This window comes from Nelumbo nucifera, chromosome 1 (assembly GCF_055504915.1).
Source record: "Nelumbo nucifera cultivar China Antique chromosome 1, China Antique-T2T, whole genome shotgun sequence".
NCBI lineage: Eukaryota > Viridiplantae > Streptophyta > Magnoliopsida > Proteales > Nelumbonaceae > Nelumbo > Nelumbo nucifera.
In genome coordinates, this window is record NC_142649.1 from 129,404,781 (window position 1) to 129,476,869 (window position 72,089).

Genomic DNA, 72,089 nt, shown 5'->3' on the forward strand with positions numbered 1-72,089 from the left:
TTGGTTAACTCAAACCGATTGACCTTTTGTGAAAATCGATCCACTCAAGTTGTACCGGTTTGGGTCAGTTTTCACAAAAAGTTAGTCAGCTCAAAAGATTTAAACTAAAAACTTTAATTTAATTTTAAATATTACAATGCAATTATTAAAAAAATAAATTTAAAAATTAGATTTATGAAATAAAACATTTTAGACTAAGAAATATGGAAAATTCCTCACTTTTTCATATTAAAATTTATATTTAAAATATAAAATATTAATATATATCCATGGTTAGGTTGTTCAATTTTGGTCGGTTTACAAATGGCCAAAGTGAAACTGATCCAACTTGGTTGAATCGAAAAATTTTTGAACCAAAGCAGACCTAAAATACTAGAAAACCGACCAATTCGGGTCGAGTTGATCAGGTTGGTCGGTTTCATAAGTTTGATAATAAACCTAACTGAAATTAATTATTGTTATTTTGTATTATAAGAAATTTATTAAAAGTAGTATATAAAATATGAATAATTATTAATTATTTAAAAAGTTGAAAATATAAAAACAATTGTATACTCTTATGTGTTTCTATTAGGGTCATTTACTAGAACACACCTTATTGTTTTATATTTACTTAAACCTACCTTATAGTTTTCATTTTACTAAAACTCCCATATATTTTACAACTTACTTAGTCAACCTTTCATTAAGGATTGTTTGTTTGCCATTAGGCCCATGATTTTTTATTTCAAAAATACCCTTAACACTTTTTTATACAGAAAACAAAATTGGCCAAATATAGCCATTAAAGTGGTTGCCCGTGTCTTATTAAGGGCAAGAATGGTATTTTTATTTTGTTTTCTTTTGATTAAATTTATTTAAATGAACATTAGTGTCAACACTGTCATTTTCCACTATCATCTAATGGAAGATTGATTAAATCCGTTGCAAATTATAAGTGGTGTTTTAGTAAGATGCCAATTATATAGTAGGTCTTAGTAAATCCATGAAACGATAAGGGTGTTTTAGTAAATGACCCTTTCTATTATTTATGTTTTTCCAGATTATCAATTTCAAGGTTTTTTCAAATATTTAATAATATCTAATAGCTTTAAATAAATAAAATTCAAATAACAAAAAAGTTTAATTATTTTATAGATTATTTAAATATTTATCATAAGTAGATTTTAAATAGTTAAAATAATGGAATTATGTAATAAATTAAAAAATTTCATCAAAGTAGAAAAATAAGTATAACTTATTATAATATATTACAAAATTAATAATGAAATTATGTAATGATAGTATAAATTATGATTTTATAGATAATTCAATTCAATAAATAATTAATATTTTACATATTATTTAAGTATTTAAATAACTAAATATTTTAAATAACGAAATATTTAATATAATTAGATTTTAAATAGTTAAAATAAAGAAATTAAGTTAAAAATTAAAACAAAAAAAATCTGAAAAGTAGAAAGCCGAGGATCTTAGAGGTGTTTTGTGAGACCCACGGCAGCCCAACTATATAAGGGCATTAACCCCTGAGACCCAGGTACGCACTATTTGTGCTTAATAGCTCTCTTGCATTCACGTATTAGCTCGCTTACACAACTAGCCACTGACTTAAGCATCGCAGTGACCACGTCGGGTTAACCACCCCGGGTTCTTTGTGCTTTCTCTTCTTCCAGCTCGACTCGCCAGCCAAGCAACCGACGTCCGAGCTATCATCCAAATAGGATCTCCAGATCATGGACCATCAATTGGCTTCGTCTGTGGGAACATGACAGGAAAGTCAACCTTTTAGTATCCCTTCAATGGCATCAACCAATAACACCGGAAAGAGCATCAAGATTACCGTCTCTGGGTGGGCAGGAACAGACTTCCAGTAATCAGGAGTTCCCCACGGTATGCATCGGCCAGTTTACTATTCCCCTCACTATCTCGAGGGTTCCAACACTATAGAGTCAGCAGCAGTTCTACACCCAGCCATTGCACACCCCTACCTCAGGTGAGCACTAGCAAGTGCACTAGCCGATCAAGTAATATACTGATGAGTAGAGTATTGTTCCCACAGGGATTAATCCAACAACTACTAGTACTGAATCAACTTTTTGTTATCTGACAATCCGAAAGGTTAAGCAAGGAAAAACCTAACTCCTAATTAGCATATTATCCTAAGTGTTCTCGGATCAAACCGCCTTAAATAATGAGAGGAAGTGCTTCACGAAAATATTAGCAGAACCGGTTCAGCGATTATACCATTAAGCTATCCAACCGAAGTTGAATTCAGTCATGGGTTGGCTAATTCCTAATTGTATGAGCAACCTCTTTCGAGCATAGCCCACTCTATCTATGAGCAACAATTCCTATATTTCTATCAAGAGTTTAATCACCATAGATGCATTAAGGACAAAGAGTTCAAAGGAAATCAATTCTTGTTGAATGAATGCCAAACAAATCATGCATATTATCTCTAAGATACATTCAATCTGTTTTCTTGATCATTTGATCTGATTGCCTAAACCCTTTCTCAAGCAATTCAAGTAATCCAAGAAACAAGAATAATTCGGCCAAAACTACTCTTATAATCGAAAACCCTAATCAATTAACATCCATCACGGTTCACATAATAGAAAGAAAGAAAGATTCAACAAAGAAAAACCATTAAACCCTAATTGAATGTAGGTTATTGAATTCGCAGAATCAAAGAAGAAGACAACTTAGGATTTCTGCATTAATCTTCGATCTCCTCTTCAATTCGCATTCAGCAGCCTTGTGATCCTCTTCCTAGCACTTTCCTCTTCGTTCTTGTGTCAAGGGGTCGAACCCTAATTTTCTCTCTTTCTTTTTCTTTTGTACTTTTCTTTTCAGCCTTTTGTTTAGAGTCCTCCTCCTTTTTAATTCTGCTAAAGTCCTCCCCTTGGTGCCATATCACCATGTATTATGTTCTCTTAACTCTAAACTATCCCAAATTCCCAATTTCCTGAAATTCAGCTCAATTAGTGTAAAAAACATTAAGAATCATCATCTAAACCATATATAAAGCAATAAAAATAATGTGTAGCATGTGCACACATCAGGTTCCTCCTGGGGTTGGGACTCAGTTCGACAAACAGTACCAACAGTACCATTTCTACCAATAGTACTAGTAGCAGTTTCCACCTCTATAGAACCAGAAGTAGAATCAAAACATCCCTTCGAGCCGAAATCAAAACCATTAATAGCAGAACATGCTCCGATCTCCTCCCCGGGGTGCGGGGACATTCTATGTCCCAGCCCCTCCTCAAGACCGAACCCCACCTCGGGACCAAGTAGCAAGTCAGCGCACACCGCCACCTTCCCAAGTGGAAAACCAAAAGGATCGGCCCTAGGACAGCCGCCAGAGAAAGACCGACCAACAACAGCGTTCGCAACGTGAAAATTGTGAGCCTCAAGTCAGCAGGTTTAACACAGAGTGCCTACAAGTTCCTAACCTCGACCCCACTGTGCAGCTCACTACGACTTAGAAGAGAGTCCGTCATGTTGAGTTCTCATGGAATCTCAGGTTCAACCCTCCAAAAACAATGAAGAAGTTCCTCGAGGATGCTGGTAAGTTCATCCAGCCGAACGAAGCCCACGGGTCCCAGTTGGATGTCCAACAAGGCGAGAAGAGAAAAAGAGAAGATGAAGGCACCAGTAGCAGCAAGCACTGGAATCGAAAGAGTAAGTCGTCGAAGCGAAGCAAGTCTCCACACAAGCGGAGCAAGTCACCAAGGAATTCTCCACCTCGGGGTTCTAGGTCAGGTCAACGATCTTGGACCCCTCCAATCCAGAGGTCTACCTACACCCCCTCAATGCAAAATGGGTTGAGATTCCGATGGCAATCAAGGATACCGACTACGTCAAGTGGTCTCCTAGGATTTGAGGAGACCCGACAATGAGAAACTTGAATGTCTACTGCCATTTCCACCGTGACATCGGACCTAGCATGAAAGATTGCCAAAATCTCAAGGACGAGATTGAAGAGTTGATTCGTAGTGGATACCTAAAGAAGTTTATCAAGCATGAGGACAGGGAAGCGGTAGACCAATAGGCCGACTAGCGAAAAGAAACCCCTAAACTGAGCAGGAGGTGTTAGATAGTGTATGCACTTAGCACCAATCAAATTGATGTACATTATGTCATTTATTGTAAATGAATAAAGTGCATAATTGATTCATGTGATTTGATGTGTTTCTGTGCAATACCCTTAAAATGGACACATATGAGACTCGTGTTAGTTTAGAATCTTCACAGCCGTTGGATAGATCTAGGGAGATTTATCCTGCCAAGGCTGACACTGATGCCGCCAAGTTGATTGGGGTGGCAGGTCTCAACTGCCAGGGTGAGACCTGAGGTACATGTAGTGTGGATTTTCTTGAAACCCTGAACAGGACCAAATTCTAGTATTGCCCTAGACTCGATTGTGGTACTGCACTAGGTGTCAGATTGGGTTGTCTTTGATATGCCAATCAATAAGATCCTTAGAGGGGGTCAAAACCTAGGTATGTTGGGACAATCTGAGAATTCATCTGAGTGGATGATCATAGTGACAGGATCAGCCCCTTTGTCAGACAAAGTGAATGATTGGGGATGCACTCTATCTGATGGAAACCTAAACTGTCGGTAGTTGATTTCAAACGTTGAAATTTGTTTTTACAAATATATATATATATATATATATATATATATATATATATATATATATATATATAAACCACACAGCAGTAGTGGGTCCATCGTTGCAGGGCAAAGCACAGCAGTAGGGAAGACTTCAATTCGGGAGATCAAGCATGAAGATGAAAACCCACCAAAAAGACCTCGAGTAGAGGAAGCAATTTACTTCACCAAGGACAATGTGTGCAGGATAATGCCCTTGTAGTCAAGCTTGTGATCAACGACTTCGAGCACACATTCTTAGTGGTTGCGACTCCATCCCCCTACAATGCTATTTTAGGTCAACCCATTTGTGAGCGTCGAAAAAACTATCTCACTTTCCACTTGGGCTGGAAATGGAGTCTCCACCCATCAAATACGGAATTGTAGGTGATGGGACCTCCGGGATACAGACCAGAAAGCACTTTTGACTTGTTAGTGACTTCAAAGCCCGAAGCACTGGCTAACCAATCCGGGTAAGACTCGGATGGGAGAGGGAAGGGATTAGGTACCCCTCTCCCGGGTCCAATAGGTGGGGACCACAAGGAATTTGAAACAAGGGCAACACAAATACAAATAAGTATCCAATAACGCTAAACAAATAAAAAAGAGCATCCAAAGAGAACTCATCTTTATTATATATTTATTTATTTTATTTTCTTATATTTTTATATTTTATTTTTTAATCCCCTATGAATCTTCGATTCAGCTATTGTTTTTTTTTCTCCTCTTTTATTTATTTATTCTACTTCTTGAGCTAATTCTCAGTGACAGTGGAGTTATTTCTCCAAATCTGATTTTGTTATATAACAAATCAAAATAGCTATCCCTAACTCGAGAGTTTGAATAAAACAAACTTTTAATAAAACAGAGCATTAAATCAATCACCCATAAGTAGAGTGATGCACTTAAAACTACACTAGCAAGTGCACTAGCCGATCAAGTAATATAATGATGAGTAAATTAAGTGTCGTTCCCACGAGGATTAATCCAACAACTACTTGTACTAAATTTACCTTATGTTATCTGATAATCCGAAAATTGATTAATTAATTCCTAATTACCTATCTATACTAATTGCTCTCGAATTAAATCACCCTAACTAAATGGAGAAACTACTCACGATAAGTCAATTGATCTTAAAATCAATTCCGTAACTATCTTATTAAAATACCCAACTAACATTAATTCCAATTATGGTTTGGCGATTTCCCTATTGTCATGAACAGTCTCTTTCGAGCACATGCTAATCTATCTAACATGTAATAACCCCTATATCTCTATCAAGGGTTTAATTAATGTAGATGAATTAATAGAAAAAATCAAATGACATCAGCTCTTACTAAATATATTCCAAACGAATCATGTAAATTATCTCTAAGATGCATTCAATTCATTCCCTTGATTAATTATTCCAATTACCTAAACTCTTTCTCAAGCAATCTAGGTAATTTCATGAAATAAGAGCAACTTGGCCAAAATCACTCTTAATATTACGAACTCTAATCAAGGAATCCCAATAATTGAATAAACATCAATTGAATTAAATTAAAAGAGTAATTACATAACTGAAATAAAATCAATCTTTATCTTAATTGAAGAAGGAATAAAAACTAAATAAAAAAAACCTAACTAAACACGGGTTCCCGAAATCGTTGAATTAAAGAAGAAGACAACCTAAAAATCCTTGCATTGAAGTCCCGATCTTCTCTCCAATTCTCCTTCGGAAGTTTAATAATCCTCCTCCAAGCGCTTCTCCTGGGGTTTTTGTGAAAAGAAAAATCCCATTTCTTTTTTCCTTCCCCTTGCTTTTATACCCTTTCTTGCATCTTTAGAGTCCTAATTTTACCCGAATTCTGCCAATTTAGTCGCACACAGCTGTGTTGAATTAACACACGGCCGTGTCTTCTTCATATTTTCGCACAGTGGAGCCTCCCAGATAGCACACGGTTGTGTCTTTTTTCTACTCAGGTAGAAGTGCTTCCTTGATAAGACATGGCCATGTCTTATTGCTCCATCACCCCAAAATTATTCAAAACTCCCATTTTCTTAAAATTTAGCACATTTAGGGTAAGAACCATTAAAATTTATCCATAAAAACTATATATGAGATAATAAAAAGTGTATAAAATACATACACATCAAATACCCCCACACTTAAGCTTTTGCTTGTCCTCAAGCAAAGATAATAATCATAAATTAATCATTCCCCCAAATTAATCCTATCTATTTTATGAATTCTGAGATGAAAATGTGTTAAGTAATCGGAAATCATACATAAACATTCTAATTCATTCCCATGACAATCCACTCTCACCACATACACAAGGATGAAGGAAGAAAAACATGAAATTCTTCATGTTCTAACTCTCAATTCCATTAAGTATATAATAGCTCCTTGACTTAATTTCATGAATCACCATCACATCGAGCTTGATCTTAGGTTCTGTTAATGCACTAAAAATAATTTCCAACTATATTTTTGTCCCCTTGAACCTCAACCGTCACCACATATCTTTTTTTTTTTTTTTTGAAGGGTTGTGAGTGCATTTTATGCTCCATCTCACAATGGTTAGAGGTAGATATAACATTACTCATATTCCAAGTTGCTAGTTTTACTACTCAACTTGAAATAGTGGCATTGAGACGGAACTCATATCATGAACTGCTAGTTTTACTATTCAATTCATGACAGCGGAGTAGTTCAGACTTTGTCCAAGGACAATTTTGCTTCCTTACTATTCTAAGATGTTCACCAAAATGCTCGAGTGTCCATTAAAACTTCAATCAAGTACAACTATACACATGAATAGAATTAATGTTGGCCATGATAAAAATCATATTTAACTTCTTAATCCTCATGTATTATGATAAAATTGAATAAGTCACAAAAACAAATCATAACATTTATGAATATTTTTCCCTCAAACTTCATCAAATTCTCTCTCATGAATTCACTTCATAGACAACAATTAATTCTGAGGAACTTACCAATTTGTGCGGCCTATCAATACTTATCAATGTTTTCAAACATGCATGCAAGTGCATAATCATATCCTCCACCCACACTTATTATGAATATTGTCCTCAATGTTCATATCAATAATGCACAAAGACAATATATGGGAAGTGTAGAAAGAAGGAACTCAAGAATCTGAAGAAGGTGAATTGAGAGATCTTCCCTGAATAGCTTTGTGATATATGAATTGTGCTCTTTGTCATGTACAATTTAACTGCTAAGAACCAAAAAGAAACTAGGAGAAGAGAATTAAAAACAAACTAGTACACATGTGTTTTTTTTTTTTCTTAACTACTCAAAAATTTCACCTAGTATTAAAGTTTAGAAATCTCTACCTAAAAATGAGCATCCTTGTAAAAACAAAATGTAAGAAATCAATGAAAGTAGAAAACAAAAAAAAATCAATGAAATAATAATAATGAAGAAGAAATAAAGAGAATAAAAATAAAAAATAAAAACTATTTATTGACATTGGGTTGCCTCCCAATAAGCGCTTGTTTTCTGTCTAAAGCTCAACATCCCGGTGTGATCAATGATCATCAAGGTATACAGTTGATGGGGTAGGCAATGCTCCATCAACTATATATGGTTTTAGGCACTGACCGTCGACTTTAAACGTGCCTTGTTCTAGGTGCGTGACCTCTATAGCTCCGTGAGGAAAGATTTGTGATATAGTGAATGGTCTGGACCACCTCGATTTCAGCTTACCTGGGAACAAACGAAGGCGTGAATTATATAAGAGTACTTGCTGACCTACTTGAAAATCACGCCTCTATAGATTCTTGTCATGCCATCGTTTGGTTCGTTCCTTATATATCTTGGCATTCTCATAAGCTGCAAATCTGAATTCATCCATCCCATTGAGTTGCATTCGTCGCGTTTTACCTGCGGCCTGCAAATCAAAGTGCAATAACTTCATGGACCAATATGCTTTATGCCTAATTTCAATGGGTAAATGACATGGTTTGCCAAAAACTAACCTATATGGGGACATGCCAATAGGTGTTTTGTATGCGGTTCGATATGCCCATAATGCATTATCTAACTTAACATACCAATCTTTTCTTGAAGAGTCTATTGTTTTCTCCAAAATTCTTTTTAATTCCCTATTAGCTAATTCGACTTGGCCGCTAGCTTGAGGGTGATATGGGGTAGCTAATTTATGTGTGACACCATACTTTTGCATCAAACACTCAAATTGAGTATTACAAAAATGAGTCCCCCTATCACTAATTATAGCGCGTGGTGTGCCAAATTGAGTGAATATCTTTTTAAGGAATTGGACTACTCTCCTAGAATCATTTGTGGGTAGGGCCATAGCTTCCACCCATCTAGACACATAGTCGACAACAACTAGGATGTATTTATTTCCAAAAGAATTTGGGAATGGTCCCATAAAATCAATACCTCATACATCAAAGATTTCACATATTAATATGTTGGTAAAAGGCATTTCATTGTGTCTAGAGAAATTACATGTTCTGTGGCATTGGTCACATGCGGACACATACCTATGGGCATCCTTGAATAAATTGGGCCAATACAAACCTGATTGTAGCACTTTGGTTGCTGTGCGGTTGGCTCCAAAATGGCCTCCCGCTTCTCGGTCATGGCAACATCTGAGCATGGACTCCATCTCGTCGTCAGGAACACATCTCCAAATGATCTGATCTGCACAAATCTTATACAAAAAGGGGTCCTCCCACAAATAATGTTTCACATCAGAGAAGAATTTATTCTTTTGTTGATATGAAAGATTATGAGGAAGAACATTTCCAGTGAGAAAATTGGCAAAATCAGCATACCAAGGCAATGTATCTACCTGAATTGAATAGAGCTACTCATTAGGAAATTCATCTCAAAGGGCGCTCGTGGTCTTCCCTCCCAAATCTGAATCCTCTAAACGGGAGAGATGGTCTGCAGCAAGGTTCTCAGTGCCCTTTTTATCACAGATTTCGACATCGAACTCTTGAAGCAACAAGATCCACCTGATTAGCCTTGGCTTTGCATCATTCTTTTCAAGTAAATGTCTAAGAGCTGAGTGATCTGTATAAACAACTTTGGACAAGATTAGATAAGAGCAAAATTTATCAACAGCAAAAATTACCACTAATAGCTCCTTTTTCGTCGTGGTGTAATTCTGTTGAGCTTCATTCAAGGTCCTGCTAGCATAGTAAATGGGCTGAAAATTCCTGTTCACTCTCTGTCCTAAAACAACTCCAACCACTGAATCACTCGCATCACACATCAACTCAAAGGGAAGTGTTCAATCCGGTGCTACTATGATCAGTGCATGAGTCAACTTATCTTTCAAGATATTGTATGCTTCTAAGCACTCTTTTGTAAAATCGAAAGGTACATCTTTCTGTAGTAGATTGGACAGAGGCTTAGCTATCTTAGAGAAATCCTTAATGAATCTTCTATAGAATCCTGTGTGCCCCAAGAAGCTTCTCACGGACTGGACAGATGTTGATGGTGGTAATTTCTCAATTGTCTCCACCTTAGCTCTATCAACCTTGATCCCTTTTTGTGAGACTTTGTGTCCCAATACAATACCTTCTTGCACCATGAAATGACATTTTTCCCAATTTAGCACTAGATGAGTTTCTTTGCAACGCTTGAGTACTTTTTCCAAGTTATATAGGCATGCATCAAAGGAAGAACCAAAAATTGAAAAGTCATCCATGAAAATCTCCATAAACTTCTCCACCATATCAGAAAATATACTCATCATACACATCTGAAATGTTGCTGGAGAATCCAAACGACATCCTCCTATAGGCAAAGGTGCTATAAGGACAGGTGAAGGTGGTCTTCTCTTGATCTTTGGGTGAAATCGGAATTTGATTGTAGCCCGAGTATTCATCTAGAAAACAGTAGAACTCATGACCATCTAGTCTTTCTAACATCTGATCGATGAAAGGTAGAGGAAAGTGATCATTGCATGTGGTGTCATTTAGTTTTCTGTAATCAATGCACACTTGCCATCCGGTAACCGTCCTAGTCGGTATGAGCTCATTCTTCTCATTAGGCACTACAGTCATGCCTCATTTCTTTGGTACTACTTGGAAAGGGCTTACCCATGAGCTATTTGAGATTGGGTAGATAATACATGCATCTAATAGTTTGATAATCTCCGCCTTCACCACATATTTCATGTTCAGATTAAGACGTCTTTGGGGTTGAACTGTGGGCTTGTATCCATCCTCCATCAGAATCTTATGAGTTTATATGGATAGATTGATGCCCTTAATGTCTGCTATCTTCCAAGCTAGAGTTGTCTTGTGTTCCCCTAGCACCCGTAACAATTTTTCTTTCTGCAAGGGAGTCAAGGCTGATGAGATAATCACCGGTAAAGATGAAGGTGCTTCTAAAAAGGCATACTCTAGATGTAGTGGGAGTTGTTTTAGCTCAAGGGTGGACGGATTTTCAATCGAATACTTGCTTTTTGAATTTGAGGGTCTGTCCAAGCTCTCCAATTTGATGAACCTCTTTCCCTGAAACTGAGGATTAGCGTTTAAGTATGCTAACAGGCTCTGAATTTCTTCATCATCTTCAATTATTGTTTCCCCTTCTTGTATGCATAACTCAAGGGGATCGGCTGACCTATTGACTTGAAAACACTCACCAACAACATAGTCAATAGCATCTATCATATAACATGAATCATCACTAGATGGTACATGTCTCATAGCATCAGACATCTTAAAAATTACTTCCTCATCTTAAATTCTAAGGATTAATTGTCCTTTTTGGGCATCTATCATTGCCTTTCTTGTAGCTAGGAAGGGTAACCCTAGAATAAGTTGGACCTCAACGTCCTCCTCCATATCTAATACTATGAAATCCACGGGAAAAATAAATTTATCAACCTTAACAATGACATCTTCTATAATTCCCCTAGGATGCTTGATAGACATATCAGCTAATTGCAATGCAACTCTAGTAGGTTGGGGCTCACCTAGCCCTAATTTCTTAAAAACAGAATAGGGCAACAAATTTATACTAGCTCCTAAATCACACAATGCCTTATTGATCTTTAAACTACCTATAGTGCAAGGAATAGTAAAACCCCCTGGATCTTTTAGTTTCTAAGGCAGCTTGTTGAGAAGGATTGTTGAACATTATTCATTCAATGCAACTGTAGCCACTTCTCCCAATTCCCTTTTGTTTGCCAAGATTTCCTTAAAGAACTTTGCATAATGCGGCATTTGGGCTAAGGCGTCTGCAAAAGGAATGTTAGTATGTAAACTTTTAAAAATTTCAAGAAACTTACCAAATTCCTTTTCCATTTTGTGTCGCTTAAGCCAATCAGGAAATGGTACTTGTGGCTTTTGACTTTTTTCCTCCCTTGAATCCGACTGCTCTTCCTCATTCTTTTCAGTTTCTAGAGTGGCATCCATCTTACCTCCTTCTTTTGTTTTTTATTCCACCTTCTTCAGCTCCTTACCATTTCTCAAGGTAATAGCTTGCACTTGCTCCCTTGGATTTGCCTCTGTATTGCTAGGCAAAGCACCTTGGACTTTAGTGGATATCATTTGTGCTAACTGCCCTACTTGAGTTTCTAAATTCTTAATCGATGCCTCTTGATTCTGAAATCTTGTTTCCGCACTCGATATGAATTTAGTCATCAGTTGTGGAGGGGGTTTCACCACATTTTGATATGACCATGAAATATTACGGTGATTCCTCCATCCGGAGTTAAAGGCACGAAGGTAGGGGTTATCTTATTGTCTCGAAAATTTCCCTACGAAATCCACTTGCTTATAGAGCTCATGAATTGATTTCCAACTTGGCACTCAGTACTGACATGACCTCCCCAACACCATTCACAGGCACTGCTTGAACTTGCATGGTTGTAAGCTGCATGTCATCTATCTTCTTGCTAAGAGCTCTCATTTGTGCAGATAATATTGTACAAGTGTCTACATTGTGAATGCCAGCTTGCTTCTTAACTTGAGCCCTCTCGGAGTGCCATTGATCATTATTTGCAACCATCTCTTCAATAAGTGCATGAGCAACCTCAGGTGTCTTGTTGTTAATGGATCCTCTAGTTGTCGCATCCATGATGGTCTTATTTGCCTCAGTTAGTCCATTGTAGAATGTTTGAACCTAGAGCCAAACAAGAAGTCCATGATGTGGGACCTTCCTCAATAGTTCCTTGTAGCGCTCCCATGACTTATATAATGATTCCCCATCTTGCTGAGTGAAAGTTGTGATGTCATTCCACATATTTGCAGTCTTGGATGGAGGAAAATACTTGGCTAGGAAGCGACTGGCCATTTCATCCCAAGTTGAGATCGATCCAGCTGGTAGAGAGTTGAGCCAAGTCTTAGCCTTGTCCTTCAAAGAAAAAGGAAACAATCTAAGTCTCACAGCATCATCACTAACTCCGTTATGCTTGAAGGTGTCACATATCTCCAAGAAGTCAGCGATGTGAGTGTTCGGGTCCTCATTAGCCAATCCACAGAATTGAACAGTGTTCTTAATCATCTGGATGATTGTCGATTTGATTTCAAAGTTATTGGCAGCTATAGCCGGTCTCTCTATGCTCGAGGCTGCACCAGTGAGAGTTGGCTTGGCATAGTCCATCATAGTCCTTTGCTCGGCCATCTTCGTTCTTTTAGCTTTCCCTTGCTTCAAGGCTCTAAGACGACGGTGAAGAGTTCTGTCAATCTTCGGATCGTAGACGATGCTCTCATTCCCACTGTTGCGTGTCATATACTGAACAAGTCAAAGTCGTAAAAATACTATAACGCACAACATAAAAATATACTAAATACTATTAGATTAACAACAGTAAATTATTCCTAATATTGTTATGATAATCCTTGGCAACGGCGCAAAAAACTTGATGCACTTAAAACTATACTAGCAAGTGCACTAGCCGATCAAGTAATATAATGATGAGTAAATTAAGTGTCGTTCCCACGAGGATTAATCCAACAACTACTTGTACTAAATTTACCTTATGTTATCTGATAATCTGAAAATTGATTAATTAATTCCTAATTATCTATCTATACTAATTGCTCTCGAATTAAATCACCCTAACTAAATAGAGAAATTACTCACGATAACTCAATTGATCTTAAAATCAATTCCGTAACTTATCTTATTAAAATACCCAACTGATATTAATTCCAATTATGGTTTGGCAATTTCCCTATTGTCATGAAAAGTCTCATTCGAGCACATGCCAATCCATCTAACATGTAATAACCCCTATATCTCTATCAAGTGTTTAATTTATGTAGATGCATTAATGGCAAAAATCAAATGACATCAGCTCTTACTAAATGTATGCCAAACAAATCATGTAAATTATCTCTAAGATACATTCAATTCGTTCCCTTGATTAATTATTCCAATTACCTAAACTCTTTCTCAAGCAATCTAGGTAATCTCATGAAATAAGAGCAACTTGGCCAAAATCACTCTTAATATTACGAACCCTAATCAAGGAATCCCAATAATTGAATAAACATCAATTGAATTAAATTAAAAGAGTAATTACATAATTGAAATAAAATCAATCTTTATCTTAATTGAAGAAGAAATAAAAACTAACTAAACATGGGTTCCCGAAATCGTTGAATTATAGAAGACAACCTAAAAATCATTGCGTTGAAGTCCCGATCTTCTCTCCAATTCTCCTTCGGAAGCCTAATAATCCTCCTCCAAGCGCTTCTCATGGGGTTTTTGTGAAAAGAAAAATCCCTTCTTTTTTCCTTTCCCCTTGCTTTTATACCCTTTTTTTGCAGTTTTAAAGTCCTAATTTTACCCGAATTCTGCCAATTTAGTCGCACACGGCTACGTCGAATTAACACATGGCCGTGTCCTCTTCATATTTTCGCATAGTGGAACCTCCCAGATAGCACACGGCTGTGTCAAGAGGGTGTGTCTTTTTCCTACTCAGGCAGAAGTGCTTCCTTGATAAGATATGGCCATGTCTTATTGCTCCATCACCCCAAAGCTGTTCCAAAGTCCCATTTTCCTAAAATTCAGTACATTTTAGGGTAAGAACCATTAAAATTTATCCATAAAAACTATATGAGACAATAAAAAATGTGTAAAATACATATATCGATCTCAAATCACAGCAATAGCAATGATCAACATGAAGATAGCAAAAACAGAACGATAGAGCCATTATTATCAACATCACAAAATAAAATAAAATAAAATAAGGAATAACTAAATTAAATCTATTCGAAACCCTTAGGCGGTAATTAATCCTATTACCGTCCCTAAAACTCGGTTACAGAGGTTGCGTTGTCCACTCCGGCACCGGCTAAAATTCACGGAAAAGGGCTTAACAGAACTTCACCATCATCCCCAATTATCGTCAGTCAAATGCAACATTAGTGAGAAAACTAAAATTGAAATCTAAAGAAAAAAATGCAGAATAAATTAGAAGTTACCTGAGATGGGTTTTCGGCCTGATTCATCACGAGAACAGAGAATTTCGGCTGAGATTACGATTTGAAGTAGAATGTTATAGCGGAGAAATGTGTATCAACGCCGAGAGGATTCTCCATTGGACGGGAATGACCTAGGTGGACTGCAGTCATGGGGTTGGTGGAAACGAGACCTCTGTCTGAGTGTGAGTCTTGCCGACAAATTGAGAATGTAAGCTCGGATTAAAGAAACCTCAGTCAACTAATATGAATGCCCTTTGTCGATTCCGATCGATCAATGATGCATTTCGGTTAACTCTGGTGAGTGCCGCTACTGATCTTGGTTCAGGCAAGGAAGAGAGCGGAGGACGATGGATGATCTGAGAGAATGATGGGAGGAGAGAAAAAGCATAAAGCAGAAATGGGGAGCTGGGCAGATCCACCACCGCTGCAAGTTGCAGCGGCAGTGACAAAACAGAGAGACAGAGAAAAAAATGGTGGAAGAGGGGAAGAAGAAGAAGAAGAATATCAGAAATAAAATAGAGAGAGAGGGAGAGACTGGGGATGAAGTAAACTCGCCGCTGCTGCTCTGGTTCGCCGCGGATCGCCATATCTCTCGTTCTCTATTCTTTTGCGGATGGGGAAGAAGGAGACCAGTTGCTCCTCAACTCGATTTTGGCAGTTCGGTGTTGGAAGAGGAAGAAGAAGACAGAGGGAGGAAAGAGGGTGAGAGGAAGTGGGAGAGAAGAGGGTTCGCCGCCGCTGGTTTCGTTCGAACAGGGGGAGAGAAGAGAACAGTTCATTTGGGCAAACGTGGACTTTAGATTGTACATATATGGGGGTAGGGGCATTTTCGTAATTTTGGAGAACTCGAGGGGTATTTTTGTAAGTTTGGAAAATCTGGTCAAACCGGGTCAGAGGGCGGTCAAATTGGAGTTCTTGATGGATGGCTTAGATTTTGGGTAAAATATGGAGGGTTGAGATGGGTCTGGCCACAGAGTGGGTTGGTGTTAATGGGTTAGCAAGATTGATCAAAATGGAATCTTTTAAGATGGAAGGGTAAATGTGGATATTTATGGCTAGAATTTGGCAAGGTGGGGGTTCCGGGGACTCTTGGTTGATTAGCAGGGTCAGATTGGCCAAACTGGGCCCGGATCAGGCAGATCTGGAAAGGGATTGATTTGGCTAATCTGGAGCTTCAAAATGGAATCTATGTTCGATGAAGGAGTAAGCGAAGGTGTTTTGGGATGCAATTTTACAGGTGGGTATTTGGAGGTATCCACGATCTGATGATGAAGTCTGATCAGTCTTAGAGGGTCAAGATCGTAAGAATTTGGGTCAATGAGATGTTTCGAAGTGGAATCTTGGTTTGATGGAGGGACAAATGAGAGAAGCTAGGGTTGAAACTTCATGGGTGTCCAGAGTCTAAAGGTGTGGTCTGATCAGTTCAGGTGTGTCAAGATCAAGGTAATCTAGGTAATGAGTGTTTAGGTTAATGAGGGAGATCAAAATGGAATCTTTGTTTGATAAGGGAGTAAATAGGGGGATCTTGAGTTGAAATTTTATGGGTAGGTGTTTTGGGAGATCTTGGTCTGATGGTTGTGTTAGATCTAGTGGTTAAGGTGTAAGTAGGGGTCGATTGGGGCCATCGGATTGGTATCATACAGGTTTAACAGTGGATTTGAGGGATCTTGGGGTGAAACTTGGGTTTTCTGGGTTTTTGAGTGACACCATCGGATGCTCAGATGGCGGCCTGAGCAAAAATGGGATGCTGACACCATCTTACATGCCCTACGTGCGGTGGTGTCGACTTACTACTTGTCTATGAAATTTCCGACGAGCTACGGAGTAGTAGTACAAGGCAACCAGTTGGAGTCACGTAAGTGTTACGTAGCCGCACTAAAGGGTAGGGCAAAGTTGGCAAACAACATCGAACTAGAACCACCCCCGAGCACACGGAAGAGCGAGCTGCCCCAATGGAAGAGACAATCCAGGTCTCGGTCTTCGATGTCGAGCCAACGAAGACCCTCCAGATCGGCGCTCTGCTAAGCGAACCGCTTCGATCACAACTATTAAGTTTCTTACTTAGTAATTTAAATGTTTTTGCTTGGTCCGCGACAGAGATCCCTTAGTTAGACCAGTTAGACAAAGAAAAAGGAACCTCGCATCGGAGTGGTGAAGGGTAGTTGATGAGGAGGTCGGGAATCTCCTCGCAGCAGATTTCGTTAAAGAGGTCCAATACCCGAGTTGGATGGCCAACCCGGTGCTCGTAAAGAAAGCCAATGGAAAGTAGCGCATGTGCGTCGCCTACACTGACCTCAATAGAGCCTGCCCGAATGATTGCTTCCCTCTTCCTAGAATAGATCACTTGGTAGACGCGACCTCGGGGCAAGAGTTGTTGATCTTCATGGATGCCTACTTCGGTTACAATCAAATTAAGATGGACTTAACTGAGTAGGAGAAGACTACATTTGTAACCGAACTACGGCTGTACTGTTATAAAGTAATGCCCTTCAGACTGAAAATGTTGGAGCAACCTTCAAGTGCCTTGTAAATAAGATTTTTGAACCCTTGATTAGAAATAAAGTTGAATTTTACGTAGATGACATGGTCGTGAAGACCCAGTTTTTAAATTCTTTGCTTGATGATTTAAACTCTGTTTTCCAAATTCTAAAAAAGTTTACCATGAAGCTTAACCCGAACAAATGTGTCTTCAGGGTAACGTCGGCCAAATTCCTTAGCTATATAGTGAACTGACGTGACATCGAGGCCAATCTGGATAAAATAAAGGCTATACTGAATATGAGACTACCCCAAAAAATAAAAGAAGTACAAAGGTTAACCGGTCGGGTAAACACCCAAAACGGGTTTTTGTCTAAATTGGTGGGTCAGTGCCTACCCTTCTTCAAAGCAATTAAAAAGAATGAGGACTTCAAATGACCCGAAGAGTGCCAGCTCACATTTGATGAGTTGAAGAAATACCTAATACACCGATTTTAACGTGACCTGAAGTAGGAGCGATCTGAGGCTATACCTCTCTACGAGTGACAAGGTGGTCAGCTCGGTACTGATCAGAGAAGTAGACCGGGTCCAACGACCCATCTACTATGTATGTAAAGTCTTGCAGGCATCTAAAACTAGATACCCCGATATCGAGAAGCTGGCATATGCCCTCGTCATTGCAACTTGGAAGCTACGCCCTTACTTCCAAGCTCACACAATCATCGTCCTGACCAACAAACCTTTGAGCCACGTCTTGCAGAAACCTGAGGTATTAGGCGAACTGACGAAGTGGGCCATCGAGCCGAGCGAGTACGACATCCGGTTCAAGCCACGCCCAGCGATTAAAGCCCAAGTCTTAGTGGATTTTGTTGCGGAGTGCACGTTCAGCACACCGGCCCCTAAAATGGCTAAGCGAATTAGTACGTTGGAGGTGTTAACCGATGTGGAACTGGTTCTGGTTAGGGAGGGCTGACCTGGGACGATGAGCCCTGGATCCTCTTCATTGACGGCTCATCTAATTAGTGAGGAAGCGGTGCTGAACTCGTATTGTACAGGCCGAGCGAGGTAAAGTTGGAATATGCTCTCCGGTTTAGATTTGAAGCGTCAAACAACAAGGCAGAGTATGAGGCCCGAGAACCAGGTAAATGGAGTACGCTCTCCCATTTGGTTGTGAACCAGGTAAATGGTGAATACAAGGCTCAGGAACCTGCCATGATGGATTATCTGACCAAAGAAAGGGAACTCCTGCCCTCCTTCCTCTCCTAGTTTATCCGACAAGTACCGAGGTTAGAGAATGCCAAGGCCGACGCACTTTCGAAGTTGGCAAGCATAAGTGACAACACGATGAGGACAGTGTACATAGAATAGTTGGCTCCATGCACCCCATGTGGTTTTTCACATTTTTAGAAACACAACTATCTCCGTCACTGAGATTGGAGGGAATCTCAGAGATGCCCAAAATAGAAATGGAGCATAGATTAAAAGCTCTTTCTATGTGATGACATGAATCAATTAGGTTGTGCACTTATAAATCTGTTTTGCCTTTACCAGAAATGGCAAACGGAAACTTCACCAAGTTGTTGGATGATAACAAACTCAAGGGCCCTAATTATGTTGACTGGTTCGGAAACCTTATGCTGGTTCTGACATTTGAGAAATTGGACAAATTTTCTAAGAACCCTGCTCTGAATCATTGGGGTGACAGGGTTTCTGAGGCCCGAAGGAGAGAGTATCAAGAATGGGAAGAGAAATTTTCTCTTGCCTAGTGTTATATTATAGCCTCTTTAGACAATCTGATACAGCGACAACTTGATAAGATTGAAGTGTCCAAGGATATATTGGATAGTCCGAAGACTATGTACGAAGAGCAGAACTGTCCTATTTGATAAAGGGTTTTAAAATTGTTTATGACCGCACAGATGACCGAGAACCAACAAGTTCGTGACCATTGTCTAAAGAAGATGGGTTAAGTTAATGAATTGGAGGCTCTCGGGCCAGGGCTAGATCATGACACCAAAATTGATGTTGTTCTCAATTCCTTGCCTCCATCCTTTAATCAATTTATCATGAATTACAACATGAATAAGCTAAACGTTAGCCTTCAAGAACACAACAATATGTTGTAGAGGGCTGAAGAACTGATTAAGAATGACAAACCGATAGCCATGTTTGTTGAATGTGGCAAATTGGGCAAAAAAAAACAGTAGACTAAAAGGAAGGCTCAGAAGAAGGGTAGCAAAACTAAAAAGCAGAAGAAAGATAAGGAATCGGATGCCTATCACTTCTGCAAGCAAACCGGCCACTAGAAGAGGAATTGCCCTTAATACTTGGAGACGAAGAAACAAGGTATGTTCGATTCTTTCATCATAGAGACCAATCTGTTTGTCACTTCTGCTTCCTGGTGTATTGACTCCGGGGCTTCAACTCATGCGTATAACTTACTGCAGGGTTCAAGATAAGCAGAAGACTGAGTGGTGGAGAAGTGACACTTTTCTTGGGGACTTTTGCAACTATTGCAACTACGGCCAGGCATTGTAGAATTAGTTTTCAGAGAATGGATTATTGTACTGAAAGATTGTCTTTTTGTACGTAATTTAAAAAGAAATTTGATTTTTGTCTCAAAATTGTATATGGATGGTTATTCTATTTTGTCTAGTAATGTAATTACTATTAAACGAAATAACAAATTCCTAGCATATGGGGAACTTGAGAATTGTCTCTATGTTCTCCATCCCTCTCTGGAAACCAACATTACCGACTTGGCCACATTAACATAGATCGTATCACAAGGTTGGTAAAGGATGGTCCTTTGGATTTTCTAACCGTAGAAGATCTTTCAACCTGTGAACCTTGCCTTCAAGGTAAGATGACGAAGCGACCATTTAACAGTAAGCCTGAAAGATCTACAGGCACACTTGACCTGATACATACTGATATATCTGGTCCCCTAAATGTTAGGACACGTAATTAGCACATTTATTTCATAACCTTTATCGAGGATTATTCTCGGTATGGTTACGTGTACCTAATGAGACATAAGTCTGAGTACTTTGAAAAGCTCAAGGAGTTCAGACAATAAGTCAATAAACAGTTAGAGAGAGAAATTAAAACCCTTCGATCAGATCGAGGTGGTGAGTATCTCTCTGACGACTTCAGGGACTACTTAAAGGACAATGGAATAGTATCACAATTAGCCCCTCCCGCTACACCATAGTTAAACGGTGTGTCGGAAAGGAGGAACCGAACCTTATTGGATATGGTCCAATCACTTCTCATCCACTCAGAATTACCTACATCCTTTTGGGGATATGCATTGAAGATAGCAATTTGTGTGCTGAATCGAGTTCCAACCAAATCCGTTCCGAAAACTCCCTATGAGGTTTGGATCGGGAAAAAAACAAGTGTGATACACTTGAAAATTTGGGGTTGTTCGACACATGTTAAAAGAACTAGTGCTGACAAATTGGAATTTAAGACCAGTCGTTGCCTATTTGTAGGTTACCCCAAATGCTCTATAGGTTACATATTCTATGATCCGAAAGAACAAAAGGTGTTTTGTAGTCGAAATGTCTATTTCTTAGAAGAAGATTACATCCTAGAGAATCTTCAGCAAGAAGTTGTTCTTGATGAGGAGAGCCCAGGAGTAGTGGGAGATCTCCCACAAGCTCCAAATACTCAACCTAGGAAGTCTACCTAAGTATCCAGGCCTCTAGTTCGTTACGGTTATGACAAAGAATGCTACTTAGTGGAAGCCACGACAAGTGAGGATGATCCCATGACTTATGTGGAAGCTATGTTTGACATAGATTCTCTGAAGTGGGTAGATGCCATGAAAGCCGAGATGGACTTGATGGAAACCAACAAGGTCTGGACTCATTTGGACCCACCCTCTGAGGTAAAAGCAATTGGTTGCAAGTGGATTTACAAGAGGAAGATGGGCCCAGATGGTAACATTGAGACCTATAAAGCTCGTCTTGTAGCAAAAGGGTACACTTAGAAAGAATGAATCGATTATGAGGAGACATTTTTGCTAGTGGCTATGCTGAAATCTATTAAGATCTTGCTAGTTGTAGCAGCATACCATAACTACGAGATTTGGCAAATGGATGTCAAAACCGCATTCCTGTATGGAGATCTTACTGAAGATATCTATATGCAGCAACCGCAAGGATTCATTGCTGCAAGTTAGGAACACATGGTATGCACACTTAACCGATCCATATATGGACTGAATCATGCTTCTAAGAGTTGGAACATTTGGTTTGACTCTACTGTCAAACAGTTTGACTTTGAGCAAAATCCAGATGAACCCTATGTTTACAAGAAAACCAGTGGGGATAAGGTTACATTGTTGGTTCTGTATGTAGATGACATTCTACTCAATGGGAATGATGTAGGAATGTTAACTACGATGAAAGTGTGGCTTTCACAGCAATTCTCCATGAAAGATCTTAGATTTCCAGTCAGATCCCAAATGATAGAAAGTCTACATCTGGGTATTTTTTACGATGGGGGCCTGTGCAGTTCGCTGGAAAAGTAGCAAACAAGCTTCCACCACAGAATCCACAACTAAAGCCGAATACATTGCCGTAAGTGAAGCGGCTAAAGAAGCCGTCTGGATGAATAAGTTCATTAAGTAATTAGGAGTAATTCTATCCAGCACATCACCCATTCCACTGTTGTGTGACAACAATGGAGCTATAACTCAGGCTAAGGAGCCACGACCCACTCGAAGTTGAAGCACATCGAGATGAAGTACCATGTACTGTGGGAGATAGTTGGTAGAGAGGACGTCCTGATTCAGAAAGTAGCATTAGCGAAGAATGTAGTAGACCCATTGACTAAGCCACTTACACAGAAAGAGTTTGAGAAACACGTAGAAAGTATGGGACACCGGCTTGTACCCGATTAGACCAAAGTGCAAGTGGGAGCTGTTAGACAGTTATGCCCATAACTCCAATCAAGTTGATGTACCTTTTGACATTTATTGTAAATAAATTAAATACATGATTGATTCATGTCATTGTGGTGTGATTCTGTGTAATACCCTTAAACTAGACACTTATGAGACTCGTGTTAGTTTATAATCTTCATAGCCATTGGATAGATCTGGGGAGATTTATCCTGCCAAGGTTGACACCGATGTGCCACCAAGTTGGTTGGGGTGGCTTGTCTCGGCTACTAGGGTGAGACCTGAGGTACATGTAGTGTGGGTTTTCTTGAAACCCTAAACCGGACCAAATTCCAGTATTGCCCTAGACCTTGGAGATAGATGGAAAAAATTGGAATGTTACACCTGACCCCTAGACTCGATTATGGTATTGCACTAGGTGTCGGATTGGGTTGTCTTTGATATTCCTATCAATGAAATCCTTAAAGGGGTTAAAACTTGGGTATGCTGGGACTGTCCGAGAATTCATCTGAGTGGGTGATTATAGTGACGGGATCAACCCCTTTATCGGACAAAGTGAATGATCGGGGAATGCATTCTCTCTGATGGAAACCTAAACGGTCGGTAGTTGATTTCAAACGTTGAGATTTGTTTTTACAAAATATATTTATATAGAGATATACATATATATATATATATTATGATTTCAAATTGTTTACAAAATGTTTTAATTCTCAGGATCCATGTGAGTAAAGAGTACAACACTGACCTTGCAGCCGAGGGAGAGGTCCTCTCTTGTCAAGCAATGTTTGATCATTATGGGCTGAGAGGTTAAGTGTAAGACCATTGAGGGTAATACTTGATGGGCTAATCTTGCATTTGCCCACAGTCCTTGGATTTTCATAAGGTAGCTGGACCCAAGGACCATTTAGTGTAAATGTTGGGCCCATTAAGAGCCCATGGTGATGGACTCAGGGGTTCACTGTCTCCTACAATGAATTCGGCCAGGCCTTGTAACAAAGGCTGGGTTGAGCCCATGTGGCTGATGTGAAGATCAATGTTTAGGTCCCACGCCATACAAAGAGAGCCAACTAGGCAGCAGGTTAAGGAGTAAATGAGCACATAAACTTAATGGGCCAAAAGCACAATTCGAACTGGGCTTAAGTTAGTTAATTAAAAGGAGGAAAAATCAGATTTATAATCTTATTTGGATCAAGAAACTCTCTCTCCTAATTAGATTAGGAGGCTGATCCAAAGAAGAATATAAATAGGGGGCGAATTCCTCAGTTTTAACACACAGCAATATGCAGAATTCTCTCCTATTCTTGCCATCCCTATCTAATTCGATCTCCTCTTGTGGAATTAATCAAGAAAGGTTCTTGATATTGTTTCTTGGTTGAAGAAATAATTTGAAGTCGTGCTCACCAGCCCCTGTTCGATTCTTGTTGAAGAATCTTGGTTCTTGTTGAAGAGTCATCCTGCTGATCCTGCTTCATCACACACTGTGTCATCAGTGGAAGTGGGTTTTGGTCTTCTCCTTGGGCGTGAACACCTTCATTGGGAGTTACTGCTACTTCGTATCTGATATATCCCTCTCCTCCCTTTTGGTTTAAGATCTGGTCCGGTTTTGGATTTAAGAACAAACCTTGAAAAAGTAGTTTTCTAAATTAGGGAATGTGATTCCCGGATGGGAGAAAAGAAATTTTTGAAATTTCGCCCAACCTTCCTATAGGGTTCGGCCATCCATACTATGGATTTCCTATCCCTTTAGGGCGCTCGCCCAAAAAGCACTAAGGCAAGGGTCCTACTGGCCCACAATGAAAGTGGATGCACTCGAGCTCGTGAAGAAATGTGACAATTGCCAGAGGCACGCCAACATCCTTCATCAACCTGTTGTAGATCTGAAGTACTTGACCAGCCCGTGGCCTTTCACGAAGTGGGTGGAAACTGAGCCACTTGTGACAATCATAGCTCGGAATGCGTAAAAATTTTTCTAGAAGAACATAGTTTGCCGCTTCAGATTACCCAAAATATTGATACCAGACAACGGAAAGTAGTTCGAGGATATCAAGTTCCAGAACTGGTGTGCTGAGATGGAGATCTAGCAAAATTTCACATTGGTAGCGCACCCACAAGAGAACAGACAGGCCGAGGTGACGAACAGGGCCATCCTCTGCAGACTGAAAGCTCGTTTGGCACAAGCTAAAGGCTTATGGGTGGACGAGTTGCCTACTATCCTTTAGGCCTATAGAACGACCATCAAGACTACAACATGTGAGACAACATTTAATTTGATATATACTAGGGAGGTCGTCATCCCAGCTGAGATCGAAGTACCAACCATGCGACTTGAGGCGTATGACGAAGAGGCCAACGTCAATGAACTACGGGCAAAGCTTAACTTGATCGAGGAAGTATGTGACCTGGCCTACATCCTGACTGCGGCCTACCAACCACGGGTAACTCGGTACTATAATTCCCGGGTCAAAAGATGGCAATTCCGATTTGGTGACCTAGTACTCCGAAAGGTGATGGTACCTGAGCCCGGCATAGGTAACCTCGGACCAAACTGGGAGGGTCCATACAGAGTGAGACAGGTTTTCGGCAAAAGCACGTACAAGCTCGAGATGTTGGAAGGGAAACAGGTACCCCAAGCTTGGAACATTGACAGTTTGAAGAGATACTACCTATGAGCTCGAGAGTAAGACTTCTACAAAACTTCACTAAGTCCAAGAGACCAGCGAGCTAGTCAAGGCGCGCAATGGAGGGTGGACTATGAGTCGCTCCCAAAGCCTAAGGGCCGCAGCGCTGAGCTGATAAAAGACCCCGGCACTAAATAAGACCCAGTCGCTTCTTCAGCATGGGCAACTTAAGACCTAGTCACCTCTTCAGCATGGGCAACACAAAAAAATTCGACTCGTGCTCAGCCTCATTGGTAGGTAGACAGGTTGAGCACATACCCTACAATGTCAGCTTACCTCAGCATACATCAACTTTGAATTACTCCTAATTGTGCCTAGCTCATCAGCTCGGTACCTCGGGGTAATCTACACTTTGAATTTTTTTTGCAAATATATGGTACACAAAATGACAAAAGAAAGTATTTCATTACTTTGTAGCCAAAAAGTTGTTCTAGTACAAGCAAAAAAAAAAAAGCTATTGTAGTCTACTAAGCCAAGCTCGAAGGCTCAGTATACATTGTATGTATAGGGAGGTCTAAGAAAAGAAGCAAAAGTATCAGTCTTCATGGGGTTCCTCGTCCCCTCCATCGATGTGCTTGAAGTCTTTAGTCGATTCAACTTCCATAAATGCATCTGCAACAACAACCTCATTGGTCTCCATGACCTCGTCGACTGTCACATTTAAACTGCCCGACTTCTCCCCAGCTTCCTCACTGACGCCATCATCTCCTTTCTCCTCGGAGTCTGGGTCCTCCTTTTCAGACTAGATCACCGCCTCCGTGGAAACCCCAATGGTGGTAAGCAGTTTGAGGTTGAGCTGAGGAAACGCACGCCTGGCCAACTAGCGACAAAACTTGAACCCTTTGCAGAACGCCGAAGTAGCAGTTTTGTCACAAATTTTCTGAACTTCGGAGAAGATGGCCTCACGTTTGGCAAGGAGAGCCTTATGTTCCTCAATTTCCTCCACTAGCTCGTAGATGCGCTCATTTCTTCGCTTCGCCTTGGCCTTCCACTTCCTTGCACAATCCACGGCTTTTAGCATTTTGGCCTGGCACTCCGTCACTTTAGACTCGGCAGATTGCGTCTTGGCTTCCAAGGCATTTACCTTGGCCTCAGCAGCATTTACCTTGGCACTCCATCTGACGATCAGATTGCTCCACCAGTGAATGAATCATTGAGTTCATCTAGAAGAACACATCGTTAACAAAGGCAGAAAATGCAAACAGCATGGAAGTAAGTTCAAGAACATACCATCATAAGATGATCCCAAGCTGTAGCGGTGAGCTTAGAATGTGGCATCTCAGCGTACTTGGAGACTTCGACAGGGAAGACAGCCTCCTTGCTCTTGAGAGTGGCTACCCGGGCGTCGAAGATGCTCTGGCCCTCCTCGGGGATTGCATTGGAAGCAGTGACCTCAGGTTGAATGGGTCGGGGCTCGGGTTCCTGGGCCACCTCGGGCTCATGGAGTAGCGACCTGGTTCCCTAGTGATCTTCGACTAGGTCGATAACCGGGGCATCTTCCCTCTTTGTTGAAGTAGCAGGTGCAGGGGGAGCAGTGACGGGCTCGGTAGTTGGGGGATCGGCATGGGACACCTTCCTTTTCTTCTTCTTCTTCATATCAGTAAAGAGCTTCAAGATCGGAACATCAGCCATGATGCCTGCGAGTAAAAGAGCCCAATCAGCTAAAGAAATGGAGTAAAAAGACTAAGTGTATGTTTGTACCAAAGTGGAGACCTACCTGAACTTAGCCCCGCACTGACTAGTTTCGCCTTGGCTAGAAAATTCTTCAAACTTAACCTGAGCTTCGCCCAAGACCAGATTTCCTTCTTCGCTTCCTTATCTAGCTTGGTGTCGGGGTCACTGATGGCCGTCCTCCAATGTGTCAGAAATGACCACCCTCCAGCCACAGTAACGATGAAGTAGCGTCTCTTCCAGGTCGGGACCTTGTTGGGGTAATCAAACAAGATTTTGTACCTAGATCAGGGGGTCAGGTAGTAACTACGTTTTTCGGACAAAGAGACACTGGCGGGATTCTTCTTAAATAAGAAAATCGAGCTAAAAATGTCTAAGCTTAAAGGTCTCCCATAGTCGTGGAAGAGGGAGATGAGGCCTACGATGGTGAGAACTGAATTTGGGTGGAGCTAGTATATGGCAATGTTGAAAAATATGATGACCTCGACAACGAAGGGATGGAGCGAGAAGCGTAGTCTGTTGCCAACTACTCTTCAAATACCACGATCTCATCATGATCATGGTCCCAAGGATACCATTCTAATGGAATGCTCCAGCCATGGTCCTCAGGGAACTTATAGTATGCAGCCAACACTCGGAGCCTCTTCGCCGTAATCATAGAAGGACCAAAGCAATCTGGCCCTGGCTTTCGAGAGTGACGAGAGGTTAAGGCTTCCTTCCCAGAGACCTCGTACTCCTGGGTTAAAGTGTTCACCACGGATGATGGGACCTCCGACCCCCAAAGCCAAAGGGGAGGAAAAAGGATGGTAACCCCCGCTCTCTAGCTCTCTCATTTCTCTCCAAGCCCTCTGTAATCAGAATGCTAACTTAGGCATCGGAGAGTCCCCGCTGGGAAAATACCCCCGGGTCCTCTGATTCAGTTCTCGCAGGTCCCTCAGCTCCCGCCGTCTACAAAGGAAAGAAAATCACCTCACGCGGAGGGTAGTCGGGTTGCGCTGCAACAAGGAGCTCCACCATCCTCTAAGTTGCAGACCGCCTAGGAGCAAGTCAAGTGACGAGTTCGCCATCAGGCAGTTTGCCACCAGGCAGTTCGCCACCAGGCAGCTCGCCACCAGGCAGTTCACCACCAGGCAGCTCGCCACCAGGCAGTTCGCCACCAGGGAGTTCGCCACCAGGCAGTTCGCCCCCAGGCAGTTCGCCACCAGGCAGTTTGCCACCAGGCAGTTCGCCACCAGGCAACTCGCCACCAGGCAGTTCGCCACCAGGCAGCTCACCACCAGGCAGTTCGCCATCAGGCAGTTCACCACCAGGGAGTTCACCACCAGGCAGTTCGCCACCAGGCAGTTCGCCACCAGGCAGTTCGCCACCAGGCAGTTCGCCCCAGGCAGTTCGCCACCAGGGAGTTCGCCACCAGGATGTTCGCCCCAGGCAGTTCGCCACCAGGGAGCACCACCAGGCAGTTCGCCACCAGGGAGCACCACCAGGCAGTTCGCCACCAGGCAGTTCACCACCCGGCAGTTCGTCACCAAGTAGCCCTCCACCAGGGAGCTTGCCATTGGGTAGTTCACCACCAAGCAGTTCTCCCCCAGGGAGTTCGCCACCAAGTAGCTCATCACCAAGGCACGTCACCATCGGGTCAAACAACGAGGTACTTAGCCAAAAAATTTATACATCACAAAAAATGGTACGTGACCAAAAACGGTTACATCAATTGGCGCCGTCTGTGGGAACACGCTACGAAAAGCTAAGTTCTCATCCTACAAAAGCTAAGTTCTCATCTTACCAAAGCTAAGTCCTCACTTTTTTGAAGCTATCACTTTATAGTTTACATTTTTTATGAACTAAAAAACTATGCAGGGAGCTAACAGACTAAGTAGCTCTACCAACCTTACTTTCAATTCAGATAATGCCTCATCAGTCCTCTCCGCAAGGTCCCCCCTACAAAGATGAGCTCTTCGTGGCTTCCGTGGGAGTTGACGACCAACAGACTACATAGGCGCCCTTACCGGTCGAGCCTTCCAAGGCTCCCGTGTGAGCTGGCGACCTAAAGTTAGTAGTGCTGCCCCCGAAGGTCGAGCTCCTAGTAGCTTCTTGTAGGAGTGGGTGACCGGCATTACGAAGCTGATGCAGCACAATCATAGCTCGACACCTCACAGGCAAAGCCTACGGGCCACATTATTGCTTAAGACCCGGTCGCCTCTCCGGCACGGGCAAAGTCAAAAAAGAGTAGACTACGAGTCACTCCCAAAAGCCTACGGGCCACATTACTGGTTAAGATCCGGTCGCCTCTCCGGCATTGGCAAAAGTCAAAAAAGAGTAGACTACGAGTCACACTATGGGCCACATTACTGCTTAAGACCCGGTCGCCTCTCCGGCACGGGCAAAAGTCAAAAAAGAGAAGACTACGAGTCACTCCCAAAAGCCTACGGGCCACATTACTGCTTAAGACCCGGTCGCCTCTCTGGCATGGGAAAGTCAAAAAAGAGTAGACTACGAGTCACTCCCAAAGCCTACGGGCCACATTACTGCTTAAGGCCCAGTCGCCTCTCCGGCACGAGCAAAAGTCAAAGAAGAGTAGACTACGAGTCACTTCCAAAGCCTACGGGCCACACTATTGCTAAATATCCAGTCGCTTCCTCAGCAGGAACAAAATCAGCAAAAGTGAACTATAAGTTGCCCCAGAGCCTAAGGGCTACACTACTGAACTGGCGGAGACCCCCTCGTCTTACTGGCAGCTCGCCACATACAGGCAGCTCCCAAAGCCTAAGGAATTGGATCAAAACTTACTAGCTTGTCGACTTACGGGCCAAAAGAAATCTACTCCCTTCACTGAGTTACTCTCAGCTCGGGAGTGGGGGGAAATTGATGAGGGCAGATTTGGCCCTCTAGTGAAATTGCAACACGTGGCACCTCGTGACAACTAGGCAAGCACCCAAGCAACAACTTACCAAGTTGGTGTCCCCCCCCCCCGGGCACCGGTCTGGCTGGCTTGGCGCGACCTGCACGCGGCCTACGGGCGGCCTGCAAGCGGTCTGGCGCGGCCTGCGCGCGACCTGGCGCGGCCTGCGTTTGACCTGCGCGCGACCTGCGCGGCCTGCGCGACCTGGCCCGGACGCAGGCGCCGACCTGGCAATCTGGCCCGGACACAGGCGCCGACCTGACAACCTGGCCTGGACATAGGCGCCGGCCTAGCAACCTGGCCCGGACACCGACCCGCCGACTGATACAGGCGCCGACCTGACAACCTGGCCCGGACACAGACGCCGACCTGGCAACCTGGCCCGGACACCGACCCGCCGACAAACACAGGCGCCGGCCTGGCAACCTGGCCCGGACACCGACCCGCCGACTGACACAGGCGCCGACCTGACAACCTGGCCCAGGCGCCGACCTGGCCGCCTGGCACAAGCGCCAGCCTGACAACCTCGAAGAGTTCATCACCGTACCCCAGTTCTGATGGGATATGACGTCTTACCGTTTGAAGGCTTTTCACCCACCTAACCCGCGAGAGCACCACTATATAAGGACTCCGACCCCCAAAGCCAAAGGCGAGGAAAAAGGATGGTAACCCCCGCTCTCTAGCTCTCTCATTTCTCTCCAAGCCCTCTGTAATAAGAATGCTAACTTAGGCATCGGAGAGTCCCCGCCGGGAAAATACCCCCGGGTCCTCTGATTTAGTTCTTGCAGGTCCCTCATCTCCTGCCGTCTACAAAGGAGAGAAAATCACCTCACGCGGAGGGTAGTCGGGTTGCGCTGCACCAGAGAGCTCCACCATCCTCTGAGTTGCAGACCGCCTAGGAGCAAGTCAAGTGACGAGTTCGCCATCAAGTAGTTTGCCACCAAGCAGTTCGCCACCAGGCAGCTCGCCACCAGGCAGTTCGCCACCAGGCAATTCGCCACCAGGCAGTTCGCCACCAGGGAGTTTGCCACCAGGCAGTTCACCCCCAGGCAGTTCGCCACTAGGCAGTTTTCCACCAGGCAATTCGCCACCAAGCAGCTCGCCACCAGGCAGTTCGCCACTAGGCAATTCGCCACCAGGCAGCTCACCACCAGGCAGTTCGCCATCGGGCAGTTCGCCATCAGGCAGTTCGCCACCAAGGAGTTCACCACCAGGCAGTTCGCCACCAGACAGTTTGCCACCAAGCAGTTCGCCACCAGGGAGTTCGCCACCAGGCAGTTCGCCCCCAGGCAGTTCGCCACCAAGGAGCACCACCAGGCAGTTCACCACCAGGCAGTTCGCCACCCGGCAGTTCGTCACCAAGTAGCTCTCCACCAGGGAGCTCGCCACTGGGTAGTTCGCCACCAAGTAGCTCATCACCAAGGCACGTCACCACCGGGTCAAACAACGAGGTACTTAGCCAAAAAATTTATACATCACAAAAAATAGTACGTAACCAAAAACGGTTACTTCAGGTTCGGTGGTGGAAGAGGAAGAAGAGAGAAGAGGAAGGAGAAGGAAACTGAGATAGAAAGGAAGGAATGTGTGAGGATCGATAGAAACCCGAGGAGGAGGACGATCTTCCTTGCTCCACCGTTGGTTCGCACGAGGAAGAAGATAAACAGTCTCCTCTTCGATTAGCTTCTCTTCCATCAGGTTAAATGAGAAGTCATTTTGCTTTTATATTAGGACTAGGGCTATTTCATAATTTCGGAGAAAACGGGGGGGTTTTGTAATTTTCAACAGGTTGGGTTAAACCGGGTCCAGAGATTGAACCAGATTCTTGGGTCAATGATGGGTAGTTCTAGGTCAGGAATGGATGGCTGAAATGGGTTTGATGGTTGAGAAGGGTTTGTAGGGTGGGGTTTTTGGACATTTAGGGTTGATCGGTGGGAACAAATTGGCCCAACTAGGCTCGGTTTAGGCAAATTTGGAAAGGGTTTGATTTAGTTAATCTAGGGGCTCAAAATGGAATCTTTGTGTGATGAAGGGGAAAATAAAGGTAGTTTTGGTTGAAATTTATCCGAGTGGAATTTTTTGGGTAGTTTGAGATGATTGGTATAATCTGATTAAGCCAATTGGGCTCGGATCAAAAATATTTGGAATCCGATCAATCTGGAGCTTCGAAATGAAATCTTTGTGTGATTGAGGGTAAATGAAGGTGTTTTGGGATGGAATTTCTTATGTGGGGATTTTTTGGTATATTGAGGTGATTGAAAAAGTTTGATTGGTTTAGAAGAGTTTGGATCAAGTGGAAGTGGGTAGTGGGTACGAGAATGGTCAAAATGGAATCTTTGTTTGATTGGCGAGTTAACAAAGGAATCTTGAGTTCAAATTTCATTCATAGGTGTTTCAGAATGTGCTGAGCCTGATGGTTATGTCTGATCTAATGGTTGAGGTGTAAGTGAGGGTCGATCGGGGCCATCAGATAGGTGTTAGGCAGGTTTAATGGTGGATCTGAGGGCTCTCAAGTTGAAACTTAGGTATTCTGGGTTTTTGGGTGTTTCAAAGTGGTTGAAAGGGTCTGATCAGGTGTTTGGGGTGAATTGGAGGGTTAGGTGGCAGACCAAGCAAAAATCAGGTGCTAACAGCTACCCCTCTTTGTTGTGAGGTAAGAGACTATGAAACAACAAAGACAAAAAGAAGCACACTGAGATTTTTGTAAAGGACGGGCTTGGAAAGGGGGCGAGACGAAGAAAGAAGACTACAGCAAATGGATAGGTGAAAAAATGAGTTCCCGTGCAGCATCGTTCCATTATATTCAGGCCATTTTATTCTTAGCAAAGTGATCGTTCCTAGGTATCAAGATCTTTTAGAATCATGGTACATTTGCTATAAAAGAAAACAATAAAAATAACCGATAATATGAAAACTATTTATTTTATAAAAGAACCCCTCCTAGGTATCAGAAACCTTACAGAATCAGGGTACATTAGTTGTAAAGGAAGGCAACAAAAAACAACCGATAATATGAAAACTATTTATTTTAAAAAAGACCCCTCCTAGGTATCAGAAACCTTACAAAATCAGGGTACACTAGCTGTAAAGAAAAGCAACAAAAGCCAAACACAACCCAACATTGAAAGAAATTCAAGAGCATAAAATTTAAGCTTATTACAAAGCGCAATCACAACACAAGCGCATATTCTTTAGAAAACATTTTAAAATCCTTGGTAAAACATTTTGAAACTTGACAGAGGTCGTGTGGTTGATATAGCGTAACTGCTCTTTTGATAGACATGAGACATCCTCCCATGTAAGAGCAGTCTTCTACGCTTGAAAACTTTGGTGAAACACTCGATAAATCCAATGATAATGCAGAGTGTTGTGTTTTTAGGTGTATGGAGAACGTTGATGCATGGTTAATATGATTCCTTAAGTTATTATCCTCATTTATGCTCCTTAGGGGATGATGGGGAATTTTAACACGGTGATGAGATCTTCACAGGTTCTGGACATGCTACCACATGCCTGGAGAAAAGTGGTGCACCTATTATCAAGCTTTCATTATCATCTCTTTCCTATCTTAAAGTGACCCTTCCTAGGTATCAAAAACCTTATGGAATCAAGGTATCAGAAACCATATTAAAAGTAACTCATAATATCAACTATTTACTAGTTTTTTTTTGAAAAGAAATGACCCCTCCTAAGTAAAAACCTTACAGAATTAGGGTAATTTTGAAACACCACTATATATTTGGAAAAATGACCCCTCCTAGGTAAAAACCTTATGGAATCAGGAAAAACTGTGATCATTTTAAAAAACTGCCCCTCCTAGGTAAAAACCTTACGGAATCAGAGTAATACTAGCAAAAATTGTAATCATTTTAGAAAACTTCCCTTCCTAGGTAAAAACCATACGGAATCATGGTATATCTATGAAAACCGCTACTTCCTTACAAAATAACCCCTCCTAGGTAAAAACCTTAGGGAATTAGGGTAAACTCTATGAAAACTGCCCCTCCTATGTAACAACCCTATTAAATCAGGGTAAACTTGTCATAAAAAAGGTCATAAAAAAAAACATTAATGTCGTAACGAACTTTGATGCCGCAAGGGACTTTAGGGCCGCGAGGGACTTTAATGCCATGAGGGACTTCACTTCCTTGAAGGACTTTAGTGCCATAACGAACTTTGATGCCACAAGGGACTTTGGTGCCACAAGGGACTTTAATGCCGCCAAGGACTTTGATGCCACAAGGGACTTCAAGGCCGCCAAGGACTTTGATGCCATGAAGGACTTTAGCGTCGTAACGGACTTTGATGCCACGAGGGACTTTAATACCACAAGAGACTTTGATGTCGTGAAGGACTTTAGTGTCGTGGCGGACTTTGATGCCACAAGGGACTTTGGTTCCATGAGAGACTTTAGCGCCATAACGGACTTTGATGCCACAAGGAACTTTGATGCCATGAAGGACTTTAGTGTTGTAACGGACTTTGATGCCATAAGGGATTTTGATGCCTTGAAGGACTTTAGTGCTGTAACGGATTTTGATGCCACAAGGGACTTTGATACTGATTCAAATAAAGGATTTTTTGTTGAAACTTGACAATGTAATGATCTTTAGCTAAAACAGTAATGATTTATGTATCTAGGATGTGTTATGCCATGATGCAAATAAACAAAAATGATATTCTGCCGTGAGGGATTTTGGTGCCATAAAGGACTCTACTGCGACAAGGGACTTTAATGCCACAAGGGACTTTGATGCCGCGAGGGACTTTAAAACAAATTTGACTCAGATGAATGATTTTTTACTGAAACTTAAATAAGTAATGATCATTAGCTGAAATAGTGATATTTTGATATCCGGGATGTGTTATACCGCAATGCAAATTAATGAAACACTAATACTCTACCTCGAGGGACTTTGGTGCCATGAAGGACTTTACTGCCATAAGGGACTTTGATGCCATGAGGGGTTTTGAAGCAAATATGACTCGATCAAACACTGATTTCTATGCCATAGGGTGAGATATTGTATGACGATATGAAAGCTGAATGATTTTAAAAAGCAGGTTATGACTAACTGGAAAACATAATTCATCATGTAATGATTGACTTTCAATTAAAAATTTTAACCGATCAATCAATTGAGAAAAAAAATGCATTTTTTTTAAACAAATTTAAGTGTGATTGAAAATCCAAATATAGTAGAGATAATATGCAAAATACCATATTCATGTGATTCAAAAAAATGAATTCTCAAAGACAGTTGAATTGGGGAATTTTTCTAGGCTTAGATAAGAGACAAAGTAGCCATTTCCACCTTGGCATGGAATGATCAACACATTTCAAATTTGACAGACATAAACATTGGATGTGTAATGATCGCTGATCAAAGATTCATATCAATAAAAACCATCGAAAGGGGGGTTGCCCCATCTTGGATCAATTGAAAAGAATAACTCATGAAGAAGATAACTGCTCAAATTTGCACAAAGGGGATTATGACTCTTTAGAGTGGGTGCCGATCACAGGTTTTCAAAAGAGGGATGAAGCTAAATTTACTCAAATTGGGTTGATTGGTATGCTTTCCGCACTTCAAATGATTGATCACTTTACCTTCTTTGGTATTCAACTTTTGATGAAAATATTTTTCTTTGGACTACTTTGCCCCTAATTTTTTAAAGGATCATCAGACTTGACTCTTTCTCTTCTTCTTTTTCTTTTTTTCTCTTTCTCTATTTTTTTTCCAGCCCACTTAGGTTTGTTTAATGCTAATTACCAATTTCTCAAGGATCGAGGAGGACTTCTGACTAGGACGAAATGTGGCCTAGGACAAGGGTTCTGAAACAACGGATAAAAGGCTCAAGAAACTTAAACTCCGATGGGTATTAGATGCTTGAATCCATATTACGGGCTTTACTTAAGATTATGCTCTTGTTCTTGTTTTTCTTTAATTTAATACTCCTGCAATAAAAAAAAATGAGACAAATCGCTCTTCATGTCTTTAAATACTATGGGTCATGCACCCAAGTGATCAATGAGGGCTTTATTATAGGACGAAATGTAAATGGGTAAGGTTAAAATAAAAACTGAGAACGGATGTCACTATGGAATAATGTCTCAATGGCTTAATCATCACATCTGCCCAAGTTTTTTTTTATTTGCCTTGGTTCTTCTTTGATGCCTCATTTTCCTTTCCTTCTTTTTTTTCGCTTTTCTCCATAATTTCTTCTTTTTTTTTTCAAAAATCTTGTTGAGGTTCACACAATTAAACATATGACATCCGCCTCATATGAGGGTTTATTTGAAGGAATGGTTCCTAAAAAGGCTCAAAGGGATAACTAGTGAAGTGAATAATAAGGAGGGTTTAACGAAAAGGAATAAGGCAATCAGCCAAAAGATGGCCTCCCATCATTTCTCCATCCAATGCATAACCAATAAGAAAGAATTACATGTCAAGGACAATTTGAGTTCTGCAAACTTAGGGGTAGTTATGTCATTTAACCCCTTCAAGACATGAATGTTTTGATATTACTTGACTGACAATGAATCTTTTTTTTCTTTTTTTTATCTTTTTTTTATTCTCTTTTCCCCTCTCATTTTTTAATTTTTTTTTCTAGCCCTTTGGAAAGAAGCATCTTGGGAATTTGCTCGGTTTAACAAATAAGACAGTTCAATGAAATCAGCTCAATGGGCTAACTAGTGATATCATCAATGACCAGGACATCTAGGGAACAAACGGTTGATAATGGCTTTCAGTCCTTTCCTAGATTCATCGGCAAAGTACTAGGTAAATACGACGCCTGTATTCTATGCTAGCTCATGAAACAGATCAAAATGAGTGCATACCCCACCGCAATGACTTCAACCTTATGACTACCCCAGTTTGAGCTATCAATGATGGACTTATCTGCGGACATGACTATGAATGGACATTGGAATTTTGGATTGATAGGGTTACCCCTTTTCCTTAGACATGTCTATTAATGGACCTTTAATTGGCAATCATTATTCACAAAGTTATGCCTTTGAGATCTACTCATGCATTCCTCCTGAAGGGAAGTGGCGGCTTTATCTCTTTCCCATGCTGGAAAGTTCCCTTATTAAAACCCATTGTTTTGTTCAAAGTGGAAGGCCAAACAATGAATTTAACCGACTAAGCAAAACTTCCATTAAAATGCAATATGAGTTGCACAATGACCTAGTTCCTTTTCAAACTATCGGAAAAGAAAGGAATAACTGAAAAGGTCCTAACGCAGCAAAACAAAACTGGAGATGTCTTTTAATGAATCAGCTTCTTAGGCAAAGGTCTGACTTGTTAATAAGCACCTTGTACTTCATTCATTCCCTGAGAAGGTTGAGGACCTGTAGTTGGACCACGGCTTCCTGGCCGAAAATCACGTTCAATTCTCTTCTCGATGGTGACTATGCCTTTAAAATCCTTAAAATCCTGATACCTCATGAATGTGGAAAAGGGGGGCTCTAAAGTCCTTAGAAACAATTTGATCATTTCTTCCAAAGGAATGGGATTCTTCAACTAAGCAGCAACAAATCTCCATCAGTGTGCATATTCTGTGAAACTTTCTTCGAGTGTCTTTCGCATGCCTTCTAATGTCTTTCTTGTTGGAGCCAGATCTATGCCATAATCAAATTGATCCAAAAAAGTTGTGGCCACTTGATTCCAAGTTTTCTTCTTATCTACCTCAAGTGATGCAAACCACACCAGTGCTTCACCCTCCAAACGCCGTTGGAAAAGTTGAACGAGGATTCTCTCATCTACACCGAGTTGAAACATCTCTCCATAGTATATGCTCAAATGCACCCTAGGACAACTTCTTCCATCATACTTATCAAATTCTGGGACTTTAACACCTTTTGGCAATTTTAATCCCGAGTATATGCACAACTCATTGAAATCTGGCGGAGGAGGGGACTGGATGTGCTTTAATTTCTGCAGATCTTGCTTTAACTTGGCTACATCCTCATATATGGGAACTATGCTTAGTGGTAATGTTGTGCTTGTTGAATGCTGGTGTTGATCACCTGTCTCGATGTCTGATTCTCTAGGATTCTCTGATCTCAATAACATGATATATTATGAATCCGATGTCTTAATCTTCTTGGAACTAGATGCCATGGTCCTAAAGAAATTCTCTTATTCAAAAATGTGATTGGTAGTTTTATCTTTTATTTTTTTTATTTGGCTTTCCTCTTTTTGCTTTATTTGCTTTTTCTAGTTTTTATTAAAAATTGGACAACTAAAAGGAATAAGAGTATTGCTAAGGGCTATGTAATGGGAGGTTTTACCTGAGGCAACTAAGATGGGATATGCATAATGCAAAATGTATGTGAAAACCATGCAATGCCAACAAAACATCAAGAAAACAACGATAAAACCGGTCTGCCCCTAGTTCGGAACCCGATGGGGTGAACATCAGGGTAGATAAAGAAATATACATGAAACTGAGAGTGAACTGACCACTAATGGAGAAGGCAAGCTGCTATGAGATGGCTATCTAATTAAAGAGTCCTACGGTATTAATGGAAGGGTGGGTGTTAAGGAGCTGAGTGTAATGGATGTTTATTAGGCTCCAGTTGTATTAGAATGGGAATGAGCAAAATAGGGATGGTAAAGAAAAGCAATTTAGGATGGTGGCTTAGGATTGATCTATGGCTGGAAAAGTCGCTAATGCCTCTCTATAGTCGACTAAGCTGAAAGAATGCGAAATGCAATACGATGCAAAACAAAGTGGACCTCTATCATGAAAACAAGAAATTGGGAAGATATTTTCAAAACACACCAAAAACTGAAACCTTGATTCAAATCGAAACACTTGTATTGAGCAATTTACTTGGATTACTACAAGTTTGAGAGAAAAACTCGGATTATTCTTTTCAATTTCTACTTTAGGAAAGAATGAAATCAATCATTACCAAGTAGCACACATGTTTCACCCAAGCATACAAAGGAATATTTTGTTATTTTATTTGACCTATTTACATTACCCTTCTTTGTTATTTTTTTTCTCTTCTTTTCTCTCTTTTTTTTTATTATTATATATATTCTCTTATTGGTTATATCTTACATTTTTTACCCTTTTTTGTTATATATATATATATATATATATATATATATATATTAATTTCTTGAAGCATTATATGAAATTTTTTCTTGATATTTATTCCAATTTGTTTAAAAATCATTATTGTCCTCTTGTTCATTATTTCCCCCTTTTTTGGATTTTTCTTCTTTTTTTTTACATTTTCTTTGGGTTTTGGATTTTCTCATCTTTTTCTTTGCGTTTTTGTTTTTTTTTATATTTTTTTGTATGTGTTTTGGCCTTTTGGCTTTCAATCTATTTTCATTTTTCTTCATTCTTGAACTTTTATCTCATTTTTTTATTTTATTATTATTACTATTATTTGAATCTTGATTCTATTAAAATTTTTACCTTTTTTCTTTCTTTTCTTTGTTCTCCTTTTTTTGTTTTTTTTTTTCTTGATGGCCTGTCATCTTATTATTTTATACAAATTGTGGTATCAACTAGAGTGAAAGAGAGGGAGAGAGAGGGCAGACTGCACTCCGAGTGAGTTATGACTTCCCCCTTCTTTTTTTTTTTGTTTTGTTTTGTAAAAAGAACGCATATATATTAGATATGATTTGAATTGTTACATAAGAGAAAGAAAAAAGAAAAGAAAAGAGAAAAAAAAAAAAAAAAAAAACTATAAAGCTAATTCTGAAAGATAGGAGGTAAACAGCGACACCGCATCCTGCAAATGACATGAGCGCAGGTCTTCTGGTAGAGGCGCGCTAACCATGGCGTCGAAGCAGCTCAACTGAACCTCACGAGTTGCGCCCTCCCCGCTGTCCGATAGTAGCAGATTGCATATCTCCTCAGCCATCAGCGAATAAGTCGCCCTTGCATCAACTGGTAATTCCCCAAACTGCCAATAATTCATTTAACCGATCGACCAAAAAAAATCCTTACATGCATCATTTAATTTTTTTCTCTCAAGAGTCAAGACAATCCAATTCACTCGTGCTATTCTCTTCTCGCAATGCATCTTTTAGAGAGTAGAAAGAGACATAGATTTCAGCACCCAAGTCCCAATCTGCAATTTCTGACTTGTACTCTTCCATCGTATGTGCAAGCCTCCATAACTCTGGGTGATTAGCGGACAAAAATAATGTATGAACCACAGAAGTGGTGAAAATTAAGTGAGCCCTTTGCCAGTTGGAATATTCAAGAGCTTTTGACATATTCCCATAATAGTGGTAATATGTAGCCCTTGCCTCATGCAACCAGGCTGATGGAACACCCAAGTCTTCAATGAACTGACGTTGCATTGCTTGTGAACTCCAAGTTGAACAATACTGAAACAAAATTTCTCTAATAGCAGAAGCCTGGAAATATGGTAATTAAATCATCACAGTGGAGGCATGCGAGGACAACTGTTATGGTCCCGCACGTAGGATCCCGTCACGGGTCGGTCCACAGTGCGAAAGCCCTGCTTCCCCTTGCGCCTTCCCTTGCTTGCAGACCCGATTACAGAAACTGAATGGGTGATTTGTCCAAGAGACCACCCAAACTCTCCTCACCCTTTTCTTGGCTGGAAAACTGAATAATGTTTTATTTCAATTCGTAGCTCCTTGGAGATTACAGAAGGAAATTCCTAATTAAACTCAAACTCCTAATTACCTACTCCTAATGGTAACTTACTCTTACTTAAGATAAGATAAAGATAAGATAAGATAAGGATAAAGGTTAAGATAAGGAAGGCTGGTGGCGAGTTCTCTTTGATGTGTCCTGATAAGGGTGGGCCCACCCCTATGAGCTGTCATGTGGGCCCCGCTCTGCTATTGCTGCCCGGGTGCGTGCGCGCGGCTCATGGTGCTGCCGCCGCGCGGTGCGTGTGCGCGGTGCCGTTGCCGCGCAGTGCGTGCGCGCGGCATGGTGCCACTACCATGCGGTGCCGGCTGTGTGCGCGGTCGGTGCTGCCGTGCGGTGCGCGCTGCTGCCTCTGTTGCTGCCGTGTGGTGTGGTGCACGCTGCCGGGCGGTGCGTGCGGCTGGGCGGCCCGCTGTGCGTGCTGCTGCCTCTGCTGCTGCCGTGTGGTGCGGTGCGCGCTGCCGGGCGGTGGCCCATAACAGGTGCGTGTTGCACGCTGCCAGGCGGTGCGTGCGGCTGGGCGGCCCGCTGTGTGTGCTATTGCCTTATGACTGCGCCGCAGTGTGCTTCCGGCTGGCATGCCCATAACAACATAGATGGCCCAATGGCATTGTCCAAGACACAGTAATTAGGAGATAAAACTCATGATGTCAAGCACGTGAAGCTCATCTGAACTAAATGCACCAACAGCTTCCCATATACAACGTTGGTGCCAGATCATAGATCATGTGGTAATCGAGTGCATCATAGCTAGGTTGATGAGAAGGCACTAAACATGGTTTTCAAAGCGTCAAATTTACTTTCTTCATTAGAATGAAGGAGCATAAGATGATATGCCAAGTCAAAACGATCCCCTGGTCTCCAAGTCACAGCCTCACAGGATAAATGGAGCTTGCCCTTCTTCATCAAGTAGCTGCTGATATATATGTACGGACTACTATGATGGGCAATGAGGTATATATCTGGTGGTAATTAATTGATACCACATCAACAGCCCTAAATACCTTTTCCAATCGATTTTTGAAGAATGCCAAGCATCAGCAAGTAACTCATACAACCTTACTCTGTCGTCCTTCTCAATGAAACTGAAATTCAGTCCATTCATTCTCCAAAGGTCAAGCTGTCGAACCATATCAGATCGAGAGCCGCACATCCCCTTTAGAAACAGACAATTCCACTGCTGAATCCAGCTGCCGCCCAGTCAAGAGCAAAAACATGTGCTCTAAATCACTGCATGCATTCATTCAAGCAGCTTATTTCTTCCTGTTCACGGTGGCAAACACTCTCTCGCAGCCAATAGCTGAACTCTGCTCACCCAACAAGGGGAAGGCCTTCCAGCTCAATGTCTGGAGAACCATCCTTCCTGTCATGCATCATGTCTTCATCAGCATCAGCATCCAGTGATTTGGAATCTGCTTTGATCTCGATCCCTCGCTGAAAAGAGAACTTTTATCAACTCCCAAACCATAATCTGGTGCATCAAATTGAAAACCATACGGGCAGAAGCTGATAATCCAGGAACATCCAGCTTGCCTCTCAACAATTTCTATGTAACTACGGCATATCTCTGGAGGTTCTAAGCGATTGGATACAAGCTTTTGAAGGTTTAGTTTGAAGGAGCCAGCTTCAGTTTCTATTTTCTCGTGCTTTATTGATTTCTGGAGAAGAAAAACAAGTCATTTTCATCTCTTACCACTTTATTAATTGCAGCCTTTTCTACATTGACCACAGAAGATAATCCTATCCCAAAATCAGTGACACCAATAGGTGTACCAGTATGAACAAGGATACCATTAGGACCCCCGCCAACTCGAAATGACTTTCCCATGAACAATCCCGCATCAACAATATTACTAGAATGCATTCTAGTTATAGCAGAACCACTAGGTTGATCTTCTTCGTTTCTCAGACAAGTGCAGGGAGGAAAAAGGCCCAAAAAGGCTTCTGTTAGCAAAACTTCTCTGATTCTTGTAGTCTTCAGCACTTCTTCATCGAGGGAACTAATTCAACTAGGTACATGCAGAACATGAGATAATAACAGGGACCAACCTTGCTCAACTTGAGGAATCTTTACAAAGCTTCATTTCAACCTCATACATTCAGGTCAAGCCCTCCCTCTCTTTCGCAAAATTCTTTTCGTTTTTTTTTTATTCTTTTTATTTCATCATTTGATTTGATAAAGTAATTTTATTTCAATTCAAAACTCTAGTTGATCAACATACATTCCAAGAATTTTAGTTAATGACAATGGATCTTCTCATCCTCTTTATTTTTCATTTTCAATTTATTTTTATCAATTCTTTTTTTTATCCTCTTTAAAAACTTTTATTTTTTTCTCTTTTTTATCATATACTATACCTTTTACTTTTTTCCTTATTTTTTATCTTTTTATTATTTTTATTATTTATTTATTTATTGTTCAATTTCTTTAAAAACTTGGTTGATTAGAGTAAGATTCAAGAATCTGGGATTTTGACAAGGGATATTCATGTCTTCTTATTTTTCAAGACTTTTTTTTTCTTTTTTTTCTATTGCTTATTTATTTATTCTTATCAACATCATTTTTTTTTCATAAAAGCACTTTTCTTCCCTTTTTTCTTTGGTTAATTTTTGTTCTTCTTTATCATCATTATTTTTCCTTCTTTTTTCTCCTTTTTGATGATTTGATTTTTTTTATATTCAATTTTTTATCTTTCTTCTTTGATTTTCGATTTTCTTCATTACCCCCTTTTATCTTCATATAAATTTGCACTATTTCTACTTTCTTATCTATCAAAACACAATGCTAACTTTTCCTACCATTTTTATTCAGATTTTTCATCCTTTTGTAATTTCCTCTAACTCCTTTCTAGACTCAAAACTTGGACTCTAGGTGAAAAATGCATGAATTGACCCAGTTTATTTCTAAACACAAGGCTCCAACAAGGTTGCCGGTCTTCAAACCTCCACCCATTGGACAAATGGGTTGGTGACCGGTTTGAGCATTCGGTGCAACTATTGGGACCAAGGCCCCAACGACCTGCCACCTAGGACCCATCCTAATAGGACATGGGATGCTAAAGCTAATGCAAAATGGTGTGTGCAAAGTGTAAGTGAGTAGATAAGCGATAACAAATATAAAGCAGTAAACAACTATCTAATTATTAGAAAATGAGCAGGTATTACTAAAATAGAAGGAAATAACACATAAACATGCATATATACAAAAATTAACAATCAAGCCCAAACGGGCCCCATGTGGGCCCCAGTCTTTGAGCATTGGAAAACGGACTCCCTTGCCACTTGGGCTGGAAATGGAGTCGTCACCCATCATTTAAGGAAATGGAGGTGATGGGACCTCTGAGATTCGCATCGAAAAGCACTTTTTATTCATTAGTGACTCCAAAGCCCGAGGCACTACTAACCAGTCTGGGTAAGACTCGGATGGGAGAGGGAAGGGGTTAGGCACCCCTCTCCCAGGTCCTATAGGTGGGGCCCACATGGTAATCCCGAATAAGCATAAACACAAGATAAAGGATTATTCAATGAATCAAAATTAACAAATAGCAAATCATTACAAGAGAAGCACCATGATCATATTTTTATCTTCTTTATTTTTATTATATTTTTTATTTTTTATTTCTCAAATTTTTATTAATTTATTTATTTACATTTTTACTACTGAACTCTTTTTTATGATTTTTTATTAATCATTATTCTTTTTTTATATTTTTATATTTTTTGGTTTTTTATCTCCCATTTAATAACCCAACCTCCTCCTTGCTACCTAATCAAATCTGAACCAACTAAACTAATTTCCCTCATTTAAATCTCTTACCAAACTTAGTTATTATTTGATCCACTCTTTCATTCTCCCTTTTTCATTTTTTTTTTATCCTTTATTTCTTGGCTTTTAATTTTACCTTCGCCAATACTATTTATTCTTCTGCTAATTCCTTTTATTCCAAGTTTGCCCTACTTGCTGCTATCAGCCCCCCTCACTTCGCAATTGTCTTAACCCCTCCAGCCAAACCTCTTCTTTATTCCCGTCACTCTTCCAAACTAACAAAAAACTTTCAAAACCTAAACCTCATCCCTTTGTTTGTTTTTTCTTACACAACTCACTCGTTCGTTCTCTAACTTTGTTTCTCAGCAGGATAAAACTCCAAACAATAAACATGGCATGAGAGACATTAACAGTAGAGAATACAAATCAACTGAACACAACATGTAACATTCAAGCATCAGACGCAGGCCATACTGATCTCTAAAACAAATAAATTAGAACCGTTAATTGGACTATACTAACAGCTATTGCATTAATTTTGCTTAACACGATAGACTTAATCTCAGAGGGTAGAATAAAACGTGATCCGTGATAACGAAGGAAAGCGGCAAGAACAAGAGAAAAAACCCAAGATTAATAGCATGATTTATGAATAAAATCAGTTTATTCCCCAAAACAAAGAGAACCGAAATACTAAGCCTAATTTGGGTTGGTACTGAGAGGTACCTGAGCTGAATCGGCCCATTCCCCTACTCCCAACTACAGATGCCGATAAAACACCGGGAGGAAGAAAACCCAAACACACAGAATGAGAGAAGTGATTACCTGAGGGGAATGTGGCCTGAGCTACACAGAAACGCCAGCAATGTCTGAGTTGCGGCAAAGAAACGGACGAGACCGTTTTTCAAGCCAGACGACGATTGTTGATATCGAGTTCGATCCCATAGGATCAGATGGAGCGCCTTTAGCTGGGTTTCAGTCTTCTGAGTATCAACAACCGGTTTTCGGTGAACAGCTTTCAAATAGGGGGAGTTGAGAAGCAAGGACACTTCAATCGGCAATACGGGAGAAGGGAGCGCCGCTGGTTCACCGCCGCTCCTCTAGTTTTTGTTCGAATGGGGGAGACGTACAGCACTGTCCGTTTCCGAGGATGGGTTCGGTGGTGGAAGAGGAAGAAGGAGAAGAAGAAGAAAAGAGAAGAGGAAGGAGAAGGAAACCGAGACAGAAAGAAATTAATGTATGAGGATCGATAGAAACCGGAGGAGGAGGACAGTCTTCCTTGCTCTATCGCTTGTTTGCGCGAGGAAGAAGATGAACAGTCTCCTCTTCGATTAGCTTCTCTTGCATCAAGTTAAATGAGGCGTCATTTTGCTTTTATATTAGGATAGGTCCATTTCGTAATTTCGGAGAAAACGAGGGAGGGGTTTGGTAATTTTCAGCAGGTTGGGTTAAACCAGGTCCAGAGATTGAACCAGATTCTTGGGTCAATGGTGGGTAGTTCTGGGTCAAGAATGGAGGGCTGAGATGGGTTTGATGGTTGAGAAGGGAATTTTTTGCTGAACTTTTGTAGGGTGGGGTTTTCGGACATTTAGGGTTGATTGGCGGGGTCAGATTGGCCCAACTGTTACTGGATTGGGCAGATTTGGAAAGGGTTTGATTCAGTTAATCTTGGGGCTCGAAATGGAATCTTTATGTGATGAAGGGAAAAATAAATGTAGTTTTGAGTGAAATTTCTCCAAGTGGGATGTCTGGGTAGTCTGAGATGATTGGTATAATCTGATTGAGCCAATTGGTCTCGAATCGAACAGATTTGGAATCCAATCAATTTGGAGCCTCGAAATGAAATCTTTGTGTGATCGAGGGTAAATGAAGGTGTTTTGGGATGGTATTTCTTATGTGGAGCTTTTTTGGTATACTAGGGTGAATTGGAGGTTGGAAGGGTTTGATCGGTTGTTTGGGGTGCTCCTAACGGCGAGGGCCGAGGATCTCAGAGGTGTTTCGTGAGACCCACAACAACCCATCTATATAAGGGCATCAGCCCTAGAGACCCAGGTACGTGCGATTTTTGCATGCTAGCTCTCTTGCATTCAAGTATTAGCTTGCTTACACAACTAGCCACTGACTTAAGTATCGAAGTGACCACGCCGAGTTAACCACCCCGGGTTGTCTGTGCTTTCTCTTCTTGCAGCTCGACTCGCTAGCCAAGCAACCGACGTCCGAGCTATCATCCAAGTAGGAGCTCCAGGTCGTGCACCATTAATTAATAATAATTTTAAACTCTTAATCTGTATTTATTATATAACTATATTTACTAAAATTAATATTTATTATATTTTAGTAATTATTTATTGTTTTTTGTGATAGATGTATTTTCAATGATTATGTATAAATTTGTTTTGTTTTTTTATTTAATAGAAAACTTTCAATAATTATTGGAGATTAAACTAGTATTATTGATTTTTTAAATTTAATTTATTGTACTTATTGTATCTATCCTATTTTTGTTATAACTTATTGATTAATTAATATTCATTAGAGATTAAACTATTATTTGAGATTATACTATTTATTGACTAAGTTAATATATTTTTAGTACTTATTTTGTTTTTATAATTATTGTATTTTTTTCATTATCAATATATTTTCAATAATTGTATTTTCTCTATAAATTTTCAATAATTATTGGAGATTAAACTATTGTTATTTATCAAAGATAAGACTACTAATTTAGCTAAAATTATGAGTGTTCATGAGTTGGTTAGGTCGGGGCCATAGGCTAGTTGGCCAACCAAATTGACCTGGCTAGGTTAGAAAGCTAGTTCGCTATAACTGATTGATCTTTTGTGAAAACCAACCCACTCAAGTTGTATTAGTTTGGATCGGTTTTCATAAAAGTTATGTCGGTTCAAAAGATTTAAACGTAAAAATTAAATTTAAATTTAAAAATTGTAGTACAATTATTAGAAAATAAATTTAAAATTTAGATTGATGAAATAAAATATTTTAGGCTAAGAAATATGGGGAAATTCTCACTTTTTCATATTAAAGTTTATATTTAAAATATAAAATATTAATATATATCCATGGTTAGGTTGTTTGATTTTGATCAGTTTACAAATAGAAAACGTGAAACTGATACAATGTGGTTGAATTGGAAAATTTTTGAACCAAAACTGACCTAAAATACTAGAAAACCAACCAACTCAAGTCAAGTTGGTTGGGTTGGTCGATTTCATAAGTTTAATGAATAAACCTAGCTGAAATTATTATTGTTATTTTTGTACTATAAATAATTTATTAAAAGTTGTATATAAAATATGAATAATTATTAATTATTTAAAAAGTTGAAAATATAAAACAATTGTATACTCTAATGTGTTTTTATTAGGGTCATTTACTAGAACACACCTTATAGTTTTACATATTTACTTAAACCTAACTTATAGTTTTCATTTTACTAAAGCATCCCATATATTTTACAACTTATTTACTTAATCAACCTTTCATTAAGGAGTGTTTGTTTTGCCATTAGGCCCATGATTTTTTATTCCAAAAATACCCTAATCACTTTTTTATACATAAAACAAAATTGGCCAAATATAACCAATAGAGTGGTTGTCTATGTCTTATTAGGGGCAAGAATGATATTTTTATTTATATTTTTTTATTAAATTGATTTAAATGAACATTAGGGTCAACACTATCATTTTCATTATCATCTAATGGAAGATTGATTAAATCCGTTGCAAATTATAAGTAGTGTTTTAGTAAAATGTTAACTTTAAGGTAGATTTTATTAAATCCATAAAATTATAAGGGTATTTTAGTAAATGACTATTTCTATTATTTATCTTTCGCTTAATAAATCCCATGCATCGCACGGGTCTCCGCTAGTAAAAATATTAAAAATTGTAAAAAAGTAAATATACATACATATTATTATCATTGTGATCATCATCATCTAAAATTGCCGCATATTTTACAAAATATGTGCACATTTGCTAGTTCTATGAAAAACAACAAAAGAAAAAAATATATGATCAGTGAGCCAAGCATGACTGCATGAACTTGCCACCTGACTGGACAAATCTCTTCTGAGCTTAGCGTGTTGGCAGCCTTGTAAATATATATAGGAATCTTATTGGGCCTTAAATCCAAATGGGTCAAGCTGAAACAGTGAAATTGTCTGTTGGTCAATCTATAAGCAATGTACACCCAACCAAATTAAAAAATCAAGTAAACTGCAAAAGAGGTCCAAGGTTCAAAATCCTATATAATCTATAGGTCAGAGTTCCCCCAGTAAGCTGTCATCAGTCACAGTATAGAGGTTGCTATTCTGCAGTTGGTCTCTCTAGGCTTATGCTCTGTTTCTTCTGGCTATCATGGTTGAGTATTTTGTAAAAGCCAGCCAGGGGAATCCAAAAGGGAGTTTCATTCAGCCTCGTTGGGGAGAGGAGATCAATTCCATGGTACAATCTCATAAATCCAATCATCAAACGAAACATCCTAGAAAACTCCACGAAACCGTGTCTTTCTGAGCTATAACATGGGCTAGTGGGCCACCTGTTAGCTTTTCTTGGGCAGAATATTTTCAACCTCACTGAGTATCAGAGAGTCTTCTTTGGTAAGAGTGCAAAGTAAATACTTTGATTCTTTCTGAGTAAAGCCCGTAAGCAATTTCATTCAACCAAAAGTTATGGAAGCAATTTTTTTCTTCCATTTTAAACGCAAAAATGTTAAAAATAAATAAATTTACTTTAATTTCGTATTTAGTACAAAAATGTATTTTAACAAAAAGCTCGCAAAATTGAACTGGAGTACAAATGTAGCCCTAAATAGGGGACTGGAGATGATAGAAGAGATCTATAAAATAAGTCAAATATAAAATGAAAAACAATGTATCTGAGACTTATATTTTGGGGTGTTAAAAACTTTTTTCTGGATTTGCATTTTCGGGCCTTAGTCTTTGTTCTGGAAAGAGCAAAAACATCTTTAGAGAGAGAGAGGAAATGTGAATTACTATTGTGCCCAGGCCTGGCTGACAAGTAGTCTATTGTTAAGGATAAAATCTATAAGCATGAGAATCAGTTTTATTTGAGGGTTCAATGTTGAACATCACTTTCCTTTTCTCCTTTTTTTATGATCCAATTTGGAGAAGTAATTAATTTACCAAATCTCCTAACATAATTCAGTAAATCGGCTTATGGGATTTTTTAAAGAATCAGGTGCCTATGATCAAGTTTTTTTCAAGCTTTTCAGGATTACTTGTGGGAGGACAACGATCATTTTTGGATTAAGGGTGCTAGCAGGATTCGAGCTTAGGGAATTGGGAGATGATTTCTGGAGACAATTTTGGTTCCTACAATCACTTTGTAATAGTGAATGTTAAAGCCATCTCACCAAACATTCAAAACTTTTCTTAAAAAAACGATTTAACCTAATTTAAAAGAAGGATCTAAAGCTTTTTCTATGGCTTCTAAGCATCAAATTTGTTTACTGATAATTAATGGATGAATTGATGCTGATCTCACCCTAGAAATAGTTAGTATTGGATAGGCTCTCTTAGGATTGTGTTTGGTACCATTGTTATTTTCAACTAAAATATTTTAGATTATGCAACCAAACATTTCTGTATTCATATAATCCAAGAAATAGACACCAAACATACTAATCCCTAAAAGATGTAGGGGTGGTCATGAAACGAACTTTTCACATTCTATTCAAATTTAGCTTGTAAAAAGTTGAATTTAGCTCAGTTTAAATCGAACTTTGAACCTAATGAATCTTGGCTCGTGAAACTCGTAAGCTAATTAAATTTATATTACATATGATTTTTTAATGTTTTATATGTAATTTTTTTTTTATAAGAAACTTGGCTCACTATGAACTCGAGCCAAATAGAACCCAACTCAAATAGTTAGTGATGAGGGAGGATTTTGACCTCCAGTGACATTGTGACACATGGCATCTCAGAACAACTAGGTGACACCCGGAATCACTCAGGCAACAACTTGCCAAGTTGATGGTGTCCAACCTGGTGGCCTGGCACATGCGCCGACCTAGCAATCTGCGAGACGTGCTCGTCGACAAATTCGGCATACATACCCCACGATCCTTGGGGGTTGGCCCTCGTTCCGAAAGATGGTCAATGCGCATGGAAGTTACCTTCGAGGATCTCAGACCGGTTAGACACGACCTCTCGGAGACCTTGGGCGGTATGTGAGCAAGGCCTATATAAAGGCACCATCCCCAATGATAGAGGGGGGAAGCGAGTAAGCAAGTAAACAAATTCTAGCTCTCATACTATGTGATTTTTAGCTCACAATCTACTATGAGAGTATTGACTTAAGCATCGGAGCGACCTCGCCGGGTTAACCACCCCGGGTCCTCTGACATTTTGGTTCCTTGCAGGTCTCCAAAGAGCAATGAACTTCATCAATTCAGCTCACCACCAGGTCAGCCCGGCACCTCACAGTCAGCTCGGCACCTCACAAGCAGCTCGGCACCTCACAGGCAGCTAGGCAGCCAAAGTTCTCCACTTCGGCCTAATTCATCGACCACTTGAAAGCAGACCGAATGACGAGATACTTAGCCCAAAAAATTGGCCATCAACCAAAAATCGATTCATCAGTTAGGAATTGCTTCCAAACCCAATCCTTTAAATTCTGATTGGAACCGCTCAACCTGTAAAATCTCAAATCTTCAGCTTGAAGTATATGATCAGAAATGTTGCACCAAACATTGTAATCTCTAGATGTTGTATTCCATTTCTCACGGTACACTTATTACATTGTTCAGGATTAAGCCATCGATGGTTAACAGAAGGCAGAAGGCTAGTTAAGCTATCCATGTCAACAAGTCGAATAAATCCAAAGTGCAGCTTAATTCCCCTTCATGAGAATATAATCCATGGTGGTAGATACTGAACCTCCGAGTAGAATCAAAATTTGTCTTCTTCTACTGATTAATGGAAAAAAGATGATCAGTTACTCTGTCTCAATCCCCTAAGCTTTTCAATTTTTCGTTAAAGAATACGTTTCAGTCTATGTCACTTGTTCTTGAAGCCACATCAACTTAAGGCCTTATTTAATTAACATGTCTCATTTCACCGCCCAATTTCCACACTAAGCTAAAATGATGGTTGATGACTAGAGGAGACCAAATGTAATCTGCAATTCAGATCTTACTTTAGAAAAACGATGAAGATACAAAGAAAAGAAAAAGAAGTTATACTCGAGAGATACGGGGGGGCTTCTATTTGTCAAAAGGTCCCACTTAAGAGAGAATCCCAGACTGAAGAAAAAATGTCATTTCATGATAAGCATCCATTTTGTTGGAGGGAGAGAGAGAGAAATTCCTTGCTTCCAATGGGGCCAAATGTTTTTCTGAAAGGGTATGAACTGACACAAGACCGTGTGAATTTGCAGTCTCAGACGAGTGAAAGTACCATTTTTTTTTTTTGTCATTGTTATGGGTGAACAGGATCACACTAATGAGATGGATAGCCCAACAATTCTTGAAGCCCAGTCCATAATCCTTATAGCGTCCAAAAACGCGTCACTAGACCTGGCAATTGGGCTAGCTCATTTTGGACCGGGTTGGTAAAAATTAGACCCCTAATCTTGACCACGAGTCAGATATATCAATGGTTCAGCCGTCTGGGTCAGTTGGTCTTTGACCAAATCAATGATCTTTACCAAAAATACAAACGATTGTCCTGGTCAATACTAGTTTGGAAGAATTAATTACTTTGAAAAAGGATGACCCAGGGGTGACCCGTGGCCCAACCCAACCTGAGCTGAATAGGCCCGGGTTTGTGGGTTGGGTCAACTTTTTGCCAAAGACTACGCGTCAGGACAGACTCTGGTTACGGCCGCTGAAGCCTGATGAGATGAATTCATTAAATAAACCAGGCAAATCATCTACTTCAACAGAGAGAGAGAAAGAGTCAAAGACTCAAAAGATAAGGACCCAGTCACCCAGCCCCAGCCCCAGGCTCGACCTCCCCTCCCCATATAATCACTGGTCACTAGTCACCATCAACCATAATGTGAGACCCCCCTTGGACTTGGCGAATACTGTGGCCCATGACGCTAAATCCAACCTGCCCATGTCACTCGCTTATTACCTCCCTGTCTGTCCACTGTCCAGTCCATATCCAAAAATGGGTGGTCTTTCCTTCAATATCTTTGAGTGTCTTGGGCTCTGCCCTCAGAACTCTGGTTTGGGAAATAGCAGTCTACGTTGAACGGTTGAACCCATTCAGTGGTGACTGGTGAGAATCCTAGAGAGAGAAGACAATGGATTCAGAGTTGTTGAGAGTTCAGAACCTCAGACCAGACGTGTGTGAAGGATCCTGTACCCCTGTGTCCTCGGCTTGGGCCATCCACGAGGAGCTGTACCCGAGAGGCCCACCAAACAAAGGCCCGTTGATAATGTACTTGATGGTTAAGGTCCAATCGTTGTCATAAGTCTTGTCATATTGGATTTTAACCTACTCATTAGCCTGTATGAACAAGACAAACAGGCTTCATTTTGTATATGGGCTCCAGAAAAATTTAAGTGGGCTCCTTGCAAGCCCAAATCCACCCACATAAACTAAAACTCTGCCTTAATCAAGGTGACAGCCACAAAAATCCATATCAGTGTTTTGGGCTTTTCTGTTTCTCCCTTGCCTTTAAGAGTTCAATCATGGTATTTTGGCTAATGAAGCAACTCTTCTCCATCATTCCCTCTCTCTCTCTCTCCCTTCTCCAACACTTAACCAACTAACACCAACACAACCACAACCCAACCCAAAACTTGGATTGGATGGTCTTTGGCTCTGGCCTTGCACTTAAAGAAACAAAAAGCTATATGAGCAATCATTGTGAAGAGGATGAGGTACAGCAGTGCGTAGGTTATTAAAACACACCCTCGTCCCCCCATTTCTTTTCAAAATTCAAACTCATTCACTTTCCAAAACATCGCCCAAGTCTTCTTCCCCTCTTTCCTCCCATCTCTGTGGCCTCTCTCTTTTTCTTTTGTTTTTTTGTCTTTTGATGCTCCTAACTAGTTCAAAGGTACGAGAGAGGGAGACTTGTTTGGAGCTGCTTTGAATGGAGCAGACGAACGGAGGAATCTTTGCTAGGTGAAAGATTTTAAGCTCAGGGCGGGGCTGAAGAGGAGGAGGAGGTAGTGGAGGTGGTGGTGGTGGAGGATCTGAAAATGAGTACGGCGAGATTCATCAAGTGCGTGACAGTGGGTGACGGAGCAGTGGGGAAGACATGCCTGCTCATCTCCTACACAAGCAACACTTTCCCCACGGTACAATTTATTAGTTCATGATGATGTGTTGTGTGTATGCATGGAAATTTTCATGTTTATGAAGAATTAATGATGGTAATTGTGATGATATCGGTTTTAGTGATCATGATCTAAGCTCTCTCTCTCTCTCTCTCTCTCTCTCTCTCTCTCTCTCTCCAGGATTACGTTCCGACAGTGTTTGACAACTTCAGCGCCAATGTTGTGGTGGACGGTAGTACTGTGAACCTTGGATTGTGGGATACTGCAGGTGAGTCTTCAGTTTTTTCGTTCGTGGGTTGATCTCTGTTTCCATGGAAAAAATCTTCTCAGCTAGAGCAATTGGCTTGGAATTTGATAACCATGTTTCTAGAACAGAAATAGAGCACCACTACCCATTTTCAGCTTTTGGGCTGTAAGGGGATTCTCTGGAAGAGGTGATTTAGGATTGCACCTTTACAATTCAATTTAAACAGAGCTTCATATAGTTGAAATCAAACAATCTCTGCGTGTTTTCCTGAGTTTCCTACAAACCCATTTACAACTATGATCGACTATTCTCCCAAAAAGTACTAGGAAATCAGTCATTGAAACTCTGATCAATTAGCTCATAATTACAGAATTGGAGTTTCTTCATTTAATAACCCTTTTCGGATCATCATACCTCTGTGGCAGCCACGGAAATACCAAGGGCAAAAACTAGTCCCCAACCTAGTTGTGAACATTATGTTTGAAAACTGACTCCTCTTTTTGTTGAGGCCTTGAGGGGGAACCGGTTCTTCTCACTTTTCAATGGTCAAGGCACTGAAAAGACTTGAAAGAATGAGAAAGATCCTTTCCTTTTTCTTTCTATATATCGTTGTAGTTAATTTAATTTTCTTTTGGTGGATGTCCGCAAGGTTCTTTTCATTGCTGAAGAGATTTGAGTCAATTTTTAGTTCATGTTTGAATTTATTACAGGGCAAGAGGATTACAATAGGTTAAGGCCTCTAAGTTACAGAGGTGCTGATGTGTTTTTATTAGCCTTCTCTCTTATCAGCAAGGCTAGCTATGAGAACGTCTCCAAGAAGGTTATTTTAATTGTTGTTCTTCCCTTTTTCTATAATTTTCTTGTCTGATGAACTGTTCTTGGCCGACCAACAGAATCTGACAGTCATCTGTATCTTGACTCACAGTGGATCCCAGAGCTGAGACACTATGCTCCCACAGTGCCAATTGTTCTGGTTGGGACCAAGCTTGGTAAGACCACTGAATTCAAGAAATAATAAAAGAATTATAATGGTGAAATGACCGTTTATCTTTTGATCAACTCCGCTTGTATGTCCCAACATCCAACATACTTCACGCAAAGTATTGCCATTAGGACCCACAGAAGTCATTTAGTCATTTCTCCATTCTGATTTGAAGTACAGTACTTGCAAGCATTCAATGGTGTCACTAATTATATGGATTCTCAACCACTGTTCAATGTTCATGCCGAATAATCCCAGCTCATTAATTCCAAAGTCTTTGGTAGTTCTTGGATCTTAATGTAAATCTAGTTTTAACCAAATACAGATTTACGAGAAGACAAGCAGTTTTTGATTGACCACCCTGGTGCAACACCAATCACAACTGCTCAGGGAGAGGAATTGAAGAAGGCAATTGGTGCAGCAGTTTATATCGAATGCAGCTCCAAGACCCAACAGGTTTTTATAGTTCCATATTCTGAAACTTGATTTCTTCCATACAAATTCGAGCCATCAGGCATCAGAATTGGGAATAATGACATAAAATACTTCTGGGCTAGCATCTGGATCAGAGTTTTGGGTGTCACTGTTCCTAATTTTCAAGTCCAAAGGCTAGCTTTCTGCAATCTAGCTAATCTAATTTTTTGAAACTGCTCAATGATCTATGACCCTTCTAATCAAAATATGAATTCTCACTCTATGCAGCATGAAATTATTTGGGCTGACTTCTTATGTTGATTCTGGTTTCTTAGAATGTGAAGACCGTGTTTGATGCTGCAATCAAGGTTGTTTTGCGCCCTCCGAAACCAAAGAAGAAACGCCACAAGCCAAAACCATGCGTGTTCCTCTAGATAAATTCCATAACGTCGGTCCTCCCTCTACTTGTTTCTCTTCTTTTATGTCTCTCCAGGGACTGCAAGAACACTAGAAGGAATGTTAGATATCTTGAAGTCTTCTGTTGCTAAGACTTCTAAGCATTTGCAGTATTAATATTCTGTTCTTGTTCTTCTCAGTGAACATATATCTTAAGGAAATTTGCTCATTTCTTGAAGAATATTATATATGGTCTCATGACTATCGCATTACTGAAACAAAATGTCATTCTAGAGGTGATAGAATCTTTGATGGTTACTTGATTTTAATGAATTTGCATTAAGCAAACGTGCTAATTTAGCCAGACCTTACTCTGTTATCTATCTCTGTATCTCGTATACTTGGGCAACGTTGAGTGTCTCTCATGGTTACCATTTTGCAATTCAAAATTTCACCAAATTGATTATTATATAAGAAGTATTTGGTGACTGCCGAAACTCTTTTCCTCTCTATATTTCTTACAACCAGTGCAACTTTCAGTCTTGGAGTAGAAATTACCTATATCTAAAGATTGGTCAGAGGGGTTCACCAAGGGCCTTTCTTTTATTCCTTTTTCTTACTGGCAACTGTTCTAATTTTCAGAAGGGTTTTGCAGTGACCAGCCATACCAATATTGGGTTCTTTAATTCTTTTCTAAAATATGCTCTTCATATTGTTTAATTCCAAGAAAAGCTAAGACTTGGTGCCTAATTCTGAATTTGTGCTTCTTCTTCTTCTTCTTCTTCTTCTTGTTTTTTTGATAATTAACAGATATTCATTGATTCTAAATCAAAACCTTTCAAAAACGCAACAAGGACAAGATACAAACAGCATATGGCTGACAAAACAAAACAAACAATTTACCTAAGAAACAGCTAGTTACATCTCAGTTCACAAACCCAAAAAGCCCCACTCTTAAGTCTTTTTTTTAAAGCACCATTCAAGGATCAAAATTTCGCAACCCGATTACCCGTCCCCTCTGAAATTTTGAGAAAAAAAAGCACCAAGTTCAAAGTACCGATACGTCGGTTCCCGTGTACTGGGGTGTATCAATATTTTGAACCTTGATCTGCCACCCGATTTTCACTTCTAGGAATTCAGTTGAACAAGCAGTTCATTTGTAATATAGAGCTATCAATGACCAAGGTCAACTCAACAGACCTGATCCAATCCAACCCTATTACATAGATCTGGTTCTTTATGTTAGTCCCAATTGTGAATAGAACAATATACACATGATAAAGATACCTGGTACCTCCCAACATTTTATATTTGTTTCTCATAATTTACCTATATAATTTCATAAACAAACACCTGAAATTATATATCCTTTTGTAATAGAAATACAAAGAAGAGCAAGAAAATTCATAGATTATTATAAAATTAGCAAGTTAAATACTGCAAAGGACTTTTGTGAAAATAATAAGAATGGAAAAATAGAATTTAAGGATGGTATGACAAAACAGGATTTATGTAGCCGAACCATAATGATTGCGTGATTCTTATTGGATTGGGATCAACCCACATCAGATCTGAACAAATCCAGCCTTGTAATAGTCTCATTACAGAAGGTGTATCTGCATATTTAGTCCCAATTATAACAGGGTCAAGATGTATTATTCTCCGTCTACTGTATAAATAAAATTTCTTACTTTTGCCAATACAATCAATAATAGTAATAATGGTACTTATAATAATAATAAGGGTCCATTCTTTTTTCAAATTAATGGGATTTTGGTTCCCATTGACCGAGATATATATGTTTTGTATTTATGTGGGGACCATGAAAAATTCATTTTTCCTGGGTTCCATGTAGGCAAATAACTTTCTCATATGAGGGGAGGTTGCTAACATTGAATGAGACAAAATTGCTCTTTTTAATAATGACTTTTTATGGCTAAAATGATCATTGTTATATTTACCTAGGAAATAAAAGAATATGGGTAAATGCACTTACCAAGATAAATAACTTCTCCAAAAATGAATAGGGCCTAAGTCAATAATAATAAGGGCAGCACTTGTATTGAGAATCATATCCCTTAGGGTGGAATTCTTTTGTATGGGATTGGATGAAGCATGTGTCAACGTTTAAGAGTAGTTTGTATTTGTGGCACAATGGTGGAGGCTGATGCCTTTGCTGCCACATTCTTGTTTTTAAATGCCATGTCAACATACTATTGCCAGTAACGGTAGAAAAAATGGGAAAACACCAAAAATGGTGTTTTCTCATACTACCTTTTCCCGATTTTCAAAGTGTGATTTGAAAAATGCTTTTCAAAAAGACGGCTAACTAAACAGTAATGTTTTCCCAAAAGACAGATTTCTGATATGGCCCTGTTTTATGAGGAAATGGCATTGATGCCAAACACCTACTAAAAAAATAACTCCTCGTAAGTACGGAGTGAGCAGCTACTGGCTCTCTTTATTTATTTATTTATTTTTGTCTTTGGCAACTGGCAAGTAGTGGTGATCATTTCTAGCCTGGCTTGAAGTTGGAAATCCTGGCCCATTCTACCTGCACAAGGTCTGGATATAAGATGGGCTATTGGGCCTGGACTCTCTTTATATCAAGTGCCAAAAGGCCCATGATCATCCCTAAAAGGTTTTAGTCTTTCTTTGATCTCTTATACTATTTCCTATTCTTTTCTTACTAAAAGTTCTGATCAGTTACCAAAAAGAGTTCAACTATGATATAAAAAAGATATGATATCCAAAAAATAACAAACCAATAAATTTGAATCATAAATCATGAATGAATTTTGATTGATCAAAACTCTTTCCATACTATATTTTTTCTGCATCATTAATTTTCACCTTCAATAGCTTCAAACTTCACATTACTTCTATTATATAAAACAACTTACTCAAATCAATATGATAAGCTGTGCCAAGTCGTCCGAGTCCCAACACATGGGCAATTCAATTAGTTTTGTAATCCATGGTTTTCCACATATCTGGTAAATTTTCCAATCTCATCTCATTCTCATGGAATATATGTCTCGGTAGGGCAAATATTTCTGATAACCTTTCATTACTATTCTCTCTCTCCCCCACCAGATGAATAAAATAAGTAGAGGTAGTTAATGATTTGATGAATGTAAACCTAATCTCCAATGTGTTCTACAATTTCCTAGAAAGGAAGTTTGCATGTTGGGAGGACATTGAGTTAAAATATTTTTATTGGGTTTACTTAGTATGATTTTCTAATTGATGATTTTGGACAAATAACAAGTTATACTTGTGATCTATTAATGGATTATAGTTTCACTTTCTATCAATAACCCATTGATCTTTTCTATTTGCCCAAATATTACAGTTCTTATTATTAACTCTAGAGTAATTTATATCCTAATTAATCAAATGTTATTTTAAATTTATAAATAAATGAAATTGTTATTATGTAATGCCAAGAATACTTTTCTTTGCAAAGTGAAAGAGGTGGAGTAAATTGCCAGTGGATGCAACAAGTTTCAACAAAGACATTCATGCTACTTTTATTTCTAAGAGAAAAAGAAGGAAAACACCCATTAAGGGGGATACATTTATACAAAGACCGGTAATCCATAAGAGCTGATTCAATGCGCCACAAAGGAAGAATAGAGCCAGCTGTTGTGAAATTGTTCTCTTCTTTTTATCTTTTAGGTATATGTTTGGTATCGATGATGCAGTTGCAGCATTGATTTCTGAGAAAATAGTGCTGCTGATGTGTGGGTTGGAAGTCTTTTTTCTGTTTGGAATTGTTGTGGTCAGGTAGCGTTTTCTGGAGCAACAACAACTTTTTCTGATTGGTACCAATGTTTCAGAAAACATTTTCTGCATTTCTACCCATTATCTAATGTCATATCACTGTCTTATTGGCAGCAATGAGCTACAGCTTCAAGAAATGCCAAATTTGGCATTGCTCTAAGCTATGCCTTCCTGATTTCCAAGGCATAGCTTGGAGCACCGTTTTCTATGGAAAAATAATTCCAAATAGATGGTAATTTCTTAGAGCACTGTTTTTTCCTATGTGGTGCTGATATGGTGCCGTTGGTCCAAAAAATGGCAACGATGCCATACAGCCACTAGGTTTTGGCCTGCAATAGTAAGCATTTGTTGGGAAAGGCATTTTGGTAAAAAAAATCCAATAAGTGCTTTTTCACTAAAATAAGACAATTTCAAAGAAGCAAAAAATTTTGACTTTTTTATAAACACTTATTACGTTTTCTATCTTGACCCATCACCTAATTACCAAAATACCTATACTACCCCCATTTGAAAGAAACACTTTTTCACCAAACACTCATAAGCTACTTCTTTTTACAACTAGCAAGCAACTTCATGCAAATACATGGGATTGAATGGAAGTTCGTATAGCAGGTTGGGGTTGGCAAAGTTAGGTTTTGACATCAGTTTGGTTCATGTTCTAAGGTTGGTCTAATGTTGGCTCTTAACACCATCCAATTCATCTAATTTATATTCATATTTTATTAGAGGGACAAAAGAGTTTGAAAGATCACTATAGGAAAATGGGGTTATAGCTACGGTACTTTAGCTATGGTCAAAAAAACCATAGCTAGAACATGGGATATAACCATAGACAATTTGATGTCCGTGACAAAAAGTTAAGCTATAGCTACAGTGGTTATAAGTTACAAAAGCAGAAGTCGAGCTTTAGCTACGGACAATTTGTCCATGGCAAAAAATTGAGCTTTAGCTACAGATAATTTGTCTGTGGTTAAAAGTTATTCTGTTCGTGGCTGAAAGATATTTATAGCCACCGTTATAATGTATCCGTAGCTATAAGTTACAAAAGAAAAAGTTGAGCTTTAGCTACAGACACTTTGTCTGTGGTTAAAAGTTATTCTGTCTGTGGCTAAAACATATTTAAAACCACGGTTATAATGTGTTCGTGGCTATAAGTTACAATAACAGAAGTTGAGCTTTAGCTACGGACAATTTATCAGTGATTAAAATTTATTTTGTCCGTGGCTAAAGAGCTATTTATCACTATAGCCACGAATAACTACAATTCCATGGTTATAATTACGAAGTTAATCATCTTTAGCTAAAATCATTTTATTCCTAACTCATAAATAATAATCATATAATATTCATTTTAAAATATTTATTATTTATTAATTACTTTTTAAAGTAAATCAATAATTAAGAATTTATTAAAGTAAATGAATATAATTAAAATTATTAGCTCATTACTATTGCATAACAATAATAATTAATGATTTCCATTTAATAATAATTAAACTAGAAAATAAATTAATAATAATTTCATAAGTATATTAATAAAAAGAAAATATTTTCTAAAATAGAAATTAATAAGTATTACTTATTATTTGGTTAATTAAAACTAATCATTAGAAATTAATTTAATTATTTAAGTAAATTAATAATTAATATAAAATAATAAACTAAATATGAAAACCACTAATAGTAAATTAATTAATTATCTACGAATGAAAATAATATTGACAATTCAACTAAATTATTCAAATTCATAAATAAATTATTAATATAGATAAATAATTATTAATTATTATTTTATTAATTAAATAATAACTAATAATTTATTTAATAAATTATTTCAACCACTACAATTTTTTGCCTCGAAGTGTAATTTTTAACTTTTTTTATTTGTGAAAGATGAAAAACTAAAATAAAATATAAATAAATCAATATATATATTTATGTATATTCTACATATTTCAAAACAACATTAATTATTCTCTATATAATAAAACATATAACACTAACCAATGTTTAGAAAATTGGACGAGACCAGCTAGTCAAGTTATTGCTAAACCATGATCCAACCCTTAACCAATTCAATCATACACCTAACCCTATTTACTCCAAAAAAAAGCCAAAATCATCCACCAAACTAGTCTAACCCAAGAACTAATGAATTGGTCTTGGGTAACTTTTTTGCTACCTATGTGTTTTAAAGTACTAAAGGCACCTTGGGTGATCATTTTAGTGAGTTAGAAAATTTCACTCTTGGACCTAGATTTTGTGTTTAAGCCCTGGCCAAGACTTAAGCCCTCATTAGAGCCCTAAATTTTAGGGTTGGGCATAGGCTTAAATATTTTAAACCTGCCTTAGGCTTAACTTGGCCCACAAGCAATGTAGCCCCTTGAAGCATATATATATATATATATATAATTGATTATCAAATTAAGTAATAATATTTTGTATTGTTATATATGTTATATATTTTATAGTTTATTATTAATCAATAATTATTGATTATTAATATACTATTAATTAATTAATATTAATAAATAGCATTGGTATCGTACCATTAATAAATATTTTATTATTTATTAATAAATATTAAGAAGTAAGTAATAAAAACACATGACTGACCGGTTCATATTTAAACCAGCCGAACCGTAACTCAATTTGGTCATACCCCTAAATAAAAACCCAAACACCGCCATAAGTCCAAATTAATTTCAAAAACTCAAACCTTCCCTCTCCCTCCCTATTTCAGCATTAGGGCATTAGCACGATCTAATCAAAGAACCACCCCCTCTTTCAACGGCCGAAGAACCATCCTACAACGTGGTAAGTCACCACCGATTATCGGTAATATCTCTCCCTCTCTCTATTCTTTGAATCGTGCCTCCCTCCCTCCCCCCCTCTTCGTCCTCCTCTACTGCCACTATTAAGTATTAAGCAGTTGTGTCGTTTGGTAAGAGCACTTGTGTCATCTAGAATGGTCAAAGGTGGGGAAAGGAGTAGAATTGGCAAGGATTAAAGTATCGATACGATATTTTTGATATGGGGTGTATCATATCTGTATCCATGATCATGGATACAGGATACACTACGATTGGATACGTATCTTATAAGTCGTGCGTATCGGTACGATATGCCTCCGTGTCATGTTATCCTCCCCTAGGATAACTTGGGGGATTGGCCCGACATGACCCATGTCCCAAGTCTATGTGGGCCCATGTCGTGGGTCGGGCTGGCCCGTCAACCAAGTCGAGCCGTGGACCGGGCCAAAGCTATTTATTTATAAAAATTGAAAAAACTTAAAATTTTAATTTTATATGAATTTTGATGTATACAATTGCTTATATATACAATAATTAAATAAATCAGTATAATAAAATTGAAAACAATTGTTTATTTTATTGATATATTATAAACTATATTATTATATAATTATAATTTAAATAATGTATTATATATAAATATATATAAATAATATATATGGGACGTATTAACATTCGGCACAACTCACTCGTTTGTACCATGATAACTCAGCCATAGACCTAAAACCCCAAACCCCACACGATTGTATCAAGCCTGGAATGGCCCACATGTATTTATGCCAGGCTGTGCGGGCTCGTCCATAGTCGGCACAACCTGATTTACACCTCTAAAGCCCAAATCGCATTTTAACTGCTACCCTCTTCACAAATATCAATGACCCATAAAAAACTGAAAACAAATTTAAAGTCCCGTGCGCGCCTTTATACCGTCTCTCCGAATACGAAAATACTGGAGAGTGGAGACTCATATTCTCTCTATTTCTCTCGCCGTCTTGAGGTCTCCTTCCTTTTTTTCCTATTCTCCATTTCTCGTCTCTACTTTTTTCTCCGTTTCCCTCTCTGAAACTCCAAGACGAACCAACTTGAAGAAGCCCTCCACCACTTTTTGTCTTTCTCTTGCTGCGAGTACTAGGTGAGAGTGGCCATGGAGCTGACGGAGGAGAATCTCATTTATTGAGATTGAAGACTTGGATGGCTGATTAGGAGAACCCATTTCCTGAGATTGATGAAATATTGGATGAGTTCAGGGTCTGCCATTTTTCGCGCCAGGAGCTTCCCGTTAGAATGGCAAGTGGAGAATTGTGTCTAGAATGCTCCATAGTACTCTGCAACAGTGGTATAGTTTTTTTTTTTACAATTATCTAAAATTTTTATGGGGGATTTTGGTGTATTCTTTTCGTTTATGGTGTAAAAATTGTGGAGAGGAGATTTGGGAGATGATGGGGCGATTTGTGTTCTGATACGAGTTGTCAGGAACTTCTTCCCCTCTTGGTAGATACTACAAGTGTTTGCAGAGGTTTCAAGGGATTTAAATGTAATAAGTACTTCAACTAGTAAATATTTGGACAAGCATCTATTTCCTTGTGCATGTGAAGTTTCGGAACATCTACAGGGGTATGATGAAAGAAGATAATATATGTTTGTTTGTTTTTTTTTCTATAATTTGATAACCATCCATTGTTCTAGTTCTACTATGTGGAATGCTATATCTCTTTTTGGAGTTTCATGGTCTTCTTTTTTGTTTCTTATTACTTCTCTTAGAATTAATTTTCTATTATGACTTATATGGAGCATCCTTCTGAAAGATCTCTCTAGCTAGATCAGTTTCCGCTTGGACTGTTCTCAATCAATTAATTGATAAGGAAACTATTGCTTCACTTAGATGGGTGATGGCTTTATTTCTTTAACGCACTTGTGTAATCTGAAAGACTCTTTTAAATTATTTGTTTGAAATTAGAGATGCAGAGTTCCAGATGGAGTGTGGGTTTTTTGTGTTTCTGTAATTCTGGAAAATTGTGTGCTTGTTAAGGTATTCATGCTTAGATCTCATTGAGCATATAGTTCCTAAAAAATGTTCTTTTCTGTAGGTTATTTTTTAATGCTTTTAAATTTAATTGTCATCTCTATGAAGCAAATCTTTTCATTGTTATAAATTCTGAAGAAAAAACTACTCACGAAATGAAACAAATCTTTTAATTGCACAAAATATGCTTTATTTACCTCTGATATAAAAGGCTGTTGGATTGGCCTGTTTGCATTACAGGAAGGAAAACCTCTTGTTCTGAATGTAGTTAGACGGTCTGAGCAGCTGCTAGTAAATGACTAGTAAGCTATTAAATCATAGTTTATGCTATTCCTTTCTTCATATATATTAGTGACTGAGTTCTAATTTTTGTGATGTTCAGGTCTCGTGCTAAGGAGTATCTTCCCATTACTGGATTAGCGGATTTCAATAAATTGAGTGCCAAACTAATTTTTGGTGCTGACAGGTACAAATTTAACATATTAGAGGTGCGTTCAAAACTATTGAGAGATTCGGCATGAATTCCATACTATGTTGAATATGGAATATGAAACCTTGCAATGTTTCTTTTACAGATCTCTGGATTCTCATGAAATGAAGGATTAAAGTTTAGACTGAGAACGAAAAATTCTTATTCTGAAAATAACTTGGTTAACCTTTTTAATTATGATGTAAAACTGTAGCTCATCCAAGAACAGAATCAGATTACCTATTTTCAATGTTGTGATGCAACAATTACCACTTAATAAAATTAAACTTCAATCTTTAGGTAGTGATATGATTTATTGTGACAAAATAGAAAACTTCAAGTCCTTCTATTTGATTGAAAGCTTTTCAATGATTGTCTTGTTAAAATGAACTTACGAATTACTTAAGAAGTGAGCAACTTTAAAAAGTCCATTTCTATAATGAAATTTCCTGTACTATGATAGACGTTTCATTACTTCTGATATGGAATTCTCTATTATTTACTTGTCTTTAGAAGAAAAAAAAACTTTTCTTGGATATTTTCACTGTTCAATCCTTTAATGTGGCTTAACTTGTTTCCCATGTAATATACTTTGCATTTTTTGGTAGTTTATATTTGTGGTTTTTACTGAATACAATATTCTGCTTGCTTTGAAAATAGCCCTGCTATTCAAGAAAACAGGGTAGCTACTGTCCAGTGCTTATCTGGTACTGGCTCTCTGAGGGTTGGAGCTGAGTTTCTGGCAAAACATTACCACCAAGTAAATAGCTAATCCTTTTTAGTTTGTTGCCTTTGTAAGATGATGATTTGAAGGATAATTTTGATTTCGCAATCCACCTTGCTTGCAGCATTTAGTATGCATTCCACAACCAACATAGGGAAACCTTGGAATGAACTTCCAAGGTTTGGATTCTTCTTCGTTTGTCTGTGTTTGATTAGCCATAATGGTATCTTAGCAGTTGGCATGGAATATGGATTAGTTTAGTTGAATAATCCATTTGTTTGAAAATTATTATTAAATAAAACATCTTATAGTTTTATATACAATGTAGTCTCATCTTCTTATCAACTATCGCCTATTTGTTATTTCTAGATTCATTTTATATTTGTTAGTTTTTCCATAATTTTCTTTTCCACTATGTGGCATTTTTTCTGGAGTTTGGTGGTTCCATCTGAACTTCTATGGAACTAATTTCATGTGCTGATATGTTTAAGTATATGGGAACAGGCCTGCTTGAGGACCTCAGTTCTGCCCCATCAGGAGCAATAGTGCTTCTTCGTGCATGTGCTCATAATCCAACTGGTGTTGATCCTACCGTTGAACAGTGGGAACAGATCAGGCATTTGATAAGATCAAAGGGGTTGTTACCTTTCTTTGACAGTGCATATCAGGTAAATGTGATTGCACCAAAGTACAAAGATTTTTCCCCCAACAATGATGCACTTTGTTGCAAGAAAAAAAGTAAATGAAAGCAAGGGAGGATTGTCATTGGAGGCAAAGGCCCCAACAAGGCACAAGCAGAAAAGTCTTCCAGAATTAAGGCTTTGTTTGGTTAAGCTTTTGCCTTTGGGCCGTAGGAAACAAAAATAAGCCAAAAACACTTTTAAAATTGCTTTTAAAAGTGAAGGCAAAGTTGCTTTTAAAACACAATAATCTAATGCCAAAACACTTTTAAACCCCAAAACACAAAGCTTTGGGGCTCAGATTTGAAAGCACAAATCTTGAAGCTTATCCAAATGCAACCTTAACTAATGCAGATATGTTGCCACCAGCCCACTTTAACTAGCACATGATGTGTTAAACAAAAGAAATCATCATGTTGATCCAACCAGCAATAAGAATGCTACTTTTTTTGTACTATGAATTTTATCTTCCATTTTGTACTATGATTTATATTAAATATTCTAACCTAGTATCTTGCTTCCAGCCAGCCTATTGAAGAAAGTGGTTCTATGCTGATTTCTTTTTTTTTCTTTGATATCTTCTGAAGGACTACACAACTGGGGGGGGAGATTTATCTTCCATTAGACTCTTGAACTTGTCATTGAACTTGATTTGGGATGATTTCTGATCAGGGAGGGGAAAATTTGTTTCTACCTCTTTATTTGTGGTACTTGACTCACATAGATGTGCATGGGGATTGATAATTCTGAATTTCTGGAAGGTTTGCCTATATGGACTACAGAATTCCTCCTTCCCCTGCAGCAGAGTTAGAGCAGATTCATAAACACTTCTTCTATTCTTATCTTGTTGCATAATACTTGATTAATATGCACTTATTAACTGGCCCTCTCTTAGCCCTCTCTTATTACCTGCCAAGGTGATCATGATGAAAAAGTTTCTTCTGTTATTTATCTGTTTGTCGGCTCTGACATATGCCATAACACTCCATTCTTCTTCTAATGGGTTAGTGAGAATTGGTTTAAAAAAGAAGCAACTAGATCCTACTAGTATAAATGCTGCAAGACATGCAAAGAAACTAGGCAAGTATGCAGATGGTCTTGGGAACCTCCCTTGCAATCTGGATAGTTCTGATGTAGATATAGTATCATTGAAGAACTATACGGATGCCCAATACTTTGGAGAGATTGGTATTGGTTCGCCACCACAGAACTTCACTGTCATATTTGATACTGGAAGTTCCAACCTCTGGGGCCCATCAGCAAAGTGCTACTTTTCTGTACATTTTCTGTACAAATGTCTTCATCTTCTGTAATCGTCTTCAGGGATTTTCTTTTACGATTAATATTTTTTCTATGCAGATTTCTTGCTATTTCCATTCCAAGTTAAAGGCAGACCTATCAAGTACATATATAAAGATTGGTAACCTTTCCATGGAAACATCCTTTAGTCATTCATGATCTCTAGACATCTTGAGTTATAAGGTTGTCAGTATAATAAAGATTATAAATATTCTATCAAGAAAATCTGCACTAAAATTGCTATGAATTTTGACCAGGAAATTCTTGTAATATTCATTATGGATCTTGATCAATTTCTGGCTTCTTTGGTCAAGATAACATTCAAGTTGGGAATCTTGTTATTAAGGATCAAGTGGGTTCTTTTTTCAGTCTTAACTTCAAATATGTCCCCTGTAATTTGGCTGTATTGAGTGGTCATGGATGTATTGCAACAATATTGCAGGTTTTCATAGAGGCCACATGAGAAGTCTCTCTTTCTTATTAGCGAAGTTTGATGGCATACTTGGTCTTGGGATTCAAGAAATTTCTGTTGGCAATGTTGTGCCCTTCTTGTAAGACATTTTTTACATGTTGATTAGATTTTCAAAATTTATCTTGCATTAAACAAAATACTAGTGGATTTTTTACCTATCTTTTTTCACATTTTTTCATTGCATATTACATATTTGATTAGATCATCAAAGTAATCATTGTTCTATTTTTTTTTTTGTTTTTCTATGTAGGTTAAAAGATGCAACGAGTGATTCTTAAAGCATAGTTGAAGACAATGGATAATTCTTTTATATTTAAAATTTCTCTATTTTTTTGAAAGTCATATAGACTTTAATATGTATTGAGGGAAATTTAACATTTGTAATGCATTTTAAACAATGGATGTATTTTTTTGGTAGAACAATTGATGTATTCAAATTATGTGGCATGTATTGAATTATGACAATAATATAAGTATTTGTTAGAAGTTATTATATAATTTTCATGTGATGTATGAATAAAATAGGTGTTGCTTTAAGGTGGCATTCTTAATTGTCATTATTTTACTATTTTATTTGGAATATAGCCATAATATTTCCACAGATTGAAACAATTAGCTATGGTTTTCTAAGAAATTCTGGGCATATATTGCATCTTTTAGCCACAGTTTGTCAAAAAACCGTAGCTATAGGTCAGAGTATTAAACTTCAGTTTTATCAAAAAAAACTGTGGTTATAGGTTAGTACATTTAGCTATGGATTTGTAGCAAACCGTAGCTATAAATAGAAGAATTATAATTATGGTTTTGTAAAAATCTGTGGTTATAGATTTGGATATATAACTACAGATAATATAAAAATCGTAGCTATATGCATCTTTTAGCTACAGTTTAGTCCATGGCTAAAGATTCATATGGTATGTGTTTGCCCTTTAGCACGGACAGATAGTGTAATTATAGATAGATTATAGCTACGGATTAATCGAACCGTAGCCATAAGCTATAGCCCCGCGAACATAGGCTACGATTTTTTATCCATAGCTACGGTTTTATTGACATTTAGCCATGGTTTTGTCCGTAGTTAAATGTCATATTTCTTGTAGTGGATATTTATTAAGAGAGAAGAAATATTACAAACATTGACTATCGAAAAAAAAGGGGAGAGAATTAATAACAATTTTAATAAAGAAGAGTAATTATAGATTTTAATAGAAAAAAATTAAGACATGAGGATTTTTAATATTTCACATGCCCTATCACAGGATTGAAAAGTTCAAAACTCTTTTTTTTCTTATCTTTTTCTAATTGATATTTTCACTTGGCATGTTAGGAGGGGCTCCTGTGCACCCAAGGCTCAAAGTAAGATAACGAGAGTTTCGATCAAATGAAATTCCCTTTTTATATTTTATTTTTTTCCTAATAACCTCTTGTCAGTTGACATGACAGGTTATAAGCTATTATGTGAAACAGCCAAAATCATTAACTCTTAATATTAAGTCTATATTATTTATGATACAATATACTCCTATACGTTTTGATATTTTGAACGTTGTACTAAAACATGCATTTGTTGTTTGGTTTTGTGTATTATTTGGCCGATTTTTATTTTTAATTTTTTGTTTATTTTTTTTTTAGAACGGGTTGTCTTTTTGGTTCGAACAGTTAGACCAATTGACCCGGGAACCGGATTCTTGACCGATTCATTGTATAGTTCGGTTTTAAAAATCTTGTATTAGAAAATCGACCAACTTAGGTCAAGTTTGATCATATTGATTATTAAAAAGTTAAAATATAAAACAATTATATATTCGTGCATTTCTATTGTTTAGATTTCTCTTAACAAAGTTCATGCATCACACAATTCCCCGCTAGTACTAAATAAATGGATACAATACCAAACAACCAAGGTTTTCAAAACCATACTAGACCGGGAAAATCAGGAACCGATTAGGTAACCAGTTGTGTTTCACCCTAAAACTGCTTTTTGTCCAAAAACCATTGATTTGATCAACGACCTACTGACCCAGGCAGTCGAACCATCGATTTGAATAATGGATTTTGGCCATTTTTATTTTTTATTTTTAAATCAAAACAGGTCATCCATTTAAACTGGACGATCGGACCATTCTACCCGGGAACCAGTCCCTAAAACAGTTACTTGTCTAGTCCAGTTTTAAAAAGCTAGCAAACAACCTCTTAGTGAATGCTATTAGTATATTCCTTGGTAGACACATATTACCCATTCATGTGTAAGTGCAATAGTTATCTAATTTATCTTCATAGAATACCATCTTAAAGAGAAGCTAATTGCACAAACTTCTTTTATCATTCTAATTAACAAGTCCTTAAATAATATTTCTCGAACTGAGTTAGATTTGTTCGGTATAATTCGATGGTGATGTTGTGGCTTGCCCTCTCAGGGATCTTATATGCAGGGATTAAAATGGGTTTATCAACCAAAACATGCTTGAGAAAGTATATACCATGTTTGGTTCAATTTTCATTCTTTTTCATTCTTACTTAAAATAAAATTCTAAAAAGGATAAGAATGAGTGAAAATGGGCAGAATAAAAAAATATTACTATAAACCAAACATTTTTTATTATAATAAAGACATGGGATTCAATCTTGCCATCAGCAAGGCAATATATATTGATACATATGATGCCACTATATGGTATAATATGTACTAGTTTTGAGGGTCATCAATATGCCAAATTTGGAGAGTGAACTGAAGTGATTTCAACCATCCTTGTCAATAGGTGATGTGACTTCTCCACTGACAAATTGCCACCCCAATAAATAAATGAATAAATAAAAAGTTTTAATGGTATTGAAGCTGCCTCCACTTGGGTTGATGAGTTATGAATTTAGAGAAGGGTTGAATCCCGTTGATTTTTTTCTTTTTTTTTTTTTTTGTAAAAAACCCGTATGCAATAACATTCATTACACCGAATCAACTGTTAGTACAGGCAAAAGAAAATCTGGAGAGATGGACCAAGTTTGAATCCTAGACAAAGTACAACCAAATTTTGCCCTAGTGTGAGTAACATTATTGCTTGTACGAGGGGTGAAGTATATACGAACTTGCTGAAATCCACACAAAAGGCTCCTACGATTGGCTATGACTATATGAAGCCGTCATGGGACCTCGGACTAAGAATCTAACATGATGTTAGTAATCTTCTACTCATCCCCTTCAAGAACAATGTGTATGAGAGATAAACCAACAAATCCAAATGGGTTCGAACAACAATACCAATTCGAAAACATAGAGGGCCTATTGCCCCATCGATGAAAAATAATAGAACACGTTTGTGGGAAAAAAATCAGAAACATCTCCCTATAAATTTAACACATATATAAAACACGTGTGGATGGATGCTGGTGTTTGAGGGAGCATGCAGAGTTTTGTGGGAAGGGAATCCGGACCCATCCATCTGCTTTGAATTCCTATATGCTCCTACTTCGGAAAAATCTTTACTCCATAATTCTTAGTTTTTCATATATCGCCTATGTCAAAAATCTAGACTCACTAATGAATAAATCTGTTTATGGAGTGGGTTCAGATTCAGCTTTTGCCAAAAATTGAATAAATATAGCCCCGAGCCCAAGCTCAAAGCAGTGTAAAATATTCAAGGATCAAGCCAGAAGCCCAGCCCATAAACAGGTATTAGTGGAGATCAAAGTTCAAAGATCCATGTACTCCCTAGTTTGTAGTATTTAATGTAGCATCTCCTATGTTGATATGATACAGTATGATATATATCATTAATTTGAACCTGTCTTGACAGCATCATCAGGAGTTCACATCTGCACCCTACAGAGGGTGCCCCACAAATGCTCATAGCACATCCCAATCGTGTATTAGAAATATCTCCCATACTTTTCATTGCGGGATGCTCTCAATACATGGTTGGAATGTGATGTATACTTTCCATTGAGAGATCCTCCCAATACACGATTGGGATGTACTATAGAACACTTGTGGGCGCCCTTCCATCGTCACATGTCAAGATTTAGGGCTGATCATTTGCTCAAAATTAACCACATAAATCATAATTTGAATAATCGATGGCCCAAATGGATGTTTTATAACACAAGCTGTATGATATATCCAGGGGCGTAAATCATTTTAATTCAAAAGCAGCATTATAATTCATGGTCAGACTATCCGGATCGTTGGCTGAATAGCTGATTGTACGTATAAGAGGAATCCATAAAACACTAATCCTAGTTGGATTCGGGTTTGGATATCTACATAAATTCGGATTGGCTTATAAATCAAATGGATCCGTGGGCATCCTATTTAATGTTTGGACATCACG

General features: G+C 38.8%; 3 protein-coding genes, 1 non-coding gene and 1 pseudogene across 17 annotated transcripts; 3 read left to right on the forward strand and 2 right to left on the reverse strand.

Moving 5' to 3' along the window:
- Positions 1-6,001: 6,001 nt before the first annotated feature.
- Positions 6,002-45,516, reverse strand: LOC109115885 (uncharacterized). Of its 11 annotated transcripts, XR_016080142.1 has the most exons (5): positions 15,106-15,902; positions 14,927-15,005; positions 14,294-14,678; positions 9,230-13,388; positions 6,072-8,573 (listed from the first exon to the last, which is right to left on the reverse strand). XR_016080142.1 is itself a non-coding variant. In XM_019200439.2 (2 exons), the coding sequence occupies exons 1-2, from the start codon at positions 15,130-15,132 to the stop codon at positions 12,794-12,796; spliced, it is 639 nt and encodes a 212-aa protein (XP_019055984.1). In that variant the 5' UTR covers positions 15,133-15,892; the 3' UTR covers positions 12,546-12,793. The 11 variants fall into 11 exon arrangements, 1 of the variants encoding a protein (XP_019055984.1); XR_016080139.1 differs by having other exon boundaries at positions 6,002-8,573; positions 9,230-9,362; positions 9,504-13,388; positions 14,294-15,900; XR_016080138.1 differs by having other exon boundaries at positions 6,002-8,573; positions 9,230-9,380; positions 9,504-13,388; positions 14,294-15,900.
- LOC148803822 (small nucleolar RNA R71) lies at positions 12,810-12,916 on the forward strand. Its single transcript, XR_016081718.1, has one exon. It is a non-coding gene; the product is annotated as a small nucleolar RNA R71 (small nucleolar RNA).
- Positions 38,901-44,993, reverse strand: LOC104613217 (nuclear pore complex protein NUP96-like; annotated as a pseudogene). Its single transcript, XR_016080145.1, has 2 exons — positions 40,973-44,993; positions 38,901-40,160 (listed from the first exon to the last, which is right to left on the reverse strand). The product of XR_016080145.1 is annotated as a nuclear pore complex protein NUP96-like (transcript).
- Positions 45,517-52,881: 7,365 nt separating the features above from the next.
- LOC104613184 (rac-like GTP-binding protein RAC2) lies at positions 52,882-55,781 on the forward strand. The gene is made up of 6 exons (XM_010280905.3): positions 52,882-53,480; positions 53,640-53,727; positions 54,417-54,526; positions 54,632-54,695; positions 55,014-55,144; positions 55,438-55,781. Exons 1-6 carry the CDS (start codon positions 53,382-53,384, stop codon positions 55,534-55,536), a joined length of 591 nt encoding a protein of 196 aa, XP_010279207.1. The 5' UTR covers positions 52,882-53,381; the 3' UTR covers positions 55,537-55,781.
- Positions 55,782-62,990: 7,209 nt separating this feature from the next.
- Positions 62,991-68,301, forward strand: LOC104613185 (uncharacterized). 3 transcript variants are annotated; one of them, XR_737905.3, is made up of 9 exons: positions 62,991-63,433; positions 64,361-64,422; positions 64,503-64,586; positions 65,250-65,349; positions 65,818-65,981; positions 67,353-67,413; positions 67,550-67,644; positions 67,735-67,843; positions 68,015-68,301. XR_737905.3 is itself a non-coding variant. In XM_088894217.1 (6 exons), exons 1-6 carry the CDS (start codon positions 63,408-63,410, stop codon positions 68,040-68,042), a joined length of 408 nt encoding a protein of 135 aa, XP_088750343.1. In that variant the 5' UTR covers positions 62,993-63,407; the 3' UTR covers positions 68,043-68,301. The 3 variants fall into 3 exon arrangements, 1 of the variants encoding a protein (XP_088750343.1); XR_016080146.1 differs by lacking the exon at positions 62,991-63,433 and adding an exon at positions 63,448-63,711; XM_088894217.1 differs by lacking the exons at positions 64,361-64,422; positions 65,818-65,981; positions 67,550-67,644 and having other exon boundaries at positions 62,993-63,433.
- The last annotated feature ends 3,788 nt before the right edge of the window (positions 68,302-72,089 follow it).

Coding starts and splice junctions, on each gene's coding strand:
- LOC109115885 (XM_019200439.2), bottom strand. CDS start 15,132: ATGAATCAGGCCGAAAACCCATCTCAG. Junction 13,406..15,105: donor AGGCCGAAAACCCATCTCAG/GTAACTTCTAAT, acceptor TGACTTGTTCAG/TATATGACACGCAACAGTGG.
- LOC104613184 (XM_010280905.3), top strand. CDS start 53,382: ATGAGTACGGCGAGATTCATCAAGTGCGTGACAGTGGGTGACGGAGCA. Junction 53,728..54,416: donor TGGATTGTGGGATACTGCAG/GTGAGTCTTCAG, acceptor AATTTATTACAG/GGCAAGAGGATTACAATAGG. Junction 55,145..55,437: donor GCAGCTCCAAGACCCAACAG/GTTTTTATAGTT, acceptor CTGGTTTCTTAG/AATGTGAAGACCGTGTTTGA.
- LOC104613185 (XM_088894217.1), top strand. CDS start 63,408: ATGCTCCATAGTACTCTGCAACAGTG. Junction 63,434..64,502: donor CATAGTACTCTGCAACAGTG/GTATAGTTTTTT, acceptor TGTGATGTTCAG/GTCTCGTGCTAAGGAGTATC. Junction 67,414..67,734: donor AAGTACATATATAAAGATTG/GTAACCTTTCCA, acceptor ACAATATTGCAG/GTTTTCATAGAGGCCACATG.